The sequence below is a fragment of the Papaver somniferum genome, unplaced genomic scaffold (genome assembly GCF_003573695.1).
Source record: "Papaver somniferum cultivar HN1 unplaced genomic scaffold, ASM357369v1 unplaced-scaffold_85, whole genome shotgun sequence".
Lineage (NCBI taxonomy): Eukaryota > Viridiplantae > Streptophyta > Magnoliopsida > Ranunculales > Papaveraceae > Papaver > Papaver somniferum.
The window spans coordinates 573,571-645,659 of record NW_020651526.1 but is presented as its reverse complement, the minus strand read 5'-3'; the positions used below and the strand labels follow the sequence as shown (position 1 = coordinate 645,659).

The following is a 72,089-nucleotide window of genomic DNA, read 5'->3' as shown; positions in this document are numbered from 1 at the left end:
GATGTGCCCCCTCAATGCAGCATCCATACAATTTCACAAGGTTGCGGTGCTGAACAGAAGATATGGTAGAAATCTCTGCTATAAACTGGCTTTTCCCTTGATGAGAAGTTACAGAAAGTTGCTTAACAACAATTGCTCTTCCCTCGGAAAGTGTGCCTTGCAGGTACCACAATTTAATGAACAAATGGAGATTGTTGCTAAGATTTTCATCAAAACAAAAATTATCGCTGAAAAGATACTACCATATTCTGTGTTGTTTTGAACATTCTCATTAGTATCAAGTACACCATTTTCCCCTATCTATCGCTGAATTTTGACAAAATAAAACAGTATAAATGAGGACTTAAGTTGAAACTCGCATCAGCAATGAAAATACTTAACTTTCTTGCACATGTCATCCAACAGATAATACATAAACATTAGCTAGATCACAATCCAGTAGAAACGAACCAAATTTAGGCTCCGGCTGCAGCCTGTATTACCTGGTTGTGATGGTACCTTGCCACAAGCTTCCATAGCCCATATGTGAAAGGTACTTTGAGAGAAAAATCTGAGACGAACCTTCAGACCATCTCTTACGTTGAAGGGACAGTACCATGCGGCAAGCTCTCTATAGCCATATGCAAATGCAACTCAATATAAATCGACTTCCATCCTCTACATTGTGTTGCTAATCCAGTAATCGCATCTTCCTCTGGATTCCCATTATGAGTAACCCAATTCTCAAACCATTACCTTCTTATTAGGAGTTTCTTGATATATCTGAATTCCATAATATGTTCAAATATTTCTATGAAGGCCATAAGAGACCAATGATCCCAGTTCACTTGCGAAGAAATATTTGTTCTGAGATACCTGTGCAAGGAAATCTGCAAGAGCAGGACCAAATATTATAATGGCCCATGCTATACAATTTATGGGGATAGACTACATATATGTAACCCGTGCTTAATTACACAATCCAGCATTTGCTCAAACTATTATAGCTCATCAATTCTTTGGTTCTCAAACAGTTTCCTCAAACCGTTCTAGCTCAACAATTCTTTGGTTTTCAAACCGTTTGCTCAAACCGTTCTAGCTCAACAATTCTTTGATTCTCTAAACTTTAGCGAAATGTTCGAACAATTGCAAAATTATATCTGCAAAATAATCAAACAAAAAAAGACAAACAAAACATTGTTATGACTGAGTCGCGGACTAGGTCGCTTTCTTTAAAACGTTCCGCGGCTCTGTCCAAAATTGTGCAAGCAGTTCTTCAATGGCGCGTCGCCCCCAGGATAAAACAACCGAGTTCAGTCTCTTACACAATAACTCTTGCACGATGAGAGGATGTGAAACTTCAACACTTTATTCTTGCTCAGAAACACTTTTAGAAAAATCAAGGATGATGACACACTTGTTTTTTTCTTTCTCACAAAAAATTCAGTTTTTCTTTAAAACTCAAGAAAGCATATATGAAAACTCTCTATTAGAAAAAGGCTCCTAAAACTCTGCGACATGAACCTTTACGTAGTGTTAATAGGCTCCCTTAAAATCCGACCATAGAGTGAACAGAAGTATTGAACTCTATGAGATAATAAGATTGCTTAACACACACGACTACACTAGTGTAAAGTCTAAAGCCACTGCATTACATCCCTGAGATTGTATCCCAGTTTAATGAATGATCTAGAGAACTTCCCATATTCTCATAGAAAACATCCACAATTTCACATTCACATAGGTAATTTTATCAAGAGTACTCCTGAAACTAGTTTACAGTCAGACAATATAAATTTTTATCTCTTTTAAAATTTTATTTTCATTGAAATGAAATAGATCCAAAGAAAAATTTAATATTAACATCATACACCATCTTCATTCAGTTCTTTCATGTCAAATAGTAAACTAAGCATGTTCTTAATTTCATTTCCATCCTATAAGTTAGAATAAAAATTCAACACATCATATATGCATACAAAACAAAGAGTATTGTGCATTTCACTTTCATCAATTCTGAAATCACTCGAATGAATCAAGTAAACAATTTATTTCTTTTAAATTGTTTTAAAGTTGTTTTTAGAATATAAATGATAAATTATATAACTTATATGCTTTCTTTTATGGTAGAAACTACATAGTTTTCCATGCTTGGTTTACATATATTCTCATCTTTGACTTACACAAAAGTATATATTTCTACTTATGACTATAACAAATCATACATCGTAGGAACAACATCAACAAAAATAGCAAATAAGTTATTTTAGCGACATGAGTACAAGTTTCAATGATTTTCTGTTTGCCTGTCTAAAAACAATAGGCTCACGAATTTATTTCTCCAAAGATTAAATTTTTAAGAACGAAGTTACTTTGTATGAGAAGTTATCTTCAAAATTATAATCAATAAAAATATTCATGACTACAATTTAATCTCACTATATATGCTTTTCTAGGTTCATTCTTAGTGAATTACTTTTCACTTTCATTTTTCTAGTTCCTCTAATTTAAATCAAATATGTTAAAACATAGGATATGGAACCCCACTATTTTTTAACTCAAATAAGAATTTCAAAACAATATCAAAAGACTCCAAAAATTGTGAAAAACTAATGAACCAATGATTTAAACCCAAAGCGTTTCGCACAATATAATGAATAAAAATTCAAACAATTTTTTGTGAAAAAACATCGCCTAATTCACTACTCAAAAGATCATATTTGATATCAAGACAAGTTAATCGAAGCATCTTTATAAAATTCTCCAATATTTTATTTCATCCAATATCAAGTTGCGTAAGATTTGAAAGTGTACATGCTTTTATGAGTTAGGTAATATTACATACATGTTACTCAAAAAAATTCACCAAGTTTATAAGAAAATATAACATGCTCACATTCATCACTAACTCATTGATTTCTTCAAAAGCATGACAAATTTTGATATTCAAATATTGAAAATTCAATTTATGTTATGATAAAATTGCAATATTATGCTCAAAATTTTTATTCATAACATATCATTTGTAGTATTGGAATGATCAAATTCAACAAATTTATAATCTTAATCTAGGAGGAAACTAGATTCTTTCTCATTCGTAAGTATGAACATTTTTAATAAAACTGTTCTACCCGAAGTAAAATTTGAGACCATACCAATATCGAAAATCCTAGTGATGTGAGTATATCTCAACACCACTTTCTTTCAAACGATTTGGTTCAACTTTTTAACCATAAACTATCTCAACAAATTTCTAATCTCAATCTTGTTTATAACAAGATAGGAGAAAACAAGAATTTATTTGTCTCATTTCGGGAATATGAACATCTTTAACTAGATTGTTCTACCCAAAGTAAACTTTGAGATCGTACCAATACCGAAAATCGTAGTGATGTGAGTATATCTCAACACCACTTTCTTTCAAATAATTTGGTTTAAATTTTGAACCATAACCTATCAAAACAAACATGATGTAAAACACCAATATATACCAACCTCTCACCGTATCCCGCTTCAAAAGCGTTTTTAATAATATTTGATATCCTTGCAATGTCGTGCAAGAATAGCAAATAAATTCATAATAAATATTATGTTCATTTCTTGGCGAGAGTTGATATTCACCTTAGTTTTGACTAGGTTTTTAATTATTTCGGTTTTAGGTTCGTATAAAATTTAATCTCATATGTTCCAAACTTATATGAGTCATATGCTTATTCTCATACACAATAATTCTCAATATCTTGTTTCCCTAAAATTTATTCTAAGATTGAACAATCAATTTATTCAATTTAGAATGTCATTATTTGATCACTACAATTATAAAAATAGTGCATGAAATATACCTCAATTTCTTTTAAAGCTCAATTGGTTAAAAACCATTTTCCATTCTTTGCGCACCAACAAAGAAATCATCAATCATTGCTCCTCACCTCGATTAATCTCCAACAATTTGTATTTCATTGGAAAATAAAAAACTTGCTCAAGTAAGTGAATTATCACATGCCACAATCATTTACATGTGAGCATTTGAAGCCAAAAAATAAGTAAGATATGCACTCACATAATTACTTAAAATCAAATGAAACATATCACTTCAAGTTTCTCTTAAGTTTCAAACAAAGATTCAAAGTTATATAGTCATAACATCATACATGAAGTTATAACTTTCTACTAAGCATATTATCAAACACCTGTGGTGCAATGCTTTGATTTCTAACAATAATCTTCTTTTACATTACAAAAACTAGACTATGAAGTACTAGAATCAAAACATGATTTTTTAATGTAATTTCCTCTAATATCAAGTGTCAAATCCCTTATTTTGGATAGACATACATAACGATTTTAAAATCACCACATTTCTCAAACCAAAAATATAAATGGGAAATTTCAAAATGGATTTTGAAAATAAAATCCCGATCTACAAGTTTCGTGTCCATAAATTCAAAATAGTTATATGAAGATTGGGACATACAAATTCACTTAAGGATAAATTTCTGCCCATGAAAAATTTCAGCAACGTTGTGCGGTTTTATAAAATATCTTAAAAATACTTTTTGGTATCCAAATATTCTGAAATTTAACATGCATTATCCTCATGATGTCTATTATATCTATTAAACATTTCTAGACCCAATTCATTTTCATGTAGGAGATAAAAATAAAACTCTACAACATCTTATAAACATTTGTTTATCATCAAATATATATATATATATTTATCTATGCCAAATATTAATGAAGAAAAATATTTAACCATGAAATTCCTAGTCCATTAACATCAGTCATAAATTTACTTTAGGTACCAAGTAACCTGATTCCAAGCATCATGCTAAATTTTTAAAGAAAAATTATATCATTCATATAATTCTATAAAACAAATTAAAGAATGATACTTATCGTGTTCGAGCAATTGTTTTTATTTGATATCCATGGCAGAACGAAACGTCTTAAAATTGTTGGAACAATTGCCAAATTATGCCTGGAAAATAATCAAACAAAAAAAGACAAACAAAACATTGTTATGGCTGAGTGGCGGACTAGGACGCTTTCTTTAAGACGTTTCGCGGCTCTGCCCAAAATTGTGCAAGCAGTTCTTCAATATTGCGTCGTCCCCAGGATAAAACAGCCGAGTTCAATCTCTTATACAATCACTCTTGCACGATGACAGGATGTGAAACTTATACACTTCATTCTTGCTCAGAAACACTTTTAGAAAAATCAAGGATGATCACACACTTTTTTTCTTTCTCACAAAAAATTCAGTTTTCCTTTAAAACTCAAGAAAGCATAAATGAAAACTCTCTATAAGAAAAAGGCTCTTAAAACTCTTCGAAATTTTTTTTGATTTAGTACTCAAAACTTTTTTTTTAACGTCATTCAATGAGAAGTTATTATGGTGTATTAAATACTATTATTAAAGCAAAATATGAAACGGTCAAAATCAATTATAACCAAAATTAGTTTTTATTTAAAAAACTTAAATGCTATTAAAAACTTTATTTATATTTATTGGGAAATAAATTTATGTTTTAAATATATATTTCCAACCCAAAATCAAGTCGGCGAAACGTCCAAGGCAATAGCTGCAATCGCTTCCGGAAAACCTTACGATTCGCTGTCAAAAGAAGTTATCGTTTTAACGGATGAAGACATATGATATCCCATAGAGCACCTTCACCCTCTTTCTTTGACGGTCGTGATCAACAAACAGCCGCTTAAGAGAGCCTTCATACATGATGGGGCTTCACTTAATCTGATCTCGTTGCACACGTTGGAAGAATTATTGGGAGTGTGTCGGACGACTGTTAAGATGCGAGCGATGACTGTAAGAGGATTCAGAGGGCAGACTCAAATGGCAATCGGAATAACACACTTTATGATGAAGATCGGACTTATTAGAGCGCTCACCCCATTCTATGTATTAGAGGACGACACGACATTTCATGTATTGCTCGAGAGAGGGTTGCTTTTGAATCACAAATTGGTAGCTTCTACATACCATCAGGTGTCAAGACTAACATTTGGAGGAAGGCAATACCGGATTCCTGCCACGATCAACCCGTTTGGACCTGAGGAATCCTACATGGCGTACACAGTCTTCTATACGCAACCTTTCCCGGACCAAGAGGAGAGGACATAACATTTAATACCACTGCCAAAGTGGGAAGAATTTCATCCATCCATGAAATCGAAGGGGAAGACCAAGTCGGTATTCATGCCATCAAGAATGGGACCTCCTGCCGGGAACAAAAGGGCGATCACTAAGTCTGAAAATAGTCAATTCAAACTTTTCTCGAGACCAAAAGGAGGACATGTTTACCTCTTATAGAAATTAACAGGGGAATCGTCCCAGACCGAACAACATTATGTCATGTCGTCAATAGATGAAGAAATGGCGGAGGCAACCCTGATGGAAGGACAACCGTATGAGAAAACGGATGAGTTTATATCAGAAAGAGAATTGACAAGGAAATTACCCGAGGAAGAGATAAATGGGAATTCCTTGTAAAATAGGCACACCTAGCTCCCTACTGCGCGGAGGTGCAAGAGTTCATAGCTAAAAGAGGAAGCAACATTACCGAACACACGGGATGATCTACCAATCGACATGAAGACGCATTGGCTAAACTTGTTGCAAAAATACGACTCGACGAAGCGGATTAAAGAATGGTGATGGTAAAGAAAAGAGCCTTACCCAGCACGTGGAAGGAAGACGCGGCATTCGAACATAAAGACGATTGGAGGACGACCTACATCGCGGATCTCACCAGAGACGCGGATGAAAAATTACTACCCACCAAGGTATTAAAAAACTTTGTGATGGTCCGAGGGGGACGGTACTACCGAATGGCCGGAGGAGGCCTTTCACGCTACATAGGTAAAGTGCAAGCCAAAGAAATACCGAGACGTGTGCACAAGGAATGTTGCGGGCACACGGGAGGAATTCCGTTGTACCGCCATCTGTACATAATTGGAATATATTGTCCGAGTATGGAAGTACAAGCCGATGTGGTGAAAAATAATTGTGAAGACTATTAGGCGCCTCCCCAACAAACGGAGGTTTGCTTCATAATGGTCGAGGACTAGAGACAACCATATATAGATATCATCCAGCAAGAACGCCTGCCCCGGAATAGACAAGATGCGCTTAAGATCCAACGAAAATTCGCCCGGTTCTTCATCAATGATGGAATTTTGTATAGAAGGAGTTACGGGAACACAACATTGGGATGTTTATCGCAAGAAGAGGAAGATGTGGTGATGACCCGGTCCCATGATGCAGAACACCAAATCATGCGAAAAACTCTTTTTACAACATTATGAGGCCGGATTTTATTGGCCTACCATGGAATTTGACACAGACGAGCATGTGCGAAAATGCCAGCAATGTCAAAGCCACGGTCCGTTACTCCTTGGCCCTTTCATAGTTGGGGACTCGACCTCATCGGGGAGCTAAGTCCAACATCGTCAGCACGGTATAAGTATATCATCATATCAACCGAGTATTCCTTGAAGTGGGTTGAAGCTATTCCTCTGCGCGACTAGTCAGGGGCTACTGTTGCGGCCTTTATCAAAGAATACATCATATGTCGATTCGGCACTCCCATGATCATACGCTAGGATAATGGCACCTCTTTTGTCAATAAAGACGTCAAGGAATTATTGGACCAGTATGGCATCAAATTCCACACTTTGACTGTCTATTACCCTTAGGGGAATGGGAAGGCTGAGGCTACTTATAAAATATTACTGAAGATCTTGAGCCGGTTGGTACACGATCATCATAGATACTAGTGATAAGAGCATCTATGTGTCTAATATATCTCAATTGTATGTATTGTTAGTACTCGATTTTGTATTTATTTGGTTATTTTATGTATTTGTACGTTTTCTTGGAAAAATAAGTTTTTTCGGCGAAATTGTCTCAAAATATGACATTTGAACCTCCGTAGATAACGTACCAGAGGCGCCCAAGAAATACCCCGGAGGAACCACGAAAAAAGTGTAGAAAACATCCCATAAAAATTACTAAAGGCACCCAAGGGGCAAGTGCTATGCAGACTCCTGCAGTTCTGATAAGAGGTAACCTTTCCCCTTCACGTTCAAATTCTGAATCTGGGCAGGAAAAAACAAAACATTCCTGGAAGTTTTGGTGATCGTGATTTGGAGGAGTTCGAGGTCGACTAAACCTCTGATTTTCATAGGATAGACTCCTTATGGGTCGAGGAATCTAATATAGGTGTTCAACTGGATTAAACTGGGCCCAATCGATGGATTTTTATCTCAACAATAAAATATGGAAAGTCACATGTGTGGCCTGTTTTAGGAAATTTTAGAGAGATTAAAGTGCTATAAACCTTCCCAAAGATTGATATTTATCAAAGGGAGAGTTTAGAATCAAAAGGAAAGCTCACAAACGCGTAGAAATCCTAAAACAAGAAATTGCCGCAACTTTGCCATGAAGAGAAAGGAAGTGATTTTGGAAGATCTTGGAAAGATTTAGTCGGTATTTTTGATATAAATAGATTGGTTGGGTCATATATAATGGTGGTCGAGTAGTTAGGTGGAAGCTTAGAACACCACAGAGCCGAGAAATCGAAGGTGCAGGAAACCGAGTTCTGTTGCTGCTGCTGCTGAAGAACACGAAAAACATTGACCATTAAGTGTTGCAGATTCGCTGTATTATTATTTATCTTCAATAAAAACACCTTTTGAGCCATGACTTATTCTTTTGAGCATGTTTTAACCATGAGGAGCTAAACCCCAACACTGGGATGACGGAGGAATCTCTATTTCACGCATGTGGTAATTCTAATAATTGTTTTATGACTATTTGCATTGATTTTTAATTGATTTATGATTTTTATTGAATGGGTATGACATTGTTTGATGATGTATGCTTGGTCAATGTATTTTTGATACATCATGCTTTTAATTTACAGTCATTGCTTTTCAAAAATCTACTTTTGGCAAAGAATAAGAGTCCATATTTTTAATATTTGAGCTATAATTGATTGGAATTATTATTTGAATAACATGAATGAAATATAGTGGAATCCTGAGTCTCAGTGCTTTTTATAATCTTGACCAAAACATTATTTTTATTTTTCTAGTTTTCTAAATTAAGTCTAAAATTTATTCTTCACAGGTCCGAGAGAAACAAAACTCTTTTTACTATAACTACGAAACACATCAATTTTTGGCGTTGCTGTCGGGAACTTGTTTTTAGATTTTATATATTTATTTATTTTTTATTATTATTTTTGTTCTTATTTACACGTTTGGTATTTTTCGATTCTTCGACTCAATTTATTCTGATCGATCTAGAGAGGTTTGCTAAAACGATACATAGTTTCCTTTGGAGGAATAGAAGCTGGTCTAGAAACAATGTAAGAGAGTCATCATGCTTTTTTTTACTAGATACAATAGGTTTGATTTGGTCGAGCCAGCCTTGTTTGTGATTGTGTAGAATTCCTTTGTAGTTTGCATTTCCTGGGTGATGAATCCTTTTCAGGAGATGCCACCTGAGATGACGTTACGAGACTATAAGCTTAGAAATTCTCATTATCAGGAGACATCATCTAATTAACTCTTGGTGAATGTATGCATGGGAAACGACATTGGGATATTCCAACAGTAAGCAAGGAATCACCTTTAATGATCTACGAGAAGTATTATAAACACAGACCGCTTAGTTTGGAACAAAGATTAAAAATTCTTGAATGTCAGAAATTATATTATGATGATGATTAGGAGGAGGATAGTACTGAATTATGTAGGCATAGTGATAAGGAAATCTATTAATCCAATTGAACTTTGTAATTATTACATAATTTCTAGTTCAAACACAAATAATTTTTATGATTATTCACCTATTCAAAAGGAGGAGAATTTGATTAGGGATACCACCGTTTTAGACGATGTAGTTTTTCCTTTTGATTACGAAGCCGATAGTGGTTTAGAGGAACATGTTTATTCTGAAAATGTTGTTTTAGGGTCTAGCGACTTAGAAACAATAGTCTTAGACGAAGAAGATAGACCCGTAGAGATGAGTAAAGATGCACTACCTGATAATAACTTAGAAAAATTAATTGACCATTTCCAAGAATCTGATGATCTAGAAATTAGGGAGATTATGACTAGTCTATCTAGAGACACTGAAAACTCTATATTTGGGGTGATTATCACTTTCCTAGTACCTTACCTTTAACTCTCAGAAAGTCCCCTCACTTAGGACTTGATATCAGTGCCTCCGCTCTGCAATGTCTTGACCAACACTCTCCATCATTTGATCGTACGCTTCCTTCTTAGCATTTGCGATGTATCGCAAGCGTGCATATTCCCACTCCAATTCTCGTATCTCCCGAGGTAGCACGTGATGAGCATCATGACTCACCTTCACTACGACCAGAAAGTCCTCCAACCATTGAATCGGATACCCCAGCAGTAGATAGGTTTGAATGAGGTTCTCCTAGTGACTGAACTTGGCCGGATCAATAGGAGCATATTGCGATTGAGCCAGGCCGTCAGCTACATCCAATAGGTCCTCGTTCGTTATGATCAAACAGTTAAGAGGTATCGTTGCATCAACACACCTATGGTCGAACTTTTCCACTATGCGGCGATAATTAGCAGCCTTCGGGGAGGAAACCAAGAATCCGTGCACTTCGACCACACGAGGGTATAAGAACTTAGGTTCCTCCGGGATAGCCATCAACTCCACGTCAGGATCCACACCGCGAGAAATTTTAAGGGTTGGTTTGGAAGATTTTTCCGTTTTCCGATTCTCTACTCTTGCGTTGAGAATTTTGATCGCCCGTCTTGGCAGGAGTACTTTCGTGCTTTCCCATGCCCTGAAAATGGGATGTAAGAAATAACAAGAATGTTTAAAAACGATAATGAAAAAGAAACAAACGTAAAATAGAGTAAAAGAAGGAAAAACATACCAGATTCATCGAGAAATGGACTGACCGGTGAGAAGACGAGGAAGAAGTTGACGCAATACGCTCTGAGGAATCTGATAAAAGAGAGGGGAAGAAAGAGAAGATAAGTATATTAAAAGAGAGTAACGAACTGGATGTATAAATAGATTGTGAATTCATTTAATAAATGCAATAAAATATTTTGACCGACGCGTGTATAAAATTGACAACGACAACGAAGCAAAACTGGGATACTCACGATATTTAGAAGGAGAAGAGTTTCGGTCCCCGGAATGAATTCAGTTTTGCGTTCATCCTGAGAGAGATCATGAACAGAGTGCTTGGACTCAGATTCGCTCGCCCTACCTAACATGTCGGAAGGGTTGTGAAGGGGATGATTGGGATCCGGAATCGTTCTCACGATCAAAGGCCGCGTGGAATGCAAGGTCTTACGAGGGGAGATCACCTCAGCGTCACTATTGCCTACCGACCGACCCAGCCGACGCTCGACAAGTTCAATCAAGGAACTAGAGGAAGGAGATCCTGTTTGTGGAGCCTGGGGAAAAAATGCAAGGGAAGTATTGGCGGAGCGGATAACTGGTAATCGCAAAACAGGCAGCACGCCTGCATCCCGTTTCTTCTTTTTGTCTAGTTGGCCGGGTCTCCATTCGCTCTCAGGTAAATTGATATATTCTTCAAAGAAAAATCTCCAAGGCTTCCAACCCAAAGGCGGAGAGCCCTAAAAGCACACGGTACAAGTCGATTAAAACATGACTGGGCTACAACCGGAAGGAAAGAAAGGAAACAAATACCTTAGCAAGGGGAGACTTGGTTAGAGGAATCTCTAAGGGTTTCATCAAAGGAGGGGATTTCATTTTCTTTGAATCAGATGGGGGATGCATAAAGCTTGCTCTCTTATCCTTGAAGAGGGGACTCCCAACTAGTAAAGATCGGTTGGATAGGACGACCTTTGTTGCTCGAATGAAGGTTATGTGCGCATGCAGTTCCTTCATCATTCAATTCACTCGACCCTATGCGTACGCGTGCAGTTCCTTGGAACCATCCTTATCCAAGACTGTAGGAGCGTAACCATCCTCTATGATGACATTCAACACGTTCGCGTTGATACCATCATGGTATATCCGCTACTCGTTGGAAACGCTAGCTTTGCATCCCAACAAAGGTCAAAAGAGATCAAAAAAGGTTTTTCGAGCGGTGATGGGAAGGCCGCTTTTGAAGACAAAATGATTAAAACTTTTCCGAACTTCAGACTCGTCAAAAAGGGAAGGAGTCGGGGGATCATTAGGAACTCCTTTGTCGCCGAGTTGAGGAGCGACACGGATAATATTGTACGCTTATGAAGTAAACTTTCCTCTATGCAACCCAGGGAGACGACTTGGAAAAGTGGAGACGATCATGTCAAAGTCTTGAGAAGAAGGTATATCCTTCGAATTAGTCTTCTGTTGAAACTCGGAAGCGAATCTATAATGGAGAGTGTCTGTCTGCCGATCATGATATGAGACAGGATGGAACTCCAGGCCCTTGTCCATAAAGTCTTGTAGCTTAGGCATGGACGCAAAACCCCTTTTGTGATAGATAGCCATTCGGGGATGAGATTGCGGAACTTTCACCAGCCGCCTTATGGAATCTTTTCCAACAACTTCCTCTTGGCGAGAAAAATCCAAGAGATTTCCTTGAGGCCGGTATGAAGGGAAACGTTCCCAATCCCATGCTTGAATGAAATTGGCATGCAAGAAAGTCTAAACCGTATGAGACCCATCTACAAGGAGGATTTCATGCTCCATCAAATCCTAGTGGCGATACAAACCACCCAAGAACATGTGATCCAGTATGAATGCCACCCCCGGTACAGTAACACTGCCATGGGGATAAGCTTATTCTTAATGGTGTCCCGGGGACTGTGTTCAAAAATGCCATGGCATAACCAAAAGGTAAAAAAAGCGGCTAAACTGCTTGATCTGAATCCCCGTTGTGAGGAGGAACACCAACCCTATCTCCTGAAGGTATATGACAAAACTTTGGTAATTCTTTTCTCTTCCTTTTATTCATGATACTTTCATAGATATTTATACATTACGGTTCTCAAAACTTACCTTAGACACTGATTTGAGACTTTCCTTATAAGTCTCACAATCATGACTTACGTAAACAATCCTTTCCTAATATATACCACTTACCTTATCAGTCTCAAGTTCGTGACTGATATGGACAATACTTTCCATATATACCACTTACCTTATCAATCTCAAGTTCGTGACTGATATGGACAATACTTTCCATAGACTAACCACTACGGTCTTGGAAAGTATTACCACTTTCCTTAATACCCCCCCTCAAGACGGAGCATGCAGGTCACAAATGCCCATCTTGGACAAAAGACCTTGAAACTGAACTCGGCCTAATGCTTTGGTGAAGATATCCGCCAACTGTATTCCTGTGGGCGTATACGAGGGAGAAATAATTTTATGTACTATCGCATCCCTGATGATATGACAATCCACTTCTATATGTTTAGTTCTTTCGTGAAATACGGGATTCTGAGCAATATAGAATGCCGACTGACTATCACAAAGAAGACTCATTCCCTGTGTATGACGAATTCCCAAATCACCTAGTAATTGCTTCAACCACTTCAATTCACAAGTAGCTGCAGCCATAGATCTGTATTCTGCTTCAGCTGAACTCCGAGAAACTGTGTACTGCTTTTTAGTCTTCCAAGACACTGGTGAATCTCCAAGAAGCACAAACCATCCTGTCAACGATCGTCTAGTCAAAGGACAGCTTGCCCAATCTGAATCACACCATCCTTTCAAACTTAAACTACTATCAGAGCGCAACAAAATTCCTTGCCCAGGATTCTTTTTCAAATATCTTACTACCCGAAGTGCAGCTTCCCAATGTTCTTGTCTTGGATGCTGCATAAACTGTGACAAAATATGCACAGAATAAGCTAGATCCGGTCTAGTCACAGCCAGATAAATCAATCTTCCGATCAATCGTCGATACCTTTATGCATCACTCAACAACGGCCCTGTTGCTAAAGCCAAACGATGATTAGTTTCCATTGGAAACTCTGCTGGTTTTGCTCCTAATAACCCCGTCTCCATAATAATGTCTAATGCATATTTCCGCTGACAAACATAAATGCCTTGTTTACTGCGAGCTATCTCCAAGCCCAGAAAATATTTTAATTTTCCCAAATCTTTCATCTTGAAACACTGTCCCAAGTATGTTTTAAATTTATTTAGCTCCACTATATTATCTCCTGCAACAATCAAATCATCCACATACACCAAGACATTAAGTTGCACCTTTCCTTTTATCATAGTGAAGAGAGAATAGTCTGAATAAGATTGCCGAAAACCATAATTCTTCAAAGCTGTTGATAGTTTCGCAAACCAACAACGTGGAGCCTGTTTCAAACCATACAATGATTTCTTCATTCTACATACCATATTAGGATTGCCTTTCGCAAATCCAGGTGGTATTTTCATATACACCTCTTCCTCCAAATCTCCATGTAGAAACGCACTGTGTACATCCATCTGATGTACTTCCCAATTTTTAACAGCTGCAACAGCTAGAAAAGTGCGCACTGTTGTCATTTTTGCTACCGGTACGAAGGTATCTTTGTAGTCTAAGCCTTCCACCTGATGATTTCCAAAGATCACCAATCTTGCTTTTAAGCGAACCAAATTCCCATTTTCATCATACTTCTCTGTATATATCCATTTACTTCCTAGTGCTCTCTTGCCCTCCGGCAATTCTTGCAAAACCCAGGTATCTTGTTCTTCTAGTGCTCGTATTTCTTCTTCCATTGCTTTCCGCCATCCTGGATGTCTCATTGCTTCTTTAAAATTGCGAGGTGCTGAACTCGCAGTTATAGCTGCAAGAAATTTCTTATATGGTGTAGAAAATTTTTCACAACTAACATAATATCTCAAAGGATACGGCGTACCTGAGGAGGATGATTGTGATGTATGAAGATGAGATGGACCATTTTCTCTAGTGGTGTGCGTCACAAAACCCTTAAGCCTACTCGATGGAATTTTCATACGCTTTCCTTTACCCATATCACCTTCTACAGCAACACTATTACCCGGACTGACTGCTTCAGCATATCTCTCTTGGACTGCTACACGTTCTTCTTCCATCGCAGTCATATCTTGAACTCTTTCACCATCTCCGTTTGTCGCAGTTGCATCAGGTATGCCGACAGCGTCTCCTGCTGTTGCTGTTATGCCTACAGCGTCTCCTGTTGTTGCTGTTACGCTTGGTACTGCCACACTCTCACTTGCTGTCGTTGTTGCTGTTACCTCTTCATCATCGCTCCAGTCAAACGCTGGATTCAACTGAGCAGTCTCAGCTGATACACCAATCCCCTCGGTCTCAATATAATGACCAGGCTGATCACTCTCGGTGCGAGTTGCAACTGTTGACTGCTGCACCACAGACGTTGCATTCTTATATGGGAAACTATTCTCATAAAACTGGACATCTCTTGACACTAAGAATTTTCTTTCATCCAAGTCATATACTTGCCATGCCTTTTTACCAAATGGATATCCAAGAAAAACACACCTCCTTCCTCTACTTGCAAATTTATCCCCTTTGTTATTTTGATCATGCACATAACACAGGCATCCAAACACTTTCAACTGATTATACGGAGGTTGCTTTCCAAACAATATTTCATACGGCGTTTTATTTTCCAGAATAGGTGTAGGAGTACGATTAATCAAATACGCAGCTGTCAATGCGCATTCTCCCCAAAACCGTATTGGCAAGTTGGCTTGAAATCTCAAAGCCCTTGCCACATTCAATATATGTTGATGCTTTCTCTCCACTCTTCCATTTTGTTGCGGAGTGCCTACACACGATGTTTCAAAAACTATCCCATTAGTCTTAAAATATCCACGCAATGAATTAAACTCAGTACCATTATCACTTCTAACAATTTTGATATCTTTATCAAATTGTCGTTTCACAAGAGCTATGAAATCAAGAAACGTTCGTTCAACTGCAGTTTTATTTTGAAGCAAATGAATCCACACACCTCTTGAAAAATCATCTACTATTGTTAAAAAATACTGTGCTCCACAAGACGATGTAGCCCTATAAGGACCCCATAGATCTATATGAATCAATTCAAAAATACAACTGGCTTTACTTAGACTACTAGCAAAACTACTTCTATGTTGTTTCGCTCTTGGGCAAATATCACAAACTTCATTATGCTTCTTCAATCTACTTATACCCGGCAACCTTTGCAATACTTTTTCTGATGGATGTCCCATTCGTCGATGCCACAGCTCGTATGATGCTCCACTGACTGCCATAACTTCAACTTGAGGCACACCACAGAAAATGTATAGTCCACCTTGTCGTTCACCCATTCCAATCACCTTCCTCGTCAACCGGTCCTGTATAAGACATAAACTGTTAGTACATTGTACCGTACAAACTAATTCATCAATAAGTTGTGTGACAGAAATTAGGTTACAGGTTATTTGAGGCACATAAAGCACATTATCAAGTCTCAAACCGCCCTGTAGAATAACAGTCCCTATTTTCTCAGATTGTGCATATTTCCCATCTGGGAGTCCAACTTCACAATATCTTTCACATCAATCATGTCATCTCTTCTACACGTGACATAATTTGTAGCTCCCGTGTCAATAATCCAATTCGGTTTAGTTTGCTTACCTTGCAGTTGGGACGTATTTTTCTTTGCATTCAAAAACTCAAGCACCTGTCTGAGCTGTGTTGCGGTTACTCCCATCAAATCTGAGCCGTCTGAGGAATATGTGTTATTTGACTGCTTTGTCTCTGCTATATTTAGATTATGTGCTCGAACCTGATTTCCCGTTCCTTGTCCTCTACCTCCTCTTCCATTCGCAAAACCACCACGTCCTCTACCACCAGTTCTTCCACCTCTACCATATCCTCTTCCACTTCTCGGTTTATCTCCCCACCATTCAGGGTATCCAATAAGCTGAAAACAACCTTCATCCGAGTGTCCTTGTCTGCTACAGTGCTTGCAATATTTATTTGGATCATAAGTGTTATTGAGAGGACGTTGATCAGATTGTACCTTGAACGCCATCACATTGTCATGAACTTCCGGTGTGGCGGCTACATCTCCTTTCCTAAGACGTTCCGAGTTTATCATTGTTTGATATGCTACATCTATTGAAGGCAGTGGATCTCTTGCCAACAATTGTTCACGCAAGGAACCATAGACAGCATCTAGTCCAATTAAGAAATAATGTAATAAATCTTCTTCTCTCAAAGTACTAACCTGTGTTGCAATATCACATTCGCACTTGCCACACTTGCACGTTGGTACCTTCATATATGTGATCATCTCATCCCATATCTTATTCAATCTTCCAAAATAAGCAACCACACTTTCTGTTTGCTTTTGTTTACATTCACTTAAAGATGTCTTCAGCTGGCATGTCCGTGTTCCACTTACAACACAAAACCGTCTCTTCAAGTGGTTCCATAACAAGTTTGCATCATCAAAGTCTCCCAAACTGGATCTAAGTGACGGCTCCAATGTGTTGCTGATCCAAGAAACAAGCATCGACTGAATTGCCACCCATTCTTCCAACTGTTCACTTTCTTTCGGTTCTTTGATTGTTCCATCAATGAAACCAAACTTCCTCTTAGCTATTAATGATCTTCTTATGGCTCTAGCCCATTCATCATAGTTATGTCCTTTTAGAACAACCGGTGTGATAATTATACCTGGACCATCACTTGATCCTAGATGATATACTGGATTCTTCTTTTGCGTATCATATTCTATATTCTTGTCTTTGCTTGATTCTCCATCACCACCCATTCTTCTTTTCTTTTTTTTTTTTTTCAATCAACTGGCTCGTGATGCCATGATTTGAGACTTTCCTTATAAGTCTCACAATCATGACTTACGTAAACAATCCTTTCCTAATATATACCACTTACCTTATCAGTCTCAAGTTCGTGACTGATATGGACAATACTTTCAATATATACCACTTACCTTATCAGTCTCAAGTTCGTGACTGATATGGACAATACTTTCCATAGACTAACCACTACGGTCTTGGAAAGTATTACCACTTTCCTTAATAGTATAAGAGCCCAATACTTTACCAAATAGGATAATGAAGCACGGCGCTGCCCAGACTTGGACCACTGACTACCCTTTGAGGCCTCTATTTCCCTCATCTCATCGGATTCTTTGGTGGCTACGGGTCGAGAAGAAGCCTCAGTGGAGGATGACATGATCTTGGGAGATGATGAGGTGGTAGCCGGAGGATCGCGCTCCACAGTCACCTTTACCTTTCGTTTTCTCCTACCCCATCATCATCCGGAACTTTAGTTTTGACTTTGCTGGGTGATTCAAACGTTATAGAGTGGGTTTTGGCCGCGATCAGTTGGTCACGGAGATTCTTATCGTCATGAGTTAAGGCCTTGAAGCTGCAACATTCGTTAAAACTTGTATCTCCATGGACGGGAAGGCCAGTGAGCACTATCACGTCCTCTAGAATGGGAGTAGCCTCGACCCATGATAATAGAAATTTGTAGGGGTCAATCGCCCAACGTGCGCATAAGCAGAGAATACCATCTTGGTCCATACAGAAGTACCTGAATTTTGAAGCGCGCAAGGAATCCTCTATGCCGAAGGTCTGGATCGTCTGCATGTGGTCCAGATAACAGAAAATATAGTCCACCCACGAATTCTAAATAGTTGGGACTTCATCGGATGGGCGAAGGACGACGACAGGAAACTGGTAATCTCCTATGTGGATCGCCAAGCAGGGTACATCATCCGAGGCGGATATTGGGGACGCGTTCGCTTGAGGACGAATGAACCAATCATTTGAAGAAAATAGAGGAAAGGAAGGAGGATTTAACATGCGTGGAACATAATTGTAATCAGTCGGCATAAAATCGAATCGTCGTCCACTACGGGTGGTCGCAAAAGCTCTTGGATTTCCGGATTACTCCTTGTGTCGTCGAGTGTATAAGGCGACGATCTGAGGGGTATCTCATGGTTAGGCGATTCGTCAGTCATGGTGGAAAGAATAAATGAAGGAAAGAGAAGGTAACAGACTAGTATATGAGGTAAAGAGGCGAGGCTCCTTTTATTTATGGAGGGGTAAAAAGTAACGGTTCCAAGGCACGTCAGTAACTGCTATATCCCAAATATCGTGGATTTAGATACATCCAGAAATATCATGCTTACTATAGATACATTTATCTACATCATTAACAAAAAAAATATACGTCAAAGCTATTTTATCAAACTTCTCATGCCTTTGAATGGTAGCTTGCTTCAAGCCATATAGAGATTTAAATCTTCTTTTCTTTGCCTGGAAATATGAAACCTGCAGGTTGTTCAATATATATCTCTTCTTCTGAATCACCATTTAGAAAGGCATTTTTGACATCCATTTGATGAATAATTAACTTGTGAACAGAAGCAAGTGCAATTAAACAACGAATAGATGAGATGAGAGCAATAAGAGCATATGTATCAAAGTTTTCATCAATCAAAATGAACTCAAATCTACAAAAATCAGTACCAAACACACGATAGTTCATCAAACATAATGAGCTCCTACAAAAAGTAAGTAGGAAATTCAAAAATCGTCGGAGATGAAAAACTCAAATAATTATGGAAATAAAACAGTAACGGAAATTAACATGGAAGATTTTGATCCATTTGATATTTTCAAATAATTATGAACAAAATCGTATCTATAAAATGAATGTCACGTTGGGTCTATGCAAGAGATTTACCTATTCATTTGATTAAGGGTCTTTCTTTTAATGTTTAAGTATAGTGTTTTGTGTTTTTTTCCGTACACATTAGTTCTTTCATCTTCGTTATCAATGAACAACCAACAAAGATGACTCTTTCTACAATTTGTACTTATAAATGCCGATTAATCCAGGGCCTTCGGGCCCTGATGGGGAACAGACAAAGGTCCATCTCAGGGCAACAAGCCCAACAGGGCTGCAGTAGCGAGCATCTGTCAAATCTCAAAAGCTAAAAGAAAAAGGAAAAAAGAGAACTTTTATGAAAAACACCAACTCACCATGTGTTACGGAAGGATTTAAACCTCCTGGCACCTACATTTACAAATCTACCTAACCATGTGATGAGTTATTATATAACTCCGCTTGTCCCTCTTTCTCTCCGTCCCAATGTAAATTGAATTGGTGTTATCCGTGCAATGGATATAGACTTTTAACAAGTTCCATTTATTGGCACCTAAAACACATTAATAAGATCTATTCGTTGCCGATAAAATATATATACCACAACTTGAATTGTTATATAAAGGAACACCAATACACCATGCATTAATTAGATATGTGAATACATCAACGGCCATAATTTGAATATTAATACCACCACAACCATATTACTACTTAAGTTAATCCTCCCGCCTATTAAAGTAAGCAAATGACTTAGTCATAGATTAATGTCCTGAAGATCTTTTAATTGATCGTATCCGTAATGTGATGGTCACATTGGCCGGGTCGTAAGAAGATTTCCGGTTCATTTACTTAAGAGTCTTTCTTTTAATGTTTACAAGTATAGTGTTTGGTGTTTTGAACTTCGGTACCCATTAATTCTTCCATCGTCGTCGTTATCAATGATGCAGAATAAATTAAATTTAAGAACAACTTACAAAGATGACTCTTTCCACAATTTGTATTTATAAATACGGGTTGAATGGAAAGTATACATATCAACCCATTACCAAGCTATAATACCCACAACAAAACTTCTACATCTCAAAGGTTTTTGTTAGATCCAAAAACCTTCCAGTTTTTGGCAATGGCTTCACTCGTCCTCTCAACCAATGCTATGAGAACCCAATCAATTATTAAAACCAAGTTTAACTCTTTCAAACTAGAGACTCCGCTTATTTCATTTGGACAAAAGTCTTCCTTCAACCCACTTAACCACAAGATGAAAGGTTTTCTAACTCCTCTGTGCGCTTATACTTCCGGAGATATGTTAGGTTTTCCAACTCCTCCGTTACAGTTCGTTACTTACGAAGATCTGTCCCATCAGATAGTTTATTTTGAAGAAGGAAAACATATTTCAAAAGAAGAAGAAGGAAAATATCATTATTATCTGCTATCAAACTCTATTGATACCATCATTCTAGTAAACAATATATTGTTGTTTATGTCAAGAATTACCGATAAAATGCTTGGGATGGAAATAGATCTTCTAATATGCAACCCAACGGAACTAAAGGCAGTAAAGAATGAAGTATACCTTCAAACACCCGACCCAAGTAAACTAGATTACCTTGAGGTTTTTATCCCCGGGGATGTATCTCATTTTCCAGCTCCTGTGTCGGTTTCTTGCAGTGATCTGTCCCGACTGATAGTTGAAAGAAAAGATTTCAATAATTCTGATCATTTAGGAAAAGGAAAAAACTATACTAAACTTCCAAATTTATCAAAATATATTGATACCATCATCCAAGTAAAAAATATGTTGTTGTTTATGCAAAGAAGTGGTACTGACCTGCCAGAGGTCTACGTAGTTGAAATAAATCTTGAAACACATAATCCAACCGAACTAAAGGCAGTTAAGAATAATTACCTTGAGGTTTTTATCCCCTTCCGTTAGAGAAGAGAAGACAATGGTCGAGAATGTACCGAACGAGTAATACCTATTGGTAATTCCTACAATATATTATTAGTAGAAACGGAAGCGGGGTTTGTTTAGGTTTCACAGTTTACTGTTTTTCCAAAATCTCTTTCGAGATTTTTCCTTCTGTGTGTGGTGTGTTTTATGTGTGGTGTGTTTATGTTTTTACTTTCATGGGTTATGATGAAGTAATCCTTCCATTTTTAAATAAATAAAGGTACCTTAATTTTGTTGCAAACCAATTATGTCTATTGTCTAAGACTAGATTTTGTGCCCGGGCTTAGCAAACTTGGTTCACCAATTCAATATACAACTACAAATATTAACCAATTATGGGAGTAATGGTCCTAAAACTACGGTATTATGCATGAACATTTAAATTCAAACCATATTAATAAATATTATATGCATGTGCTACGTATCAGATATTTTTTTCTTTGAACCATATTTTTAATTTGGTAAAGCTCGTCTTAGCCTCGCCCAGTCCCGAAATGATTTGGTAAAAGTCGGCTTCAACTCCGCCTCTTCTCGCCCCGTCCCGATTTGATTTTTTGTGGCTTATCTCCGCCTCGTCCGTCACTTAATATTTTTATTTGGCATAGCTCGGCTTCACGTCGTCCTCGTCTCAATTCATTTTTGCTTTGGTGTTGTCAACTTTCCGCACAAAATTGGGTCGCTGGAAAATGATGGGTTTTTTTTGTTGTTGTAGAAAAAGGTTCGTCAAAAACTTGTGAAAGTTCGATTCTAGTTTAAAATTCTAAAACTAAATCAGAAAACTAATTGTTTTCTAGCTCATCATGGTAGAAACATGCTCAAAAGTTGATTCCATCGCTAAAAAAGTGCTTACAAGGATGAAAATATATGAAAACATAGATTTGTAACGCTTCACTGTTACAATGAACGATAAAAGGGAAATACTATAGTCACTGTGGCTTTCAGAATGCTTTTCGGGTGTCGTTGTCTTTGTAGCAAAGACGACTGTTAGATGTGCGTCTTACGTACTTCGTGTTTTTCATTCACCAACGAAAAAAATTAAATCAGTGTCAAGGATAGGCCCTACATTACAATTACCCGTAATTATGTAGAAATCTAGGGATTGAGCGGCCTTAATTATGTTGAAATCTTGTATTATCTTAATTTGTATTATCAGGCCTTAATTATGTTGAAATCTTGTATTATCTTAATTTGTATTATCAAATTACTCGGAGCCTACAGCCCTCGCCTCACACTAAAAATCTTGAAGTCAAATATAGACCCGCATTAAGATTATCAAGTCAGAAACATGAATGGAACCGGGTCGAAACCCTTGTAGAAATAGAATTGAAATCAGCAAAACGAATGGATATTTTTTATATTCATACTTTTAAAAGAAAGTCTATTAAGAAATATTACATTTAACTTGCCTGATGTTTTAGTTGCCACTAATTAAAATCCATCCACTTTTTTCATTTACATAATGCTTAAGATTTGGAGCCACGCCTAAATTGGTCCACGTAGACGGGCACATATTTGCATGGTATGCCTTCGTGAAAGTTCCTTGCATTAATCGAATATGAAGCAACCTAATGATGCAGATTAAACATGGATGGACCACAAACCACATATTACCTAACCCCTGCATCGTTGTAACCGGTACGCAAAAATCGACACGATCCCTCGCCTATTCACCAAAATGACAAAGATGGTATGGCAGCAATACACCCGGTTGTATAGATTGAGGCATCCCCTCAGGCAGTTAATTAAACACCTGCAAAAGACCATATTTAACAATTATTTTTTAGAATAAACTGACATTCAAAGAAAAACTTTGTAGCGAGTAAACTCACGAACAAAATTGAGAAACTCTCTATTAAGCAAAGAATGATCAACAACAAAACCCATAAAACTGAAATCAAGAGTAAGCAAATAAATCAAAGATCAAAACATAGTAGAGAAAAGGAGAAAACCCTAACCAACCCCGTCACACACAGCACTGCTGAATCTCCATTTCTTAGCTTTATTAACTTGCTTTCCTTTCTCCTAAGGTCTTACAGAACTTACCCATCCCAGAAGATACATTTTATCTTGGTCCAAGGTTGTGTCTGCATTTGGTCGTCCACTGACAATCTCCAGCGCAACAACCCCAAATCCATATACATCAGCCTTCTCCGTAAGATGTCCAAGCATGGCATATTCCGGGCCAAGATATCCTCTTCAAGAGAGGAAAGATGGTTACTTCGATATAGATGCAAATAAATTTCACTCGATAGAATGGTATATTGAAATATGTCAGAAAGCTTACATTGTTCCTGCCACGCGAGTACTAATATGGGTCTTTTTATCATCATATAACTTTGCCAAACGAAAATCTGAAATAATATTACTGGCTTTGACATCTCTATGTACAATTCTTGGTCTTGACTCCTCGTGAAGATAAGCTAGGTCTCTTGCCGCACCCAAGCAAATTTCATATTGGGTTGGCTAACTGAGGTGTACGCCACTCTTTCCTGCAAGGTGATCGTTATTAGCAAGCATGATCCAGACCACAGTATCCACGTATATGAACATAAGAATTCCATACCAAAGAGTGCTTGATCTAGACTTCTGTGTTCGAGATACTCATAAACCAGGAGACGATGTGCCCCCTCAATGCAGCATCCATACAATTTCACAAGGTTGCGGTGCTGAACAGAAGATATGGTAGAAATCTCTGCTATAAACTGGCTTTTCCCTTGATGAGAAGTTACAGAAAGTTGCTTAACAACAATTGCTCTTCCCTCGGAAAGTGTGCCTTGCAGTACCACAATTTAATGAACAAATGGAGATTGTTGCTAAGATTTTCATCAAAACAAAAATTATCGCTGAAAAGATACTACCATATTCTGTGTTGTTTTGAACATCTCATTAGTATCAAGTACACCATTTTCCCCTATCTATCGCTGAATTTTGACAAAATAAAACAGTATAATGAGGACTTAAGTTGAAACTCGCATCAGCAATGAAAATACTTATCTTTCTTGCACATTTCATCCAACAGATAAACATAAACATTAGCTAGATCACAATCCAGTAGAAACGAACCAAATTTAGGCTCCGGTTGCAGCCTGTATTACCTGGTTGTGATGGTACCTTGCCACAAGCTCCATAGCCCATGTGAAAGGACTTTGAGAAAAATCTGAGACGAACCTTCAGACATCTCTTACGTTGAAGGGACAGTACCATGCGGCAAGCTCTCTATAGCCATATGCAAATGCAACTCAATATAAATCAACTTCCATCCTCTACATTGTGTTGCTAATCCAGTAATCGCATCTTCCTCTGGATTCCCATTATGAGTAACCCAATTCTCAAACCATTACCTTCTTATTAGGAGTTTCTTGATATATCTGAATTCCATAATATGTTCAAATATTTCTATGAAGGCCATAAGAGACCAATGATCCCAGTTCACTTGCGAAGAAATATTTGTTCTGAGATACCTGTGCAAGGAAATCTGCAAGAGCAGGACCAAATATTATAATGGCCCATGCTATACAATTTATGGGGATAGACTACATATATGTGACCCGTGCTTAATTACACAATCCAGCATTTGAGACAACCCTAAACTCCTCGAGAAACATAAAAAATAATAATTTCGCAGAGAAAGAAGATGTATTACCTTCAATTTAGAATCATCAAGTTCCTTTTCGGCTTTCGTATAAGTGGGTTACAAATGCATAGACCCTACACTCATGTGGATCTTTTCCTTTCACCATCCTTAATTACATTACTCAAAGTACACACAAAATTAGAATGAAACCAAAATATAGTACTTAAAACTTGATTACTATGACAAAGACCACATAAGTCAATTTGAAACCATATCTTAAAGTAATCCAAACCGTATTGGGTACTGGTTTTGAAGCTTTCTATAGAAGATGGAGGATTCTTAAAACTGAAACAAACCCATTTTAGAAAAAACATGATCAAGTAATTTGTTAAAACTTAAGACAGTTCTATGCGAAATTATGAATAAGAGCCCTCTTGGTTATAAATCAGATAAAATACCCAAAAGAGTAGTATGATTATTCCTCTGAAGTACTCCATAATCGGTTGATTTTGGATTTTGGATCTGCATTACCAAGAGTGAAAATCAATTAAATTTTGTTGATTAAGATTGACGGAAGGTTAAAAGACAAATGAGAAGAAAAGAAAGAAGAAGAACTAGTTTAAGATTTGGTGTTCTCCTAAGCTTTGAACGAAAGATGATTAGGTTTTTTTTCTCTCGGGAGATTTTTTTTTTCTCACGGAAGTTTATGTTTTTTTCTTAATAGTTTTTATTTTTCCGGGATTTGGACTTTTTTACAAACCTTTGATCAACAGGGTGTTGCCAAGTGTTCTCTCCATGTTTAATATGCAAACTCTTCTCTTATTAGACGCCCAAGCTCTTCTCTCATTAAAAGACAAACTCTTCTCTCAGCAAAGGGTGACGCGTATCATTCGACGTGGGGTTCCAATGAGTTAGGATTTTAAAGGAGTTGGACAGCTGCTTGACCGCGAATCATTACGCGATCACGACGTGGCAGAGAAAGGGAACTGTTGTTATTAACACGTCATGATAATTAAAATGAAAGAGATACTAGACCGTGGATTTACTTCACAAATAATGATGCAAAAATTATAAACTTACTTCTTTTTCCAATCCTTTGTTCTTCTTCACAACGAAATTAGATTTCATAGATTTGATTTTTATCACCCTAGTTTCAGCAATATCAGAAGGTCGTTTACGTAATCCTTGAGATTTCCTGTCAAAGATTTGCAATTTTCTGGAATTATTATTAACATTCAAGATGATATTATTGATGATACTATCTCAATCAAGATGAATAAGGTATTATGTTTAGCCACCCATAGAGAATTGTCATAAACAGTAGTGGAAGTGGAAGGTTTTGGCAGGGAAAGAAAAACTGAGTAGAAGGATGATAAGAAGGTTTGTTTGTTTATAGTGTTAAACTTGATCTCTATCTCCGATAGGTTAGAATTTTCCATTACTGTTCAAACACTAATGGCGCAAGAGAAAACAATACCGACCAAGGAAAAAAACTTTAAGTATTTTTGTTTGTTTAAGTGACATGGCAAAATAGAATGAGTCTCTTTCTGCCACGTATTTGAACACGTTAAAAAGACGTTGTTATGCAGCTGTTAATCAGCTAGTTATATAGCATTTTAGTGCGTGTACCATTAAGATTTACATATTTTGGACACTAAGTTTTCTATTTATATAAACTAGTCACTACACGGGTCTAGATATTTTGCATATATATTAGTGCTGGTAGTACTTCGGGTTATTGTAATTGTAAAAATAATAATAAAAAAAAAAACCGATAAAATAATTACCACTTTGTTTTCTTTTGTAATATAATATTAGGCCGTGAGTTGTATCAAAATTTGGCAGCATAAGGTGCCAAAAATACCGAAATTTTAGGAAAATGTTGAAAGAAAATTTTGAAATTTGTAAGACAATTTTGTAAGCTCGTTCATTCTAGGATGCCTTCTCTTTTTGTTGTGGTTTTTAAGAAAAGTAATTCATATAACAACTTTAATTGCAGCCTATGGCTCTGCATATAAAACTTGGCAAGACACTGTTACATAACTGGGATAATACCTCTTGAAGCATCACATTATGAATTAAAAAATTATTCAATTTCTAAGCAAGAGTATACAAAAATATAAAGCATGACACTTAACCTTGAAACTATATATAATAAAAAACTAAGGCTAATATCTAGTATGTATATTCAAAATCCATCTGGATTCCGAACTCCCATGACTGCACCAGTATTCATGTAAGTTGGCCCTTGGTTCCACCTGCGACAGTTGATGATTTCACATTAATAGGTCTGCATATGGGGACGCTCATATCGTATACATTTCTTAGCACATTTTGAGCCAACACATGACAACTTCTCTACTTAAGAGCCGCCATCTAATCAACATCAAGTGTTTCAGCTTCAAAGTGGCACCATACTACAAGTAATGATGATACTTAACCGATTAGCCGATGCTACCACAATCTCTTATACATTTCGTACTTCATCTAAAAAAATATTAAGAGCAAAAAAGTTCAGATACCTGCGTGAAATTCAAATTGTTACCTTTATTTTCTTGTATTCACGTCCCACATGCATTGGCAATTTTACCCTACAACAACAAAGAAGATAGGGCATGCTCAAAGTATAAACTGAATCAGATAATGACTGCTAGATCAACTAAAGTGCAATAGACACCTCTTCGTTTCACTAATTATTTATATATTCAGAAAACATATATTATCTCCCTGTAATTGCTTTACCTTTAGACATGGGAACATTATATTTTTCAGATAAAGATCTATAAACAATCAGATATGCATACCTCCACACTATTTTACTCCATGGTGAATTTGTTGACATTAACTTCTTATATCCAATATTGAGGTTGGGTTAGAAAAAACCCGTTTGGACCTAAAACGTTAACATTCAAAGAATTTAGTTAAGCCGTGGGATTTACTAAACCCATTTAGACCTAAAATGTTAGCACTCAAAGAATTCTGTTGAATTTACTAAAGTCCCTGGAATTTTAATGATATAAGGTATGTGAAACTTGTTTTGTAAACCGCATTATGTTCATGAATTGGTTCTTGCATAAGTACTTTGTACAATTACAAACCAAACCGATTTTGTTTCAAATAGTTCATGTATATATTTCAATGAGATGATGAACATTTGAACAACTCTCTTGAAACACATTTAGATTCATTTGATTATCTATCATGATTGATTGGTCCTCATATTTATCTAGAAGTGTTAGATGAGTACGGATAAGTTATAAGTGTTAATATGGCTAACTTCGGTTAACTATTATTGAGCCAACAATGTATACACGTTTAGTTACGGTTCATCCATATCTATATATAGGTATATTTCGTTTGTGTGTATCAAGATAATACCATCTAACGGTGGAGATTGATTGCTTAGTTTATAAGAAGACTTAGCTTCAATCTTAAATCGGGAGTTCCTCTAACGGTGAATATCAATTGCTTTCTTACTAAGCTATCTTAGCTTTGATTGTAAGAAAACTTGATTTGAAAGACTATATACGGGAGAACTCTAGCATCTCGGAAATCTAATCCCGACATTTCTGTGTGTCCTAGTTGCAAACTAGAGTTGATTGTCCTTTAACCTAGGTTTTACAAAACCATTATTAGGTTAACGAATTGAAAACTTCATTTGGGATTCGTGAAGCCGAATCCATCAATTTTCTTTGTAGTTGCGTATTCTGATCTTACTTCTTCTATCATATTGAGTTTTACCTTTTCTAAGATTTATTCGAGATTCATCTCTGATAGGTAAGATATAAAAAGTAATTACAACAGTTCTTCATCTCAGACTCTTGTGATTTCGCAATAACTTCTTTTGTTATCTCCTTTGTTTTCCCACTTCTCCTCAATCCACAACATACAGCTAAATCCTAAACGGCATGATCTACACGTGTCTACTGAGTACAAAAACAAAAGATAAACAACACGTGGTCACCGAGATTTATCTCTTGCATCATTCCTTCCCTTTTTCCTCCGTAATTCCATTGAAAGAAATAAAAACATAATTGAGAACCTAAGTTAAGTCTAACTCAGTCTTTTTTTCTTTTTTAAAACTCTTGATTTTGATTATACATTCTTATATCTAGTTTTCTTTTTCTTCCTATGATCTTCTATTTATTCTTTACTAATGTTTTTTAATTAGTAAAAAACTTGCATCATTTTAAGTCATTTCTTTGGTTACTTTGTTTTCATTTTAAATTGTCCATTTGTCTTTGTTGTTTTTATTTTTATCATGTGTAACTAATTACTTCTCGTGCTTTCCAAGATATGTTCACAGTTTACTGTCTTAACAATGGCGTTTGATACTTTTTATATTGTGTTCATGGCGTTTGCCGAGTCTAATAAACTTAGTCGTTTGATTTCATGTTTATCCTGTGTTAGTATCAACTGCAATTGGTGGAGGAAGTTTCAAACCCAATTCAACCCAGATTCCTATCCTAATAGCCCGCCTTGATGTACGCTCAAAAAAATAAAAATAATCAGTTACCACGTCAAACGGAAAATCTGGCTAATCAGACTTCTCTACATCCACGTTCACAGCTGCACTTTCCATTGTAATCATAAGTCATTATTCAATACCATTACTACGCATATTCATAGAAAATGAAACAATATAATCCTGAATAATTTCCAAAACCTTAAACATTGCAATCTTAAACCCTATAAACTTCATTCTCTGAAAATCATTCAAGAAAGAACCAATACTTTGCGGCTGCTCAAAATGGAAGATCAAAACTCATGCACAATGGGTCAATTGGTTAACAAATTCAAGCAAGCTACTTTAGATCTGGGAGATACTAGTGATATTGTTATAGTTCAACAAGAAGGTAATAACAAAGGGAAAGAAGTTGAAGAAGCTAACTGGGAAGCTAGAAAAATTGAAAAAGTTATCATTGAAGGAAGAATGAGTCATGATATGGTTCAAAAATACATCCATTTCACTTGGCCTTTCATTACAGCTGAAAATCTCAAAATAGTGGAAATTGATCCCAATGTTTTCATCTTCAAGTTCAGCAACTGGGTTTTGCTTAACAAAGTCATAGATGAACGTCCTTGGAATATTAATAAGAAGTTGTTGGTGGTTCACGACTACATACGGGAGATGATCTACACTGAAAAACAATGTGCCTTTCAATTGTTCTGAATTCAGCTAAAATTCCTTTTATCGGATCACAAGAATGTTTTTGTTTGTAACAAAGATTGGTGAAATCATGGGAGAAGTTGTTAAAATAAAACCAGAAGATGTTGTACCAGTGAATGGAGTAATGGTGAAGATTTGTGTTAACATTGATCTTACCAATCCTTTGAGAAGGGGTGTCAAAGCAATATCCAATGAAGGGATAACTCGATGGATTAAATTTTATTATGAACGTCAACCTCCAGGTATTTGAAATGATTGCTACATAATAAAACATTGCAATTTTTTATGCAAGGATGCTTCTGATTTCCTAGCTAAGGTTCATGAAAAGCCATATTTCTTTGGAAAAGTTAATAACCTAAGGAAGATGATTTCCTCTTCAAAATCAGTTGAAGCACCAATATCTAGAAAAAGTCAGGAGAATTTCGTTAAGAGTACTGTTTTTGTTCCACCTAAAGATGGTATTCCTGTTAACATGGACTTTCTTCTCAAGAAAAGCTTTGATGATGGTGAAGAAGACACGAGATTAGGAAAGCAACATCGTTCCAGCAACAACACTACCCTTTGTCTCACAAGACCTTAAATTTCCTCTTCCAATGCTGATAATGATAAAAACATGGGAGAACAAGCAGCATACAGGGGCACAACTAACGAAACAAAAACTTTTAATCCATATGACGAAAGCCATGTAATTCTTACACTGATCTTTATTATTTTTTAAAAAAAATTTACACTTTTAATTAGGTTTCTTTACATCACTCTAGTAGTCATTAATAGTCAGGCTCAGCTTTTACTTAATCAACATTTATTGCTTCTTCATGCATGCATAAAAACTCATAATAAGTTTTACGTACTCCTTCATCGTTAAAATTTGACATACCACATAATTGTTTATACCCTCATCATTTTACTTTACCATTGTTGTTTTTATACCTCTCACATTATGAAAATAATCTCCTGGAATGTTCAATGTTTAAAAACCTCTTCTACTAGAGATCATCTCAATGATTTAGTAAGATCCCATAATGCTGACATGATTTTTCTTTGTGAGACAAAAATTTGTCAAAATAAAAGCAAGCCTCTATTGAGAAATCTTCATTACCCAAATCAAGCTTACATTGAGCCAGTTGGTTTATCTGGAGGCTTTGTTCTTCTATGGAAAGATGGATTCAAATGTAACTCGCTAAATGCTAGTCATAATATGTTCAACCTTGCCATCCAATATGATCCTAGTAAGCCAATTTATCACCTTACTTGTATGTATGGTTACCCTGATTATACTAGGAAAAAAGATCAATGTGAATACCTTCTTGAAATCAGTAATAGTAATAGCGGGCCTTGGATTCTCATTGGTGATCTTAATTTTCATCTCACATGAGATAATCAAAATACTTCCTCTTCTTCAGATGGTTTTGTTAACAGTATCATTAACTCCTGTGGTCTTGAGGATTTAGGTTTTGTTGGGAAAGAGACGACACTTGTACCAGAAATAATCTAAGTACAGGCTCTAGAATATCTTGGATTGGCATGGCTTTAGGAAATAGTGCCTGGTGTTATTATTTTCCTTACTATCAATTAATACATCTTACTCAGGTTGTAAGTGACCATAGTCCCATTATGTTTTCAACTAATATAACAATACAAAAAAGTTGGAAGCCTTTTGATTTTTTTCTAACCTAGTTAAAGGATGAAAGTTGTAGTTTTATCATTGAAAATGCTTGGAAGATTGAGGTTGTAGGTTCTCCTGGTTTTCAACTAGTAAAGAAATTTCATTCAACAAGGAAGGATTTATCCTTATGGAACAAAACAAATTTTGGAGATGTTAATACAAAGGTGGATAATCTGCAAGAGGACTTGGATTCTTTACAAGCTCAACCTCCTTCAGATGAAAAATCACAACAAAATTCTTCAAATCAATGAGGAATTATCTATTTGGCATAGAAGGAAGAATGAACTGTATCAACAAAAGTCTAGGGATCACTTCACTCATGATATGGACAACAATAGCAAGTACTTCCACAACAAAACAAATAGAAGAAGAGTAAGAAACAATATAGATTCTCTACAAGGTCATGGCAGCAACTGGCTTCATTCTAGAGAAGAATTTTCTCAACATCTTACTTCTCATTTCAAAGATATAAGTACATATGCAGGAGTTCACTAGGATGAAAACCTATTCATTATACTTCCTTACATTATTTCTGAGTCAGATAATGTGCTTCTCTCTAAAAGCTGAGAATTGTTCATACACATGGAATGGTATCATAAAAGGTCTTCAGGTAGTTCAAAAAAACTACTTTATGGAGGTGAATAATGGAAGGAAAAGAAATATTTGGCTAGAAAAATGGGTCTCAGGCTTAACAACTTCACCTCTGCCCATTAATGATCTTCACATATTTTACCAAGAAGTTGAAGAACTGATTCTGCCAAATTCCAACAACTGGAATGTGAAGTTGATCAATAAACTTTTTGATCATAATATTTCTCAAAAGATTCAAATTTCATATTTGGATACATCAAAAGCAGACATTATGGTATGGATGCCGGCTAGAAATGGAAAGTTTACTGTCAAAAGTTCTTACAACAAACTCATTATGCGTAACTCTGAAGTTTATATTAGTGGATGAGTAGTTCAAGACAGATTATGGAGGAATCTATGGAACCGCACACAAAATAAAACTTTTTGAGTAGAAATGCATACATGAAGCTCATTCAACAAGACTTAAACTGAGTTTGCACAATGCTAGTAATGAAACAAGGTGTGCTATCTGCAATCACAGTGAAGAATCTATGGAGCATCTGGTGTTCAGTTGCAGACATGCTTGCAGGATCTGGAGAATGTTTAATACAAACATTGAGGAAGTTAAAAGAAGGGGTATTAGTGTTTTTGAATGGATGGAAAGTTGGTTTACCGACAATTATGGTGTTATTGAGGAAAACATACTATACACCTTGATGACAAGTGCATGGATTATATGGAAAGATAGATATGATGTTGTGTTTCAGGGGTTATCTCTTAACTCTTTTACTTCCATGCATAAGATCCAATATTACTTGCAATATCATTTCCATAATAATAATGCATTCACTCATAATATTAACACTCATAGAACTTCTCATTGGCTACCTCTTATGCGTGATATCTTAAAATTGAATGTAGATGCTTCTTTTGATTATGATACTAGCCAAAGTGGCACTGGTATTGACCTACGTACTCACACAAGAACATGTGAAGGGATCAAAGGAAGCTATGCAGATGGAATTCTGAGCCCATAGATGACTGAATGCATGGAAATACGTGAAGCACTTGTGTGGGATAAAGATAAACACTTAGAAAGAATTCACATAGAATCTGATGCAAAACTTATCATTCAGTCAATAGCAGACGAATTTCTTCTCATACAATGCGAGAATAGAAACCGTTTTAAGGAAATCATTCATTTAAGTTCAAGTTTTTTTCAATGTTGTTTCTTTTTTATTGGTAGAGATGACAATCAAGTATTTGATGCAATTACTAAAACTGTTAGGGAAACAACTACTAATTTATATCTTATTAATAATTTCCCTAAAGAACTATGTAACGTCTTGGCAAGCGATTATAACCTTGCCAACAATTAATTTAATTCTTTTTTTGCATAAAAAAAATTGAGAACCTAAGTACCCAACTCCACAAATTTAATTTGTTTACAACTATCCCATAGATTCTATATCTCCCATGTTTCTTCTAACTTGTCAATTTAGTATAACAAATGACTTCTTTTTTTCTGAACTTCATCTTTAAAAATCGAAAGAAATTGGAAAAGATTGATTCGGAGTGATCTAATTTTTCATTTCATGTATTTTTGTACGATCTTGTCATTTAATCGGTTGTTCTTTGATTAGCAAGAGTAGTCAAACCCTTTATCAATTCAATTCATATGTGTGATTTAAGTTGGTTCCACATGCAAAGAGAGTATGGGTCTATAAATTGTTGTTTGGTGGGATGGAAATGAAGATAAATGGCAAGTATTCAATGATGGTTGTTCTTTTAGATTATCTACTGTTTCATGAAAAAATAGAATTGATTCGTTTGATATCTTTATTTTTTTTAATTATTAGATAAAGAGTATGACATTAACTAGTTGGAAGCCTAACAAGCTAAGCTCCAACAACATACTACTACATTAATTGAACAGACTGTAGTGCTAGCCTACCAGCGAGCCTCATGGGTAACCTAACCAAAGGAGCCGAAGCGGATGGGGGGTGAGATTGTTTCACGGGGGGGCAAACTAAGTCTACCTTCCATGTTAATTTCTACAATATTACGCCATTGGGGGATCGAACCTGGGACCTCATGGAACGCATCAAACTTTGGGGAACGGGGATGACCATCTGAGCTAGGTAGTTTCTCTTTTCTTTTCTTTTTTTTCTGATCAATAATTCGTTTGAATCTTGCAGTGTGTTTATCGTGGATGGTTTTTTGATGGGACTGCAAGTGATTCCGGATTCATTCCACTAGCTAGAACCACTTGATGGAGTCTTTGCAAGTCAATGGTCGGTACATGATGAAAGAGAAGGTGATCAGAGAATTTGATGATTCTTCTTAGTTTAATGTGATCAATGGTATTGGGAAGAAAATGACATTGGGTCGGGTAGAGTGAAGTCCGCATTTGTACAGTTCATCTTGTTTACACGTTTCTCTTCTACTGCATTATGGTCCGAATTATCTGATTGATTTAGTGGATTATTAGATGAACTTTGAACATTTAGCTTGTCAATTCAATTATTTTTTATCGGAATCCATGATCAATTTTCTCATTTTTCTCCATTTGATTCAGATATTCCAGAAATTAGTTAATTTTTTTGTTTTTTTGCACACATTGTGACGGACAAACAAACATTTTTTCATCCCTTAAGGACTGCTCCTTTCGGTCTTCATCCTTTAACAATGATATATGATTTTTTGGGCTATGTGGAATAATTGTAAAGGTTCGTTTGGTTAGCTTAAACACTTATTTTAAATGGGGTATGGTTAATAAATGAATGGGCTACATTTAAGACAAGCCTTAATAAAAAATCAAATCTTTTAGACCAATGAATTTATTTTCATATTAAATTATTATTTTTAATTCCATTTATAGATAAGGAGTTCATAGAACCAATAAGGAGAAACCAAAAGTGAATGGTTCAATCTTCACCATATGTAACCAAGGACTGGCCAACAATGTATCTGTCTAGGATATTCCGATAACCTTATTTGTCTTCCACAAAGAATAAAAGGCCTTTGTCAGGGATAGTTGTAGAAACTGGGGGAGGGCGAACACGTCTGAGACATTGGAAAGACCACAAATTCTTGATACATGGATTCCTGGAGTTTCTATTTCCCTGGATTGTAAAGAGTGAAGTGTAATGTTGTAGGCAACCTTCACACTCAGAAGCTCCACAAAAGGCGCAAAACATTCTACCATCAGTCGTTTTTTGTTAAGTAAGGGAGTGAATGTGTTTACCACAATCACACTTTTTTTTTATACTACATAGGATTTTTATTTATAATTAGCTCATAAAAACATAGTCTTCCTTTATCCATTTGTTGATATCAGGAGGGAAATTTGAAACATAAACATAAGACAAAGCTTCAAGTCTAGCTTTCTTTGCTAGCTCATGAGTTACACTATTACTAAGCCTATTAACTAACTTGCAAAACCAAAACTTATTCCTTACAAATTTTCTTTTGACTACAGATACTAGATGATGATTAAACCAGTATACTTCGGAGTCTTCATAGATAATAGAGTTCACCACATTAGCACAATCCATCTCGAAAAAAACTTTATTTAAACCACATTCCTCCATCCACTCCACTGCTAAGGGAAGATATTTTCATTCAAAGTATTTAGCTCCCACCTCTGCAATCACCTCTTCCTCCAGATTAACTCCTTTTACACATACTGGTTACCTGCATGATTACGAACTATTAGACCAATACTACCTTTTCTATTTTGAGAGATACATGAAGCATCAATATTAAGTTATAGAAACCCTTCTCACGGTGGTATCCATTCCTTGATAAGAAGAATGCAATTGCTAAGAAGCATCATTAGCAATAAGGGAACATTGTTTCAAGAGAAGTTGAATTCTAGAGATAGTGCTACTTCTATTAGGCAGTGTATCCTGAAAGATAAAGTTACACATGTCCTTCCATATATAATAAAAAGTACTCATTATTTTGATAACATATTTTTCGTGCTCATTTTTAGGTTGTTCAACAGTTGTGAACCAATAAATAACCCAAGCCTGCAAAGAGTTCAAATTCTGAGAAACAGTAAGAATAACCACATTTAAAGAATTCCACATGGCTCTAGCATAATCACAGTCCATGAAAAAATGTTCAATGGTTTCATTACTGTTATTACAAAACTTACAGTGATGTTCTATAATTGAAATGTAACTAGCTGGTTTATTTCTTACAGGGACAATATTTTTCAAACATTTCCATACAAAGAGTTGAACCCTATGTGGAACCCTATAGTGCTATATATTCTTCCAAACTTCAGTAGGAATGCTATCTCATGTGATTATATTGGTCACAGTGTTAGCACATAAAGTGTTATAAGCACTCTTCACAGAAAATATGCCTTGTCTATCAGGCTTCCAGATCAGATAATCTTCTCAAGAAGTGTAGAGGTCTCTTGATTGAAAAGAGAATAGATGAGTTTTTGGTTCCAAATTCTAGTACCAGGCATAAATAAATCACAAACTAAAGTATAAGTAGAGAGGCTAGAAAGTCCTACAACTGGCACAGGTGGGCTATTGAAACCAATAATCCAATTATCTAGCCAAATGTTTATTTTATTTCTACATTGAACAATCCACATAGAATGTTGTTGCGCAACTTCAATACCAGAGGAAATACCCCTCCAAAGCCAAGAAGAGACATCTTTAAGCTTATCAAGGTGAAGTAAGATACTATTCTTACCATACTTGGACCTAACAATTTGCATACAAAGAGATTCATTATCATTAAAAGATTTCCAGGCCAACTTAGCTAACATAGAAGTCTTAAAATGCTCAAGATTTCTAAAACCCAAACCACCTAAGGCTTTGGGTATACTTAGATTGTTCCAACATATTAAACAAAGACCTTTATTATCACTATGTCCCCACCAAAAATGCCTTTGGATTGAATCCATTTGGTCAATCATAGTTTTGGGAATTCTAAAGCATCCCATCTAGTAAGTTGGCAGAGCATTGATAACATGTTTTACCATAGTGGTTCTAGCAGAATGATTCATAGTTTTACCTTTCCAAGTCTTAAGTCTGGAACCAAAGGACTGTATCAGGGGTTTAAATGCTTTAGTATTATTTCTGCTTATTAATAGAGTGACTCCTAGATATTTATCAGAGTCCTTTATTTATGTCATTTTAAGTTCTCTAACTAGGGTCTCTCTACAACTAGGACTAATGTTGTGACTAAAATAGACATTAGATTTATCCAAGTTAAGAATTTGACCAGAAATATTACCAAAGTAATCAAGAACATGCATAACACCTGCAATATTGTGCATGTCTGCTTTTGTGAAAATAAGAATATTATCAGCAAACATAATATAGGTAATACCTGGAGCATTCCTAGCTGCTTTAACTCCTGAAATTTGATGATTAGTTTCATCATTTAAAAACAATCTAGATAGAAACTCCATGCAAATTATGAACAGATAAGGTGATAGGAGGTCACCTTATCTGATACCTCTAGAGGAATGTTAGTGGTTGAAATACACTGATTTATGAGGCTACAAAAAATTTCATCTAAACAAAAGATTTTTAGAATTCCTATCAAAAAGGGCCACTCAATTCTATCAAAAGATTTAGAAAGGTCCAGTTTTAAAGCCATAGTACCACTATGTCCTTCCTTATGTTTCATGGTGTGAATCATTTCATGAGCAACAATAATGTTTTCATGAATATCTCTCCCTGGGACAAAGGCTGCTTGATAAGGGGATCGAAGATGTTTTAAATGGGGCATAATTATATCCGCAAGAATCTTGGAGTAGACTTTATAAATAGTATTACATAAATATATTGGTCTAAAGTCAATGGCTTTAGTAGCAATATCAGATTTAAGAATCAAGCTGAGATAAGTTTTGTTGAAAGAGGTAGGCATAAATCCTGTATCAAAAAAAGTTTTAACTGCATTAATAACATCTTTCCCTACAATATCCCAATTATATATATAAAAACCTGGTTGGAAACTATCAGGGCCAGGGTACCACCAAGCATTCATATTCTTAACAGTTTGAAAATTTTCTTCACTGGAAGGAGTTCTATTGAGCTGAAAATTATCCAGGGTTGAAATAATAGTGGGAATCATATAAAAGGTAATATCAGTAAAACTAGGATTAGAAGTTCTACTTACCTGCTCAAAATGGGAAACAAGCATGTTAGCAATCTCCTCACTATCATTAATCCAAGAACCATTTATCACATAAGAAGTCAATATTTTTCCTAAACATTCTCCTACTATCAAGAGTGTGAAAATACTTGGTATTTTGGTCCATATCTGTGATGAAAGTATCGCCAGATTTTTGCTTGTAGAACTCAATTTTTGCTTCTCTTACTGCAGGTAACTGTTTTGTATGAGTTAATGAAGACGATAGATCAATAAAAATAACACCAACTTTGTAAAGTGAAACTAAAGACAATGCTAATATTACTTGTAATAACATTTTCGGAAATTGAAAGACATTTTTGTTTTGTTTTGTTTTTACGAAAGACTTCAGTCAAATTTATATTTCTAGGTATTTTACTAAAAAACTCGCAAGAGAATAAGTTTCTCTGTTCAATTGTAGAAACAGGCAACAACAGAAAAATCAAAAGCAAATGCAAAATACGGGACTTGGTAAAGATCAAGTCTTCACCGATTTGTACGTCGTAGGCTATTGGATATTATCTTGCCCACATACGGGAAATTAAATTTTTTAGACTTCCCACCCAATCTATTCGTCGTTGGTTGGAAATTAAGGCATGAGCTTGACCATTCAAAAAATCGTCAATCAGATCAATCGTGGGATTAACACACATATACTATTTCCCTAATCGTTGGATTAACGCACAAATTAAGGCTTTAAGGTTGCTGAATATATGATTTATCCAGCCGAAACATTGAGTCCACATGGTCGTGTGTTGAGTTTTAAGTTGTAAGCAACCCCTACTTAAAAACATTGATTCGTTTTGGAATTAATTTTAATTTTCTGCTCGAGTTTTTGTGATCTAACAACATCACAAGAAACAACCACCACCCCTACTAAAGAATACAATGATGACAGAGAAGAAACGGCTTCACATATCAAGTCCAAGAGTCAAAAAAATATGTCCACAAAAAAATTTCATAAAAACTGCTAAAAGAGAAAAAAATCTAATTTTGGTAAAGCAAATTTTTTTTTTTGCGTCGGGCTTCTTGAAACGAATTTTTCTTTTCCTTTCCAAACATGCAACCTCTAACTCTCCATGCAAACTTGCAAATAAACTGTTATAGCACTGCTTGGTCGAACTCGCAAGCGTTGCTATCTCAATCTTGCTTGTAAATGTTAGTGATCAGAACTATAAGTCTTGATTTCTAGTCTACTTATAGTTATGTCTCGGACTAGGATAGATTATGTAGTTGAGCATTAGACTTCACGGCTTTCATCATTGAAGATTAAGAACTACTAAGGAGATCTTGTGTGACTTCATCAACAAAATGTATATGGAGACTAAAAATCATCTATCACTTGAAAATTATATTTTTACCTTATCTCCTATATTGATACATAAGTCGTTTATGATATAGTTTTCAACTACACACATTTGAGATTTCGAGCTGAGTTACACTTGCTTACATATTTCTTGAAATATGTGTTGGTAAGCTTTCGCTTCAACCAAGTTTATCTTATATTATTAACGAAAGTCAAAAGATGATCATGTGAAAATTGACGAGTAACATCTTAGATGGTTTGTGTGATACAATCATTTGGTGTAGACTTGGAATGTTTTGTTATGATTATTTCAATAACTTGAAAATTTCTTTGGTTCTAATAGTGTGTGAAAACGGCTATTGTAATCCTCTAAGAAAGTTTCAATGTAATCCATGTATGGGAATCATAGTATGCATACCCGTATGCGTACTTGTTGGTTTGAGAAATCCGTAAACCTAAGTAGGCATACCTGTATGTGTACTGGCGTAAAGTTCATGACCGAGATTTTCTGCTGGGATTGGAAATATGCATACCCGTTTGTGTACTGGCGTAACCCAAACTCAGTCCGAGTATTTCAAATACGCGTACCCGTATGCATACTTGAAGTTTAAAGTTCTAAAATCAGTTGTGTACATCAACTAATACATTTATATAATAAGAAATGCAATATTTGCAAACAGTGGGTATAATGTTCATGAGTTGATTCAGGTGAATCAAATCGATTTTTCTTCAATTGTGTTCTTGTATACTTCTATGACAATATTGCAATTGAACAACTCTATAACTAGTTTCGTTTGAGTCATTTTAACTCGTTGTGGTTAAGATGAATAAGGTTGATATGAAAGTGTTCATACAACTAACTTTGGTTAACTACCGTTGAGCCAACATGATGTACACGTTTAGGTACGGTTACTCAAACCTAAATGAATGTGCATTTCATTTGTGTATAACAAGCTAAGTTCGGTCTAACAGTTTAAAGATATTAGCTTGAATTGAATCAGGTTTTTATTTAACGGTGAATATTGAATGCTTGGTTACCAAGGTAATTTAGATTGCAAACCCTGATCTGAAAACTATATAAAGGAGAACTCTAGTACCTGGGAAAACTAATCCCCCCACCTCATGTGTGATACTAGTTGCATAAGCTAGAGTCGATTCTCCTTTAACCTTAGGTTTTTCACGAAACCCTTTAGGTTAACGACTTGATGACTTCATTGGGATTGTGAAGCCAGACCCAACTATTTTCTCTGTAGTTGTGTGTTCTGATCTTTCTGTTTCTATCATATTGAGTACTATATTCTCTATGATTTACTCGAGATTTAATCTCCGATAGGCAAGATAAAAAGAAGTCACAAACATCTTTGTCTCATCGTTTGTGATTCCACAAATATCTTGTTTCACTACTATACGATTAAGATTATTGTGAGGTGATTGATAATACTAGGATGTTATTCGGGAATATAAGTCAGGTTTATCAATTGGTTCCGGTTCACCTTGATTTATCAAAAGACGGAACAAAAACTCTTGGGTATTTTTGTGGGAGACATATTTATTCATTCTATAGAAATTTATGTATGAGACATATTTTTTTATTAAGTCTTCGAATTTGGTTCATAGAAACTCTTAGTTGTGGGTGAGAGCATCTAAGGGAATCAAGTGCGTAGTATCCTGCTGGGATCAGAGACGTAAGGAGCGTAACTATACCTTGAGTCAGTGTGAGATTTATTAGGGTTCAACTATAGTCCAGTTCGAATTTCATTGGTAGTAGGCCAGTGTTTGTAGCGTCTTAATACAATATGGTGTTCAAATCGGGACTAGGTCCGGGGGTTTTCTGCATTTGCGGTTTTCCTTGTTAACAAAATTCTTGTGTCTGTGTTATTTTTTTTCCGCATTATATTTTGTTATATAATTGAAATATAACAGGTTGTGCGTTGAATCGATCAATTGGGAAATCTAACCTTTGGTTATTGATTGGAATTGATTGATCCTTGAACAATTATCTTTGGTACATTTCAAGTTATTTCTCTTATATTCAATCGGGCTTGAAAATTCCTATTTGCTGATTGCGGATTGAATTGAGAATTGGAGATATAAACTCTTTGATATACTTTTCTAAAGATTGAGTTTGACTGTCTAGTTGATTCTCTTGAAATTATATTGGAGTTTGTATATTCAGATTGCCGAATGAAATATTGGGTGTGGTTGTTAGACCCCCGATTTTTCAATTGGTATCAGAGAATGCAAACACGTTTAAGACCTGATAAGTATGTGTTTGTAGTGATCTGAATATGAACAGAAGTGTTATCGCTGATAAACGCATCACCAGTAACAAAATTTTGTTTCCATGAAATCTATTGAAGAGAAATATTTGTCAATCTCGAATATAGACGAACCTAATGTTCCAACGAAACATACTTCCATTAACAAGTGTTACCGGGATTACCTTACTGACGAGTCTGACTTTGAAGTTAAAAGGGAAGCAGCCAAAGAGAGTGCAGTGATTCTAAAACTTTTTAGAATCCAGTCTGATAATGTCAACCTTTTGAAACACAAAGTCAATGTCCTTGTTGGTATGGTTAATAAAGTTTCTTCGAGAAGAAAATGCCTCAGTCTGTTCTTCATGAACTCTTCTTGAGGAAAAACTCAAAGAGGATGCTTTAGAAATTGAAATTCTTTTGAGTAAACTTCTGTTCAAGAATGTTCCAAAGAGTACGCTATACCAATTGTTTATGATTCAACTGTTCTAGAAGCAAAATTGAAATCCCTTCCTGATAAAAAAGTTGTGCTTGTGTCTACATCGAGTCAAGGAATATCCACATCACATGGAAGGAAGAAGTCTCCCAACGATGTTGTTAAGACTGTTCTCTCTAATCACCCATGTGATCAGAAAGTGTATCTCTTTTGTGATTGAAATGGAATTTTTGAAAAAAATAGGAAATCTAGGTTGATTAGCAATTATATTTTCGTCTTCAACGCACCTTGGATTTAGTTCTCAAAGTTGTAACTAACATTCGTATGTCTAGGAAAATTGGGTTTAGTACTCACCTTGTGTACCCTACCAGGACAGTATGTTCGATGTGCTCCTCAAATGTTCAAATACAACACAGTCTTCTTAAACCAACTCGTTCAAGAAAATCTCAAGGATCTTCTTCTATTAAAAACGGAGATAACATTTTTCTTGATGTGGAAAAAGTACCAGAAGAAGGAAGCGAAAATGGAGATGTGGAAGACAACCTAGATCTGATAATTGAACGGTATAAATAAATCATTAACAGGCCGTCATTTCCCTCAAGGCAATCTTCGTCAGGTAAGAATAAAAACTATGCATCGTATTTTGACGATAGTAAGTTTTATGATAACTTTTCACATCAAAACGGTTTTCCTCAAAAGTTCAGAAGAAAGAGGTTTAACCAAAAACAACTTTCATTTGATGAGCTAAAGGCTCATATTTTTGCTAATTAATCACAAGATTGAAATATCACTTACAAAAATCCTGGTTGAATGAGATATGATCAGGTATACTTGATGGAAAAATATTTCTGATTCTCTGTCTATTTCCTTATCGTTCTTGGATGGATTATCATCCACAAACATGTTTTCGTAAGTATTTGTGTTTGGTCTTATAAAGTTCCTGATGTTTAATTTTTTATGATATTTTAAGATGCCAAAAATACTACTCTTATGCTCTAATTGTTCTCTGGTGAGAACGCAAAATTCCTTGAGATAAGATTTGTGAAAGAATTCACTTAGCAATTTTTTATGCAAATTTTTTTTTTTGGTTTGCAAAGTTTGGAGTCAGTAGTTTCCTCCTTTGGGTTAAGTTTGTGTTCGTACGGGTACCCTTGGTTACATGTCACAGACCAACTTTGGAAACTAGAATATCTATTTCTCTGAGAAACCATATTTATACCAAACCTTTTTGATAGTACGCATACTCTAAGTTTTTTTTCAAAGAATGGATTCACCTCCTAGTTCTTGGGATTTACCAGCTGATTCAATTGATGATGATGTTTATTTTGAGTTCATTTTAAAGAAAAAAAGAACCATTCTTGAAGCTGACAATCTCAAACCCGGTTTATCATGCTATTATGCATATTCTCATCAAGACAGAGAAAGGGCTGAGATGCTCTCTGCTGAAGTGGTTCATGGTTTTCTCAATGATCCCGGGAAAGCAAAACTGAAGCTTGGAAACTCTATGAAGGATATTGAAGTGTTACGAGCTGAGTTGAAGAATTTTAACTCTGACCTTGTTCTCATGAAACCACATGTTAAGGATCTTTTAAATAAGATATCTTTTCTGTCACAAGCTTAAAGGTCTTGAAAACCGTAAAGGTTCTGAACATGAACTATGAGTTTAATGTGTGCTCAGTCTTGTTGGTCTTAGAGGTGTTTTTTTGTTTTTTGGCTAGGAAACTTCTTATGATAACTTATTCTGTGTTTTTAAGAATGTTAACTAGGGTTTGGAATAACAACTATTTTGAGTACACATAGTTATTTCCAACGTTTTCATCTTGCAATGTTTTTAGATTTATTTGTTTAAATTCTAAAGTTTATTTGGAAGATGATTTTTGCAGTATTAATCTTTATGGTTTCTTATATTGCAAGTTATTATGGGATATGTTGTTTACGTCTGTGAACCTTGACTATCCCATATGTGTTCAAAAGTTATCTCTATTATATGTCGGTATGAAAATATTGATAAAAGATAGAATTAACTTTTGACAACAAAAGTTAAGTCTATTGTGTCATTATGCATATATTGATGGGAAATAAGATGAACTTTTGTTTACAAAGATTAAATCTATTATATTTCATTGTGCAAACAAGTGATGGAAAGTAAAATGAATCTTTGATTATTCTGCAGTATTGGTCTTTCCCTGATCTACATCTTGTGTAAATACTGTGTTGCTCCGTAAGTCTTATTATGTCGATCATGACCAATTGAATTGATCATTTTCCTTGTGCTTGATTCAATTGAGATTTATGGATACAAATTCATGTTCTCATGTGATTTGATTATTATCCAAAGAAATCCTTTTTTTCTTGTAAAATTAAGGTCACTCTTGTTGTCCTTTCGGGAATGACATATTATGGGGGAAAGTTCTTTTTGAACTTGTGCTTAATTTCCAAATCTTTGTGGGGAGTGCGTTTGTGGATTATTGTAGGAGTTTTCTTGTATCTTTATAAACTCCTTAATGAATGCATTTATCCTGGGCTATATGACTGCATCTAAACAAGTTGATATGTTATTTTCTTTTGGTCTTGAAGTATCTCTATGGAAATTTCATTAGGATCCCACTAGTTTTCGTATCTTTGCCAATTTATATTGACAAAAAGGGGAGAATTAATGTGTAGTTCATTGATGGTTTTTCAAAAGTGATTGTAGTTGTAGTGGTAAAAGGGATCTTTTCAGAGTTGTGAAGAAAAAAAAATGTAAATTTAAATTAAAGTAGACAATTAAATAAATTTGTTCAAAGTTATAGAGAAAAACACCAAGACTTGGATTCCACCATTGACCAATTAAATGATAAATTCTATTCAATATTCATGCAATTTTTCCTTTTCAAGTGATTCTAATATTTGCCTTTAATAAATTTTTGAAGTAATAGCTGTAAACGCAAAGCATGAAACATCAAAAGTTTTTAAACCCAGCATGTTCCATCAAAACAACTCACAACTACTCAATAAAAATCAATTTTTCTATATTAGTTCCATGCAAATAATCATATAAAAATATTGCAAATAAATAATTAAAATAGAATTATACCAATTAACGTGGAACAATGGATTCCTCCGTCGCCTTGGCTAATGGGTTTAGCTCCTCATCCAAAAAACATAATCAAAAGATGTGTCCATGGCTTAATATGTGTTTTTATTGATAAAAATGATGTAAAGATGAAGTTTGCAACGCTGTAATGGTGTTACAACGTCACTGTTACAAAGCTAGTGCAGTTTATAAACGATATATTTCTACTGTTGTACAAGAACGACACTTGGATTCTGCTTTTGTGACTGTTGAAGAACGATTGACTCTGCGAGTCTTTTCTTCCTCTTCTTTTTCCACCTCGAGTAGCAGCAACAACAATGGTTCATGTAACTTCTTCTTCTCGGCTCTCCTGACCTCCAAACTCTCTCCTCAAACTCTCTAACCCTTTTTATGACTCGACCCAGCTTTTATATAGCTAACAGAACCAAATATCTCGAGTAAATCCGAGAATATTTCCAATAAGTCTCGGTCTTCTCTTTCTTTTTTTACGCGTCTCTGATTAAGCTAACTCGGTGATTTCCTCCTCTATTTTAGAATCTGATCATTGTACATTCCTTGTTTAACTGAAACATGGTCATACTAATCCAATCTAACCAGAAAATACGACTAAGTCTCCTCCCATAAACGAATTACGATGTCCGTGATATTTGCTCCTCTGTTTTGCTGCCACACGATTATGCATCCAAATCTGGTCGATCCAAACACATGTGCCAGGAGTGTTGACTCCGTTCAAGTCCATCCCAATGATATTCAGAGGTTGAGTCTCCATAAAACTCGTCCAAAACTCGAATTCAAAATCTGCCAGACGCTGCACAAACTTTCCCGCCAAAATTCCTGTATCAAATTATGAAGATGACCTCCCCCTTATCCAGTTCGAGAGTCCCTTTATTACATGCCCTAAAATGGGGTGCCCCTTATCCAACTTAGGGATGCCTTTAGCAATTCTTCTGGGATGTTTTTCGCACTTTTTCTGAGGTTCCTCTGGGGTATTTTTGGGGTGTCTCCAACATACTTCTGGGGGTGCTTCTGGTAAGTCATCTACGGAGGTTCAAATGCCATATTTTGAGCCATTTCGCCGCAAAAGATTATTTCTCCAAAAACACCTACAAAAAGATAAAACACCAAAATAAGTAAAACAATGAGCACTAACAATATATACAATTGAGATAAATTAGACACATAAATGCGTCTATCAAATACCCCCAAACTTATTATTTGCTAGTCCTCGAGCTAAATAAATAAAAATAAAATCCTAACTCATTGTCGCAGCATCGTCGATTGCTTTTAGCATATGCAATAAGCCTTTAAACCCCTAGGTGGCCCTAGTGGCCGAGTTATAGTCTCGGGAGGGCGTACCAAAGATATACTCACAAAACCTTTACTCCAGACCTAGCTATCCATGCAAAACCTTAGAAAGCACTAAAGAACCTCCTTGGTTGGCATACTTATTGATTTTAGGAGGAAGTACCCTGATGCGAATTTCCAATTGATGTACACGATTTTGCACTCAAGCATACTAAAATTCATATATAAGTGACAGAGATCTACTAAGATAATTTCACTATGGACATCATACTCGGAGCCAAACTAATCAAATGAAAAGATTAACATATGGATATAGAAAAACATAAATGGTTTTGATGTTGACTAAGTGAAAAGTGTTTCTCATATCTGTCTGAAGGACTCTGCCAAGATGAACCTATCCTAAATGACTGAGATACTAGTCTGACTAATATAACCTCACTGGCATATACAAGGGAACCAGTGGTCGATAATCCTAACTCTAGGTCAACACAACTGGCATATACAAGGGTAGTAGTGATCGACTTTATTGAATTTTATTCCGTTTGGTCTAATGGTCTGGTCTCAATTTTTCTTTTTTCTTTTAATGCTTTTTTATTTTCTCTCTCTTTCACCCTATTTCCCCCTAGCAGTGGTAACAACTTGAATCGTGAGCCCTACCTAATTACTCAGAGAAACATATTTTAAAAACAAAATAAAATAAAAACAGAAGTGAAAAGGACTCAATGAGATATGGTGAAACTATCATGTTATTTCTAACACCTGAGCTCATTGCTTTTATGAATAGACTCTTTAGATGTTTCCATCTAGTCAGATTGGTTACTCAACTCCTAAAACCAAAATGCTTCCATCCACTTATATTGGTTAGTGCTATCCTTAATAGGCATAAATTTCTAGGTTCAGGAGTTTATTTATTGCAACTAAAAGCCAAAAAGTGTTTCTTCCCCACCCCCAAACTTAAATCTAACATTGTCCTCAATGTTTCTAATGAAAGAACAACATCAAAAATGAAAATAACACGAGGGATCAGTAAATAGAGAAGTTCGAAAAGATAGTACCTGGGTGGAGTGGAACCAAAAACCACAAAAATATTAAACAACATACAAACCGTCTTGATGGTCAATCAAGGTAAACAGGGTCCTCCAGAGGGACCTCCTCAACTTCACCTATAGGAAAAGGCTCTAAAAAGGGATTCAATCTCTGACCGTTAACCTTCGAAGAACTACTACCATCTAGTGTCCCAATCTCAACAGCGTCGTGAGGAAAAACAGTACGGACCACAAAAGGATCGGTCCACCGAGAGCGCAACTTCCCGGGAAATAGATGCAAACGAGTGTCATACAGAAGAACTTTTTGACATGGAGAAAATAACTTTCGTAAAATATTCTTATCATGCACAAGTTTCATTATGTTCTTCTACTCCTTAGCACTATGATCTCTACGAAACTCGTCCAACTCATTGAGCTTGAGTTTTCTGTGAGCTCCTGCCTTGTTAAGTGAAAAAATAACATGCTTAATAGACCAATAGGCTCTATGCTCTAACTCAATAGGCAGGTGACATGCCTTTCCAAATACTAAACGATAAGGTGACATTCCAATGGGTGTTTTAAACACAGTACAATAAGCCCATAAGGCATCAGTAAGCCTCGACGACCAATCTTTATTATTAGGATTAACTGTTTTTTCTAAAGTACGTTTAATTTCCCTATTGGAGACCTCTATCTAACCACTAGTTTGTGGATGATACGGGGTAGCTACCTTATGTGTAATACCATATTTCTTCATCAAAAGCCTAAAAGATCCATTACAAAAGTGCGACCCTCCATCACTAATTATAGCTCGCGGTGTACCAAAACGTGTAAGTATATTTTGTTTCAAGAACTCGATCACAACCCTATGGTCGTTGGTTTTACACGCAACCGCCTCAATCAACTTAGAGACATAGTCTACAGCGATAAGGATATAAAGGTTACCAAAAGAATTAGGAAACGGACCCATAAAGTCAATACCCTACACATCAAAGACCTCAATAACTAAAATAGGGTTCAAGGGCATCATGTTCCTACAAGAAATGGTTCTTAATTTCTGGCATCGCTCACAATTAACACAGTAACTGTGGGAGTCTTTAAACAACGAAATCCAATAAGATCCACACTGCATATCTAAGAAGCAGTCTTCTTAGCACTAAAGTGACCTCCACAAGCATGATCATGACAAAAGGAAATAATATTGGACTGTTCACTTTGCGGTATACATCACCTAATAATCTGGTCTTCACAATACTTAAACAAATAAGGATCATCCCAAAAAAAATGCTTAACCTCGACTAAAAATCTAGAACGATTTTGTTTACCCCAATGTTAGGGCATTCGACCAATAATAAGATAGTTCACTATATTCGCGTACTGGTAGGCTTCTAAAAGGTCCTAAAAATTATCCCCGGCCAAAAACTTGGTGGGCCCGGAGATATGTATAAAATTAAGCGCAATGAAACGCGGGCCTACAGTAATACCGCAAGTGCACGGTCGTCAGTTGTAGCTCGTGCAAGTACGGGTCGATCCACAGAGATTGGGAGTGTTTTGAAGTTTCTAGCTAATTGGGTTCCTAAATTTGCTTTGGGCTTAGTGGGTTTGATAACAATAGGCTTTTGATTAAGCCTTTTCTTTCAATGTAAAAGTAAGATGGGCTTGACCTTTGGCCTTTGGAATGAACTGAGCCTTGTGCTCAGTTGGTCTTAAAATGAATTGAACTGGGCCTTAATAATGAATTTGGGCTTGGAGCCTTAATGAACTGGGCTTTGATTAAGCCCACAGTTGACTGAATTGGGCTTCAGTTTGAAGTGAGCTTTGGGCTCAGTTGGCTTTGGGCTCAGTTGGCTTTGGAAAGGCAGCAGCAGTAGCAAGACTGCACAGCAGCTGCACAAGCAGTGCAAGTAGCAGCAGCAGCATAAGCAATGAATGCAGCAACAGCAGGGCAAAACAAGGCAAGAGGAAGAAAACAGAGAAGCAACAGAGTTGCAGGGCAGTGGAATAAGAGAAGCAACAGAGTTGCAGGGCAGTGGAAGCAAAGATGGCAGTGAAGCAAAGACAATGCAATAAGAAGCAAAGACAATGAAGAAAATTTAACAAGACAATGACTCAACAAGCAAAACAAGGCAATATAGCAAAGGGAAAGAACACAGCAACTACAAGCAGAAAACAGTGCAAGATGAACCAAGGCCTAAGGCCAAGGGCAAGGATGATAGTGAAACTAACAGAGCAAGGCTAAGGCAAGAATACATGCATACAAAAAGAATGGGAAGAGAATTAGCTTGCTATGAGCACTAATTTCTCCCAATGCTCAATCAACACATTGCATCCTAAGCATACAAATGGAATGGCAAGATAATCAGCTTGTTATGAGCACTGATTTCTTCCATTACTCAATCAGTTCAATGCTTCAAAGGTAACTAGCCTAGCATTCCATCAAACTAACAGCAGTGAACTAAACATTAACATTACACAAACATCAACAGGAACATAACAAATTAACAGGATATGAAACCAAGCACATTAACAGGAACTTAAACAGGATATGAAAATAAATGAAATTAAAACTAACACACATGAACAGAAATGAATTTGAGCTGAAATTGAAAATTAACAGAACTTGAAAGTCCTGGACACTGGCTAGTCCAGCATACCCTCTCACACACACCCACAGTACCAATTTATACCCACAGACACAATTAGGGTTCTACCAAAAAAATTCCCAAATTAACAGTAGACTAGGGTTTGATTTTTTTACCTAATTTGATGTAGCAACATCAAATTAAACTCGACCCATGCTTCTATTTGTCCTCCTCTACCTCTCCATGTCTTCAATTGCTTCTCACTTTCGACCTAATTTACCAATTTTGCACGCTAGGGTTTCTGATAGAGAACGTGCAGAAATTGAGAAAATAGGTGGCTAAGGAGAAGGGAAACTGATGGTATTAGGTTACTTTGATGGACGTGGTGACAGAGAGTTGGTGGCGGAGCAGGTGGTGACAGAGGTGGAGAAGGTGGTGGTGTACGGTGGCGGACGTGGGTTTTCTGCAGAGGAATGGGGGAGAAGAGGGGCTCGACTGTTTTGGGAAGAAGGGGGGTGTTTGGTTAGGTGGTAAGGTTCGGGTGCTCCAGTGTGTGGCGGCTTCATCGATTTTTGATGTTCAGCAAGACTAAGCCGTGAGATTTGGAGCTGGTAGGTAGATCGGACGGTGATGCGGAGGCAAGCGAGGAGCGACCGTCGGATGAAGGGATACAACAAAACGAACGGTGCTAGATTAGGTTAGGTGCTGTAGTGTAAGGCGGAGATATCAAACTTTGATGAACAGCAAGGGAGCAACCGTTGGATTCAACTACCATCTAATCTGAAGGCTTGGAATTTCAGCGCTGTGGTGCTCGGCAGAGACTTCAGATTTTGATGCTCTATGAAGGAGCGACCGTCGGATGCTTCTGGGAACTGATCTGATGGCTGAGAACGGAGGCGTTTTTGTGTGTAGAAAATGAGGTTGTGCGCACCATTCTTCGCGGCTTCCTTGCGTGATTTCTCCCGGCTTTTCACTACTTTTCTGCTCTTTTTCCGCTCCGCAAGTTATCCAGACTTTATTTATTACCTAAAAATGCAAAATTAAGTAAGAAAAATATTTATTCTTGAAAACAATGAAAATACAGAATATGGGATAAAATGTAGAATTACTGCACAAAAGATGAGTTAAATGCCAACAAAAAGGGATAAATATATACATTATTTGGCACTCATCACGTACCAAGGTGATTGGGTAACAAGGAACAGTTTTTCATCAGGAAAGATATCCCTTATAGGAAGGGAATCATTTGGGGAACTAACAACTAGCCTAGAAAAGTGATCTGCTACTACATTTTCTGCTCCCTTTTTGTCTCTAATGTATGGAGAAAATTCTTACAACAATAGGATCCATCTAATCAATCTAGGTTTTGTATCCTTCTTAGACAAAAGGTATTTGAAAGCAGCATGATCAATATAGTAACGATCTTAGAACCTAAGAGATAGGGTCTAAACTTGTCTAGATCAAACACGATGGCTAAAAGTTCCTTCTATGAGTGGTATAGTTCAACTGGGCCTCATCCAGAGTTTTGCTAGCATAGTAAATCACATGAAGTAATTTGTTTTCTTGCTGACCTAGCACAACACCAATAGCATAATCTGAAGCATCACACATGATCTTAAAGGGTAGGTTCGAGTTGGGTGCCTGGACTATGGGGGCAGTAGTGAGTAAAGTCTTAAGGTTCTCAAAACCCTCTAAACAAGCATCATGAAAGACAAACTTAACATCTTTTGCAAGAATATTGCAAAGAGGTCTAGAAATTAAGCTAAAATTCTCAATGAATCTACGATAAAAACCTGCATGCCCTAAGAATGACCTAATTTCTCTAACCTTTTTTGGGACTTGTAAAGTCTTAATAAGGTCAACTTTGTCTTTATCTACCTTTATACCCTTAGAAGATACGATATGTCCTAAACAATTCCTGAACGAACCATGAAGTGACATTTCTCCCAATTAAGCACTAAATTATTTTCCTTACACCTAGTCAACACTAGTGACAAATTATGCAAGCACTCATTGAAAGACGAAACAAACACTGAAAAATCATCCATAAAGACCTCCAATAACCGTTCTACCATGTCAGAAAATATGCTCATCATACAACGTTAAAAAGTTGCAGGGGCATTACAAATCCCAAAAGGCATGCGTATATATGCAAAGGTACCAAAGGTACAGGTAAAAGTGGTTTTCTCTTGGTATTCTGGGGCAATAACAATCTGATTATAGCCATAGTATCCATATAGAAAGCAGTAGTGACTATGTCCAGCTAATCTCTCTAGCATCTGGTCGATGAAGGGAAGGGGAAAGTGGTCCTTCCTAGTGACCTTGTTCAATTTCCTATAGTCAATACAAACACGCAAACTCGCGGTCACTCGGTTCGGGATTAACTCATTGCTATCATTCTGGACTAGAGTAATACCAGATTTCTTGGGAACAACCTGAACGGGGATGACCCACTTACTGTCTGAAATGGGATAGATAATGCCCGCATCTAACAGCTTAAGAACCTCAGTTCGAACTACTTCTTTCATATTAGGGTTTAGTCGACGTTGCATCTCCCTAGAAGGTTTGGTATCTTCCTCTAAATAAATCTGATGCATAGAAGCAGTAGGACTTATACCCTTAATGTCTGCTATGGTCCATGATAGACGCATTTATGTTTCTAATATATCTCAATTGTATATAGTGTTAGTGCTCGATTCTATACTTATTTGGTTATTTATTTGTAGGTGTTTTTAGAAGAATAATGTTTTGCGGCGAAATTGGCTGAAAATGCGGCGTTTGGACCTCCGTTGATAGAGTACCGGAAGCGCCCCAGAAATACCCCCGAGGAACCCCGAAAAAGTGCGGAAAATGTCCCAGAAAAATCACTATACGGACCCTCGATTTTGGATAAGGGGTAACCTAATTACTAAGGGGTGACCTATTACCAGGCAGCTGCTAAAGGGAGAACAACAAAGGATAGGGGGAGGTCACTTTCCTTGCCAAATTCAAAAGAACATATTTAGCGGGAAAAAGAAGTGTATCACTGGCAGATTGGCATTCGATTTTTTGAAGATTTTCTATTGGGCTGGACCTGTTACATCATAACAAGGCTGGTACACGTGAGTGGATCAAATTATTTGGGCTGGATAAGCCGGAAAAAGGAATCCAGGGAAGGACGGGATATCGGGTCCTGTTTGAAGTCGAGCTTGGAGTCCCAGCGTGACTAAAGTGTAGATACCTTCATATAGATTCTACTATATCTAACTAAGAGTTTGGGATAAGTTGGGAACTCACAGAATCCGCGTAAGAAGACTTGGGAAGAAATTATCGTGACCTCCAACGGAAGGAAAAAAAGAGATAAACCAAATCAATTTGTCAAGATTTGGTGGTCCTTTTGTGTATAAAAGAGTTTTCTGCGAGTCATAGAGAAGGGAGAAACCCTTAGGAGAAGTTTAGATCCTCAGAGAATCGAAAACGAGCAAGATACAAGAACCAGTTCTGCTGCTGCTGCCGCCATTGAAGATCCTGAAGAACAGGCAGCCGAGAACTGTCGTTATTCAACAGTCTTAAAAAAACAGCAACAGCGACAGCGGAAACTACGTATCGTTGTTTACAGCAGCCGAGTTTTATCGTTCTTTCCTGACGCCTTTTGTGGGTCGCAGATTCACTGATTTTATTGTTTCACCTCTTGTAAACACTTTTTGAGCTATAAACATATATTTTGAGCAAGTGATTAATATGAGGAGCTAAACCCCATTGCTGAGGCGATAGAGGAAGCTATTTTTCCAATAAATAGTGGTAATTTCTATTTATCTTATTTATTGCAAATATTTATATGATTATTTTGCCTTGATTGATAATTGTTTGAATGATTTTCGTTAAACGATTGTGATTTCTTTTGATACAGCATGCTTAGCTTAGGTTTTGATGCTTTATGCTCTGGATTTACAGTTGTTATTTTGGAAATCTACTTGTTGCAATAGTTTAGAATCGAATTAAACGAAAAAATTGCATAATATAAGTATTGGATTTAATCACTTTGAATTTGGAAAAATAGTGGAATCTTAAGCCTCAGTGTTCTTTTATTATTGTTATCATATATCTCTGAGTTTTCTATTTAGTTTTGAACTTAAGTCTAAAAAAAAATCCTTCACAAGTTCGAGTTTGAACGATACTCTATTTACCACAATTTACAATCACCTCAATTTTTGGCGCCGCCGACGCGGACTTGTTTTTAGGGTTTTAGATTATTTTTTTAGTTTTTTTTTTTTTTTTGGTTCTTTTTTACTGGTTTGGTATTTTTTTTTATTCTTTTCAGATTTGGAGCGAGCTATAAGGAAAGGAAAGAAGAATCCAAAGGAGTGAAGAAGAAGATTTTTTTTTTTTTTTGTATTGTTTTTATTTATTTTTTTTGATTTTATTACTTTTATTTTTAGAAATTGTATTAGGGTTTCTTTATTATTTTATACTTTTTTCTTTTCTTTTGGACTCTTTTTGGACATTGGACATTATTTTTTTTTTATATACCTTACAGAAGGGTATCTTTAAATATTCAACTGTTTGCAGGGAAGGACGAAGATTACGATATCGTCTTGGCCCCTCGGGTTCGCACACTGACACCGGAGTCGGTGACCGAGTCGACTGCAACGGTTCATCCCCCGTCTGGTACGGGAGGTAAGTCCAATCGAAACACCCCGCTAATATCCTGCAAGCGGGTTACTGTATTCCTTAAGGTGATAATTGTTTGAGAACGAACCGGACTTTTTATATATTCCTAGTAAAGGGAAAGGCTCGGCCTAAACAAGATAAGGGCTCGGATTTCATCACCGCTCCCTTCTTTCCCGCCTTAGGAAAACAAAACCTAACGCGAACCCAAGCTTTAAAATATGATTAGAAAGAGACCTATAGGGTATCGAGTTTGTTAGGAAAAATTTTCGAAGGATATTGGTCACCTTTTAGGCAACTTCAAAGTTCATGATGACTTCTGGGAGTTGAAACAAGCCGCCTTGTAAAGCCGGTGAGGCCTTGGGTATCAAAGCTCCATTGAGCTTCCCTCGCCTCAGTTTCATCTCACATTAGCTCGGATTGATCCAGAGGGGTTTGCTCAAATTGTAATGAATTCCCCTTCGAGAGATAAAAGCTAGTCTATAAACAATCTAAGTGGAGCCATCATGCTTTTTGTTTGCTAGAAATCAATAGGTTTGATTTGGTCGAGTCAGCCTTGCATTGTGATTGCTTAGAATTCCCTTCTATATTCTTGTGTATGCCAGAATGTAAAAGAGACGCTTTAGGTCGATTCATTAGGGAGGAACCTAGTAGTTCTAAGAATCTCGATTACCTCAACTTAGAAAGTCCTGTTTTCGAAATGTCCGGTTTTGAACGTACGAATTTTACTGAGGAAAGAGTCCCTAATATTTCGATAGCGCCAGAAATGGCAACTTTGAAAGCTTTGTTGAACCCGACTAGGACCACTCGTCCGTCGTGTATTAAGTTAGCTGACACGGAAGCAACCTATGAATTGAAACCTGGGACTCTACAGATGCTCCCAATCTTTTTAGGGAAAGAAAATGAAAACCCCTATTTTCATATTAAGGATTTTGAGGAAATTTGTAGTACTCTACGAATTAGAAACCTAGATGATGATGCTATGAAACTTAGGTTATTCCCCTTTTCCTTAAAAGATAAATCCAAATCATGGTTGTATAGTTTTCCTCCTGAGTCAATTGAAACCTATGACCAACTTACATCTGCCTTTTTACAGAAAATTTTCCCTAGGCATAAAATATCATCTATTAGGACGCAAATCTGTACTTTTCCTCAACAAGAGTGAGAATCCCTATATAGGTATTTGGAAAGGTTCAATGACTTGTTATCCCAATGTCCTCAACATGGTATAGAAAATGTTAGGCTAGTTCAAATCCTTTACGAGGGTTTAGATTATTCGACAACAACCATGGTTGGATCCTTGTGCACTGGTGGGTTTGAAAACCAAACTGTTGATGCGGCGGTGGAATTTTTGAATGACATCGCCGATAAAACCCAACAGTGGGAAGATAGTAGGGAGACCAAGAAAACAATTCTTCTAAATACAGGAAATGTCAATAGGGTACAAGGAGGCTATGAGTCAGATGCCAAAATTGCTGCTATAGCAAAGACTTTAGAAGCTTTGGAATTGGGTTACACTAGTGGTGGAGGGGAGCCTTTTCGGGAAGGCCAGAATAATGAAGAGCAAGCCAGTGCTCTTTATAATAACACTAGATTCGAGAACCGTCAGAGGTTTGATACGTACTCAGAAACCTACAACCCTGGTTGGAGAAACCATCCTAATTTCTCTTGGTCTAACGGCCAGAGTCAAGAACACTCTAGTAATTCTCAACTTCCCCAAGGTTTAGGTTATAATAATAACTCTTCAGGTCAAGCCCAAATCCAGAACCCTTATGAGAATAGACTAACTAGCGTGGAGGAATCTCTTAGTATATTACAAAAGAGTCATGAGATGTGCGCACAAACCCAACAAATGTTAATAAAGAACCAGGCTAGTTTTCGAGAGGAAACAAATCAGAATTTTCTAAACAGTAACAAGGTTATTGCTAAGTTAGATATACAAATTGGCCAAATGGCTAAAATTCTAAATGAGAGATATAATGGGGGTTTTCCTAGTCAGACACAACCTAATCCTAGAGGAGTTCATGAAATAGGAGGAAGATCATCTGATCATTTGAATACAATCAAAACACTTAGGAATGGTAGAGTTATAGACAACAAGGTAACCGTGCCCGATAGTGTGCATACTATAGTTCACCCCTCAGGACCATCCATAGCTGAGGAGACTGATAAAGTTTCTAATGATGCCGATTTGGTTCATGAGAGGCCCTATTTTATGCCTAGAGCCCCATTTCCCCAGCTACTAGCACCAACAAAGAGTGAATCCAACTTTAATGACATAATGGAGGTTTTTAAGAAACTTACGATAAACCTTCCGTTACTAGAAGAAATTAGGCAACTACCGGCTTATTCCAAGTTCCTTAAGGATATGTGTACACGAAAGAGAAATCTTAGTGTCCCTAAAAAAGCCTTTTTAGCTAGTCATGTAAGTTCGATCATTCAGAGCACCACAACTCCTAAGTACAAAGATCCAGGTGCCCCTACCATTGCTTGCACAATAGGAAAACACCGGGTAGAAAAAGCTTTACTTGACTTAGGAGCCAGTGTGAATTTACTACCATACCATGTGTACTTAAAGCTAGGACTTGGTGAACTGAAACCTACCAAGATAACACTCCAGTTAGCTGATAGGTCTGTCAAAATTCCTCGCGGTGTGATAGAGGATGTTCTTATTGAGGTCGACAAGTTTATTTATCCTGTGGATTTCGTGGTCCTAGATACTCAACTTGTCCCTGACCCAGAGAACCAGATACCTGTGATTTTAGGTCACCCATTCTTAGCTACGTCTAATGCAATTATAAACTGTCGAAATGGTATCATGAATCTATCTTTTGGTAATATGACTATTGAGATGAATATTTTCAATGTCAATAAGCTACATTCTGAGCTAGATGACACATGCATTGAAGAAGTGAACATGATAGGAACCTTAGTTCCGGAGTCCTTACCAAACACCATATTGGAAGATCCATTAGAAGTTGTCTAGCCCATTTTAGCATGCATTTCGACGATGATAGCAACATTGAACAAGTAAATGCTCTATTGGATTCTATTCCTCTGTTAGATACTGATCACTTGAAAGATAAGTTTGAATCATTACTAGTTTCTGAATCTACCTTAACCCCTTGTTTAGAAGAAGCTCTTGACTTTAAGGACTGGGGAGATCCGGAAAATCAAGCAATAATTAGAGGTTTGTCAGAGGGTAGTGAAAACCCTAAGTTTGGGGGTAGTGATGATTCTTGTGATTGTCAATTATCTAGATTTCGTAACTCGGGACTCGAGCCTAGTGAGGCATTCCCTGAGTCTATTCAGACTCCACAACCCGATCCTCCTGATACTGTCCAAGAGGAAAATGATAACTTAGAGACCCATTTTTCGGATGAATCTATTTTTCGAGACACTCATATGAAGCCCGAGAGGGCGCCCCAGATAAATCTAGTTGTATTGCAAGAAACTTTGAATCCGTTTGTGCTCTATCTGCTCATTCTTCTGATTTTGAGCATTTGTCTCCTATTGGTGGCAGTTTTATTTGGTTTTTTTGACCCGCATTCGTTTCAACTATTGATATACGATTTGAAAGGTTACTAGCCATTTTGTGGTACTTATGTCCGGCTGAAGACTTTAAACTTAGCACTTCTTGGGAGATAACCCATATTCATGCAACACGGTAATATCTTTCCTTAACTCTTTTGCTTCAAATGGTAAACAGTTTCTCCTTGTTCATGCTTTTAATTTTATCTTTAGAACATTGAGGACAATGTTAGATTTAAGTTTGGGGGTACAGAAGAAACTTTTTAGTTGCATTATAAATAAACTCCAGAGCCTAGAAATTTATTCTTATTAAGGATTGCACTAACCAATCTAAGTGGATGGAAGCATTTTGGTTTTAGGAGTTGAGGGACCAATCTGACTAGATGGAAACATCTAAAGCGTCTATTCATAAAAGCACAGAGCTCAGGTGTTAGGAATAACATGATAGTTTCGCCATATCTGGTTGAGTCCTTTTCACTTCTGTTTTTATTTTTCCATTTTAAACTATGATTCTCTAAGTGATTAGGTGGGGCTCACGATTCAAGTTGTTACCTTTGCTAGGGTGAAATAGAGTGATCGAGTTACTTAAAAAAAAAAAACATACCAATCTGACCAATCAGAATAAATATTAACACTTGGATAGCAATATGTGTGTGTTCTCCCTGTCTCCGTCGCCTAAACAAGCGTGGAAAGCAGGACCCGTGGGAAATATCATGTAATCTGCTGACAAGAAGCATGCAGTTGGATCCAAAAGATCTATTCATGTCGTTAAAAAAAAAAAAAAAAAAAGATCGAAAAATTGTTCAATGTAGTCAACCACTGTTCCCTTGTATATGCCAGTTTGTTGATCTAGATTTAGGTTATCGACCACTGGTTCCCTTGTATATGCTAGATATGTTGATTCCAGTCAGACAAGTATCTCAATCCATTATGATAGGTTCATTTTGGCAGTGGCCTTCAGAGAGATATGAGAAACATTGTTCAGTTAGTCAACATCAAAACCATCTATGTTTTTCTATATTGATCTCTTAACCTATCCATGTGATTTGTTGACTCCGAATATGATGTCCATACTGCAACTATCTTAGTAGAGCTCTGTCACTTATATTTGAATTTTAGTACACTTGAGTGCAAATTCGTGTAGAGCAATTGGAATTTCGCATCAGGGTACCTTCCTCTTGTAATCAATAAGTATGCCAACCAAGGAGGTTCTTTAGTGCCTTCCAAGGTTCTGCCTAGATAGCTAGGGTCTGGAGTAAAGATTTTGTGGGTATATCTCTAGTAGGCCCTCCTGAGACTATAACTCGGCCACCTAGGGGTTTAAAGGCTTATTGCATACGCTAAATGCAATCGATGATGCATGCGACAGTGAGTTAGGATTTTATTTTGTAGTTTTGATTTGCTCGGGACTAGCAAATAATAAGTTTGGGTGTATTTGATAGACGCATTTATGTGTCTAATATATCTCAATTGTATATAGTGTTAGTGCTCGATTCTATACTTATTTGGTTATTTTATTTATTTCTAGGTATTTTCTATTTATCTTATTTATTGCAAATATTTATATGATTATTTTGACTTGATTGATAATTGTTTGAATGATTTTTGTTAAACGATTGTGATTTCTTTTGATACATCATGCTTATCTTAGGTTTTGATGCTTTATGCTTTGGATTTATAGTTGTTATTTTGGAAATCTACTTGTTGCAATAGTGTAGAATCGAATTAAACGGAAAATTGCATAATATAAGTATTGGATTTAATCAGTTTGAATTTGGAAAAATAGTGGAGTCTTAAGCCTCAGTGTTCTTTTATTATTGTTATCATATATCTCTGAGTTTTCTATTTAGTTTTGAACTTAAGTCTAAAAAAAAATCCTTCACAAGTTCGAGTTTGAACGATACTCTATTTACCACAATCTACAATCACATCAGTCTACCCTAAAGCTTCCCTGTTGTTTTGAAGGACGGTTACTAGATTACTTTCCTGATCTCTATCCAAGTCGGAAGAAACAATCACAGGTAAAGTCTCTGACGGTCCTAAAAACACATACTTCAGGGTATCTTGCAATGGTTTTAGGTCCAACTTAGGAGGCTCTTCTAAAGAAAGAACTAGGGTAGACTTAGAAACTGGTAGTGGTTCAAACTTAGGTTTCCATCCATTACTAGTGTCTAACAAAGGGGTTGAATCTAACAAAGCATTTACCTCATTAATCACATCATCATCAAAATCAATTCCAAAGTGAGCTAGGCATTTCTCTAATGTATCTTATTACAAAGTGTTTGGTAATGACTCCTCTACTAATGTTCCTATCATGTTCACCTCTTCTATGCTCGAGTCATCTAGTTAAGAGGGTAGCTTACTAATATTAAAAATGTTCAGCTCAATAGTCACATTACCAAAAGACAAATTCATAATACAATTTCGATAATTAATGATCGCATTAGATGTAGCTAAAAACGGGGGACCTAAAATCACTGGTATTTGGTTATCTGGGTCAGGGACAGGTTAGGTATCTAGGATAACAAAATCCACTGGATATATAAACTTGTGGACCTCTATAAGAACATCCTCGATAACACCACGAGGAATTTTAACAGACCTATCAGCTAACTGAAGTGTCATCTGGGTAGGTTTCATCTCACCAAGTCCTATCTTAAGGTACACATGGTATGGCAGTAAGTTCACACTGGCTCTTAAGTCAATCGACGCTTTCTCAACACGGTAATTACCTATTGTACAAAAAATGGTAGGGGACCCTGGGTCTTTATACTTAGGAGTAGTGGTATTATGAATAATAGAATTCACATGACTAGATATGAAGGCTTTCTTCTGGACACTGAGCTTATACTTTCGCGTACACAAGTCAACGGGACCCTCATTGGTCTCTTTAGAGACTCTATCAGTCTCTTCATTCTCTGGCTCAGACGGGTGAACTACAACATGTTCACTATCAGACATGGCAACCTTGTTTTCAACTTTCTTTCCACTCCTAAGGGTTGTGACAGCATTCACATGATTTTACGATTTCTCTCCTTTGGGGTTAGGATCAATACAACTAGGGAACCTTCCATCTTCTCTCTCACTTATGAACTTAGCTATTTGTCCTACTTGAAGTTTTAATTTGGCAAGACTCTGGGAATTATTCTTCAACTCATGCCTAGATTTTGTTGAAAGATAAGGTGGTTTTTTGATAGCATGTCATGGTTATTTGCTAACATAGTGAGACTTTCTTCTAAGGTATGTATCTTTTTCTCGGAAGTGTTCTGAAACTGGGTTCGACCTGAAGAGTTCTTAAAACCAAAACCTTGGGGAGGCTGAGAATTGATAGACTGGCCTTGACTCTGTCCCTTATACCAAAAGAAATTAGGATGGTTTCTCCAACCAGGGTTGTAGGTTTCTGAGTATGGGTCAAACTTCTGACGGTTCTCAAACCTAGCGTTGTTATAGACAGCATGGGCCTGTTCTTCACTAACCTGACCTTCCCAAAATGAATTATCAGGCTCTATTCCACAACTATAGACTTGAGAGGCTCTATTAGGTTCAACAAGGGACCTATTTTTAGACTGACCCATTTCCAAAGTTTCTAACCTTCTATACAAAGCAGCAAACTTAGCATCAGACGCAAAACTCGTATCTACCATATTGGTGCTACTTCTATTGACCAAGAGTCTTTTAAGGGGTTCAACACAATATTCCAACTGTTGGGATTTTTCAGCAATAGCTCCTAAGAAAGTAAAAGCATCATCAACATTTTTACTAGTGAACTCACCAGCGCACATGACTCAACCATGACTTTGGTCGAATAGTCTAAACCATCATAAATAATCTGTAAGAGTTTCATATTATCAAATCCATGGCGAGGGCACTGACATAGGAGATCATTGAATCTCTCTAAAAACCTATAAAGAGACTGCCTAACAGCTGCTGTTTTATGCTTAGGGTAGAATTTCATATAGAAAGCACCAATAAGTTCCTGCCATGTTTCAATGGATTCAGATGGTAGGTTGTTCATCCAGGTCTTGGCTTTATCTCTCAAGGAAAAGAGAAACATCTTAAGTTTCAAGACTTCATCAGTAATGTCTTTTATTCTAATTGTCCAAAAGATTTCCTCAAAGTCCCTAACATGGAAATAAGGGTTCTCATCATCTTTTCCTAAGAATATAGGGATCATCTGAAGAATACTAGGTTTTATCTCAAAATTAGCCGTAGTGGCTGGCAATTTAATTTACGAAGCTCAGTTGGACCTAGTTGGGAACATGTAATCTTTTAAAGTTGTCATCGCTAGCACAACAGAAATACTAGGGGTACTTTCCTCACGAAGAGACAGATTCTCAAAACTTAAGTTTCCAAAAACGGGCCTCTCAAAAGAAGAGTCTTCCAGCTCTCCGCCTTCACAAGAAGAACTTCTAGGTTTGTCACTAATCAAACGACCTAGAGTATTTCTTTTCCAAACCCGTTTTATAACCTCGGGCATACACTAGAAAAAGAAATTAAAAAGAAAAGTCCTAAAAAGGAAGGGAAGTTTTATGCAAACAAAAACAAGGTTGACTCCACCACAACAAACCTACTGATTTCTAGCAAACAAAAAGCTTGATGGCTCCACTTATATTGTTTCTTGACCAACTTCTAATCCTTCGAAAGGGAATTCGTTACAATTTAAGCAAACCCCTCTAGAATCAATCCGAGTTAAAGTAAGTTGAATAGAGGAGAAGGAAGCTCAGAGGAGATTTGATACCTAAGGCCTCACCGGTATTACAAGGCGGTGCAGTCACGCATTCAACTTACAGAAACCATCAAGAACTTCGAAGTATTCTTAAAATAGTAACCAATATTTTTCGAACTTTTTTCCTAGCAAGCTCGTTACCCTATCAGTCTCGTTCAATTCAATATTTGAAGGCTTGGGTTCGCGTTAGGTTTCGTTTTCCTAAGGCAAGCAAGAAGGGAGCGCTGATGAAATACGAACCCTTATCTTATATTGGCCACGCCTTGGCCTTTACTAGGAATTTAAAAAAAGTTCGGTTCAGTCCTCAATCAATTATCACCTTAAACCCGCTTGCTGGAGATTCGCGGGTGATTAGAATTTTACCTCCCATACCAGATGGGCGAAGAACCGTTGAAGTCGACTCGGGCCACTGACTCCGGTGTTAGTGTGTGAACCCGAGGGGCCGAGACGATATCGCAGTCGTCGTCCTTCCCTGCAAACAGGGATATTTAAACTACCCTTCCGTAGGGTTTAAAAATAAAATAAAAATAAAGTGTCCAAAGTTCACAGTCCAAAGTAAAGTCAAAATAAAATAAAGTTACAAAATATTTCCCAATACAATTCTAAATAAATAAATAAATAAAATAAATAAATAAATAAAAATTATTTGTCTTCTTTTTTCTTCTCTTTTAACTTTAAGCTTTGTTCCAAGTCCTTAGTATCCAACTTCAAACCTGTAAATCAAAGACACGCCGGAAGAAACTTAAAGAGGAACAAATAAAACAAAAAAAAAATCTAAAAATGCTACCTAAACACAAATCCGCGTCGGCGGCGCCAAAAATTTGATGGTTTTTCAAAAGTGATTGTAGTTGTAACGGTAAAAAGGGGTCTTTTCAGACTTGTGAAGAAAACAATTTTTAGATTTAAATTAAAGTAGAAAATTAAATAAAGTTGTTCAAAGTTATAGAGAAAAACACCAAGACTTGGATTCCACCATTGACCAATTAAATGATAAATTCTATACAATATTCATGTAATTTTTCCTTTTCAAGTGATTCTAATATTTGCCTTTAATAAATTTTTGAAGTAATAGCTGTAAACACAAAGCATGAAACATCAAAAGTTTTTAAAACCAACATGTTCCATCAAAACAACTCACAACTACTCAATAAAAATCAAATTTTCTATATTAGTTCCATGCAAATAATCATATAAAATATTGCAAATAAATAATTAAAATAGAATTATACCAATTAATGTGGAACAATGGCTTCCTCCGTCGCCTTGGCTAATGGGTTTATCTCTTCATCCCAAAAACATAATAAAAAGATGTGTTCATGGCTTAATATTTGTTTTTATTGATGAAAATGATGTAAAGATGAAGTTTGCAACGCTGTAATGGTGTTACAGCGTCACTGTTACAAAGAAAGTGCAGTTTATAAACGATATATTTCTACTGCTGTAAAAGAACGAAACTTGGATTCTGCTTTTGAGACTATTGAAGAACGACTGACTCTGCGAGTCTGTTCTTCCTCTTCTTCTTCCTCCTCGAGCAGCAGCAGCAACAATGGTTCATTTAACTTCTTCTTCTCGGCTCTCCTGACCCCCAAACTCTCTCCTCAAACTCTCTAACCCTTTTTATGACTCGACCCAGCTTTTATATAGCTAACAGAACCAACTATCTCGAGTAAATCCGAGAATATTTCCAATAAGTCTCGGTCTTGTCTTTATTTTTTTACGCGTCTCTGATTAAGCTAACTCGGTGATTTCCTCCTCTATTTTCGAATCTGATCGTTGTACATTCCTTGTTTAACTGAAACATGGTCATAGCAATCCAATCTAACCAGAAAATCCGACTAAATCTCCTCAGATCAACGAATTACTATGTCCGTGATATTTGATCCTCTGTTTTGATGCCACACGATTATGCAGCCAAATCTGGTCGATCCAAACACATTTGCAAGGCCTGTTGACTCCGTTAAAGTCAATCCCAACGATATTCAGAGGTTGAGTCTCCATAAAACTCGTCCAAAACTCGAGTTCAAAATCTGCCAGACGCTGCACAAACTTTCCCGCCAAAATTCCTATTTCAAATTATGAAGATGACCTCCCCCTTATCCAGTTCGAGAGTCCCTTTAGTACATGCCCAGAAATGGGGTGCCCCTTAACCAATTTAGGGATGCCTTTAGCAATTCTTCTGGGATGTTTTCCTCACTTTTTTCGGGGTTCTTTCGGGGTATTTCTGGGGTGTCTCCAACATACTTCTGAGGGTGCTTCTGGTACATCATCTACGGAGGTTCAAATGCCACATTTTGAGCCATTTCTCCGCAAAAGCTTATTTCTCCAAAAACACCTACAAAGAGATAAAACACCAAAATAAATAAAACAATGGGCACTAATAATATACACAATTGAGATAAATTAGACACATAAATGCGTCTATCATTCATACTACAAATACATATGGTTGACGGATATCATTATGTGAGGGGAGTGGTTTTCATATGAGATAAAGTATTGACTAAAGGGGAGTGATACATATCACCATAGTACTTTTGTCAAAGTTGTGGTACAATTGAACTTTGATGCCGTGTAATAATACTATGACATTGTATAACAATGATTGAAAGCAACTGTTTTCTCATTGTTATTGCTACAGATCTTCAACAACTATGAGATAAATTGAACATCTATGGAATCATGGGAGTACTTGGAAATGACGAAGATTTCAAGTAATGTTGAAGGACATGGGAGATCAAGAATTTGTATGAGAATCTACAAAGTCTTTTTATTTTGTAATCAATATGTATTGATAGTTCTGTCACTAAAATTGATAAAAGGGGAGATTGTTGGAGCACTGCTCGGTCGAACTAGTAAGTGTTTCTATATCAAGCTTGTTTTTTAATGTTAGTGACCAAAACTATAAGTCTTTATTTCTACTCTACTTATAGTGATATCTTGGACTAGGATAGATTGTGTAGTTGAGCATTAGACTTCAAGGCGTTCATCATTGAAGACGAAGAACTACTAAGGAGAGCTTGTGGAACTTCATCAACAAAAGGTATCTGGAGAATAAAACTCATCTATCACTTGGAAAGCCTATTTCTACTCTATCTCCTATATTGAGACATAAGTCGTTTACGATATAGTTTTCAACTACACACATTTGATATTTCGAGCTGAGTTTCACTCGCTTACATATTTCTCGAAATATGTGTTGGTAACCTTTCAATTCAACCAAGTTCATATTATATTCTTGACGAAAGTCAAAGGATGATCATGTGAAAATTATCGAGTAACATCTTACATGGTTTGTGTTATACAATCATTTGGTGTAAACTTGGAATGTTTCGTTATGATTATTTCAATAACTTGAAAATTGCTTTGATGCTAATAGTGTGTGAAAACGGCTATTGTCATAGAAAGTTTTAATGATTGAAATAGAGTTTAGAACACTTAACCATTAATTTATTGTGACATGTTGTGCATTCTTGCATATTTGTAAGAATCATAGTATGCATACCCGTATGCATACTTATTGGTTTCAGAAATCCGGGAAATTAAGTATGCGTACCTGTATGCGTACTGATGTAAGTTTCATGTCCGAGATTTTTTGCTAGGATTAGAAGTATGCGTACCCGTTTGCGTACTGACATAACCCTAACTCAATCCGGTTATTTCAAGTATGTGTACCCGTATGCATACTTTCAGGTTAAAGTTCTAAAACCGGTTGTGTACATCAACTAATACATTTATATAATAAGGAATGAAATCTTTGCAAACTGTGGCTATAATGTTCATGAGATGATTCAAGTGACTTCAATTGTGTTCTTGTATACTTCTATGAGAATATAGCAATTTAACAACTCTATAAATAGTTTCATTTGAGTCATTTGAACTAGTTGTGGTTAAGATGAATAAGGTTGATATGAAAGTGTTCATACAGCTAACTTTGGTTAACTACCGTTCAGCCAACATGGTGTACACGTTTAGGTACGGTTACTTTAACTTAAATGAAGGTGAATTTCATTTGTGTATAACAAGCTAAGTTCGATCTAACGGTTGAAAGATATTATCTTGAATTGAATCAGGTTTTTATTTAACAGTGAATATTGAATGCTTGGTTACCAAGGTAATTTAGATTGCAAACCCTGATTTGAAAACTTTATAAAGGAGAACACTAGCAACTGGGAAAACTAATCCCCGCACTTCATGTGTGATACTATTTGCATAATCTAGAGTCGATTCTCCCTTAACCTTAGGTTTTTCACGAAACCCTTTAGGTTAACTACTTGAAGACTTCATTAGGATTGTGAAGCCAGACCCAACTATTTTCTCTGTAGTGGTGTGTTCTGATATTTCCGTTTCTATCATATTGAGTACTATCTTCTCTATGATTTACTCGAGATTTAATCTCCGATAGGAAAGATAAAAAGAAATCACAAACATCTTCGTCTCATTGTTTGTGATTCCACAATATTTTGTTTCGCTACCATACGATTAAGATTATTGTGAGGTGATTGATAATACTAGGTTGTTCTTCGGGAATATAAGTATGGTTTGTCAATTGGTTCATGTTCACCTTGATTTATCAAAAGACGAAACAAAAACTCTTGTGTATTTATGTAGGAGACAGATTTATTCATACTATAGACTTTTCTGTGTGAGACAGATTTGTTTACAAAGTCTTCGACTTTGGGTCGTAGCAACTCTTAGTTGTGGGTGAGATCATCTAATGGAATCAAGTGTGTAGTATCCTGATGGGATAAGAGACGTAAGGAGCGCAACTATACCTTGAATTAGTGTGAGATTGATTAGGGTTCAACTACAGTCCAGTCTGAAGTTCATTTGTGGTAGGCTAGTGTTTGTAGCGGCTTAATACAGTGTGGTGTTCAAATATGGTGTCAGTGTTATTTCTTTTCCACATTATATTTTGTAATATAATTGAAATATCACAGGTTGTGCGTTGAATCGATCAATTGGAAAACCCAACCTTTTGTTGTTGATTGGAATTGATTGATCATTGGATATTGGTCTTTGGTTCTCTTATATTCAATCGGGGTCGCAAATTCCTATTTACTGATTGTGGATTGAATTGAGAATTGGAGATATAAAATTTTTGATATACTTTTCTAAATATTGAGTCTGACCGTCTAGTTGATTCTATATAGACGCATTTATGTGTCTATTTTGTCCTCAATGTTTCGTATTGTTAGTACTCAGTTTCGTACTTATTTTGGATGTTTTGTGCGTTTGTAGGTGTTTTTGGAGAAATACACTTGTGTGGAAAAAGTTGCTCGAAAAAGTGCTATTTGGACTCCCGGAGAAAAGTACTAAAAGCACCCTAAATTTGGATAAGGGGCACCTCAGTTGGGACCTGCTATTCGCACCCCCAGTTGGGATAGGGGGACACCATCTTCTTCATTTCAAAAACCGAATTTTTGCGGGAAACTCAAGCAGTCACCTGTATACTTTTTTGTTCGAATTTGAGGCAAGATATAGAGAGATTCAAGCGCTGAATTTCCTTGGGATGACTCGATTGATCCTAACAGGCATGATATGGACTTTCAAGTCGATCAGAAGTGACTGGATGATCAGATATAAGAAAGCAAGGAAACTTTGGTTATGTATGATGGTTTTCACGGGATTTGAGGTGGTTAGACTGTGTCTCCAACGTGTTAGACATTATTAACTACGTGAAATCCTTGTGTGTAGATGAATTCAACTCCAAAAGACGCATGAAAGAGTTAAAACAGGGAAGAAATCCCCGTGTCCTGCATGAGAATATTTCCATTTACTGCCGAATAAAAAAAATTATTGCGAGTTATTGCGGATGATTTGGATTTCCTGTTGAGCATAAAAAGGATGCTCGGGGGTCAGGAAAAGAGGGTCAAGTGGTAGGAGAGGATAGGGAGTAATACAGAGCTTAGGATTGAGAGACGAAAAAATTCAGTTCTGCTGCTGCAACAACGAAGAACAAGAAGAACAGACTCCAGAAGACAGTCGTTTATCAACAGTGACAACGACAAGGAGTGAGGGTCTTAGAAACAACGATAACATCAGAAATTTTTTATCGTTCTTGTAACAGGGTTTTGCAACAATTACAAACGTTACAAACACCCGATTTTCATAACTTTTTCACGATTTCATCATTTATAAACATTTGTGAGCATCAATGAAATATTTTGAGAGTTTTTTCAACATGAAAAGCTAAACCCAATCCCAGGGGTGATGAAGGAATCCATTCTCCCAAGAATTATGTGGTAATCTCTATTTTATAAATTTCTATGATTAATTGCATTGATAAAAATGAATTAAATGGTTTTTATTAATCAAATGTATTTTCTCTTGATAATGCATGCATAGTTTTAGACTCTTGATGTGTTATACTTGCGACCAACATTTTACATTTTGGAAGTCTGCTTTTGGCAATAATTTAGAATCAAACCAATTGTTTAAATTGCATAATATTAATAAATATGGAATCACATAAGTATTGAGGAATGGTGGAATTTTAACCCCTGTTTCTCCATAATATTCACACCACTTTTGCATTAATTTGCTTTATTTTAAGTTTTATTTAAATCTAAAAATCCATTTCCTTCATAAATCTGAAACGAATCTTTTTACCACTATCACTACAACACTTTTGAAAAACATTAATTATCTTGAAAGTATATTGGAGTTTGTTTATTCTTTAGGCCCGTCTGGGACCTTACCTGTGATTGTTTCTTCCGACTTGGATAAAGATCAGGAAAGTAGGCTAGTAACTGTCCTTCAAAACAACAATGAAGCTTTAGGATGGACCATAGTAGACATTAAGGGTATAAGTTCTACTGTTTGTATGCATCAGATTTATTTAGAGGAAGATACCAAACCTTCTAGGGATATGCAGCATCGACTAAACCCTAATATGAAATAAATAGTTCGAACTGAGGTTTTTAAGCTGTTAGATGCAGGCATTATCTACCCCATTTCAGAGAGTAAGTGGGTCAGCGCCGTTCACGTTATTCCCAAGAAATTTGGTATTACTGTAGTACAAAATGATAACAATGAGTTAATCCCGACCCAAGTGATCACGGGTTGGCGTGTTTGTATTGACTATAGGAAATTGAACAAGGTCACTAGGAAGGACCACTTTCCCATTTCCTTCATCGACCAGATGCGAGAGAGATAAGATGGACATAGTCGCTACTGCTTTTTAGATGGCTACTCTTGATATAATCAGATCATTATTTCCCTAAATGAACAGGAGAAAACCACTTTTACCTATCCCTTTGGTACCTTTGCGTATAGACGCATGCCTTTGGGGCTATGTAATGCCCCTGCGACTTTTTCAGCATTGCATGATGAGCATATTTTGCGTATAGAGGTATTTATGGATGATTTTTCAGTTTTTGGTTCGTCTTTCGATGAGTGCTTGCATCATTTGTCACTAGTGTTGAATAAGTGTAAGGAAAAGAATTTAGTGCTTAATTGGGAGAAAGTCACTTCATGGTTCGTTCAGGAATTGTTTTAGGGCATATCTTATATTTAAAGGGTATAGAGGTAGATAAAGCCAAAGTTGACCTTATTAAGACTTTACAGGTCCCAAAAACCGTAAGAGATATTAGGTCATTCTTAGGGCATGCAGGTTTTTATCGTCGATTCATTAAGGATTTTAGCTTAATTTCTAGACCACTTTGAAATTTTCTTGGAAAATATGTTAAGTTTGTCTTTGATGATGCTCGTTTAGAGGCTTTCGAGAAGCTTAATTCGTTACTCATTACCGCCCCAATAGTCCAGGCACCCAACTGGAACCTACCCTTTGAGATCTTGTGTGATGCTTCAGATTATGCTATTGGTTTTGTGCTAGGTCAGAGAGAAAACAAATTACTTCATGTGATTTACTATGCTAGCAAAACTCTGAATGATACCCAGTTGAACTATACCACTACCGTGAAGGAACTGTTGGCCATTGTGTTTGCCTTAGACAAGTTTATACTCTATTTCTTAGGTTCTAAGATCATCATATATACTGATCATGCTGCTTTGAAATATCTTTTGTCTAAGAAGGATACGAAACCTAAATTGATTAGGTGGATCCTTTTGTTGCAAGAGTTTTCTCAAGAGATTAGCGACAAAAAGGGTGCCGAAAATATAGTAGCAGACCACTTGTCTAGGCTAGTTGTTGATTCTCCTGATGATTCCCTTCATATAAGGGATAGCATTCCTGATGAACAACTGTTCCTTGTTACCCAATCACCTTGGTACGCGAATATAGTGAACTATCTTGTTACTGGTCGAATTCCCCAACATTGGGGTAAACAAGATCGTTCCAGGTTTTTAGCCGAGGTTAAGCATTTGTTTTGGGATGATCCTTATTTGTTTAAGTATTGTCCAGACCAGATTATTAGGAGATGTATACCGGAGAGTGACCAGTCAAGTATTATTTCCTTTTGTCATGATGCTTGTGGATGTCACTTTAGTGCTAAGAAGA

At 36.4% G+C, this 72,089-nt stretch overlaps 1 long non-coding RNA gene across 2 annotated transcripts; it reads right to left on the bottom strand.

Moving 5' to 3' along the window:
• Positions 1-23,007: 23,007 nt before the first annotated feature.
• LOC113345994 lies at positions 23,008-24,364 on the bottom strand. Of its 2 annotated transcripts, none has more exons than XR_003358355.1 (4): positions 24,161-24,364; positions 23,882-24,086; positions 23,553-23,791; positions 23,008-23,347 (listed from the first exon to the last, which is right to left on the bottom strand). It is a non-coding gene; the product is annotated as an uncharacterized LOC113345994 (long non-coding RNA). The 2 variants fall into 2 exon arrangements; XR_003358356.1 differs by having other exon boundaries at positions 23,557-23,791.
• Positions 24,365-72,089: the final 47,725 nt, after the last annotated feature.